At 42.3% G+C, this 71,754-nt stretch overlaps 2 protein-coding genes across 2 annotated transcripts; one reads left to right on the forward strand and one right to left on the reverse strand.

Annotated features, from left to right (window-relative positions):
- The first annotated feature begins 4,525 nt into the window (after nt 1-4,525).
- Nucleotides 4,526-11,115, forward strand: ELL2 (elongation factor for RNA polymerase II 2). Its single transcript, XM_036403381.2, has 5 exons — nt 4,526-4,641; nt 5,727-5,997; nt 6,731-6,984; nt 9,357-9,670; nt 11,023-11,115. The coding sequence occupies exons 2-4, from the start codon at nt 5,763-5,765 to the stop codon at nt 9,420-9,422; spliced, it is 555 nt and encodes a 184-aa protein (XP_036259274.1). The 5' UTR covers nt 4,526-4,641; nt 5,727-5,762; the 3' UTR covers nt 9,423-9,670; nt 11,023-11,115.
- A 22,522-nt stretch (nt 11,116-33,637) lies between these two features.
- On the reverse strand, nt 33,638-60,411 carry RHOBTB3 (Rho related BTB domain containing 3). The gene is made up of 12 exons (XM_036403372.2): nt 59,947-60,411; nt 59,559-59,775; nt 51,894-52,086; nt 49,940-50,091; nt 49,012-49,123; nt 47,828-48,196; nt 45,475-45,587; nt 43,887-43,998; nt 41,554-41,727; nt 40,214-40,380; nt 38,970-39,066; nt 33,638-36,428 (listed from the first exon to the last, which is right to left on the reverse strand). Coding segments are annotated over exons 1-12 (1,824 nt in total). The 5' UTR covers nt 59,949-60,411; the 3' UTR covers nt 33,638-36,312.
- Between the last annotated feature and the right edge of the window lie 11,343 nt (nt 60,412-71,754).

Here is a 71,754-nt window from a genome sequence, read left to right on the forward strand (position 1 = left end):
GCATGGAGGTCAAGGTTTGGACCACCTTATGCACTTACATTCACAGTTGGTAGCTAAGATTTTGGGTTTGGAACACCTCGGCACTGTCATTATCCATTAAATCCAATTGGAAAATTGAAAGAAAATGACCTTGAGGAAGTGGCTTAGAGAATTTCATAAGGTCAATATGGAAAACCATGCTTGATTTAATATTTTGTCTTGGTCATTAATAAGTTTCCCAAAATTCTGTGTTTGGTTTTTTCAAGGAAATTGAAAGGAAGATATTGATGTCATCTTGCCCATGGATTCCAACATTCCCCTCAAAGCACGATGTGCTTAGGAGGTGCCATTTGTATTAATCTGTTCTGAGTGCTGTTTCCCCCAGGAGCCTGGCTCCAGGCAGACACGAGGTGCCCATTCCCCTTCCAGGCACTCAGTGGTGCTGCCTGCAGCAGTGAGCTGAGCCAGGTCCTGCCAGCTGCCCTGAGCAAAACAGGCTCTCACCTGGCCGTGGCTGCAGTCACCTGCCTGCAGGGATATCCCTGCCCCTGCAAGTGCAGCTCTTGCTCTGCCTCAGCCTAGTGCATAGCATTTTAAGGCAGCATCATGGTGGCTTTTGGAGAGACAAAACTCAACTTCTGAATTTCTCATTGGGGAAGTTCTGTTTCACATTTGAGTGATGATTTGTGTGATTCTTGGTGGTGGTCTACATAGATCCTAAGGGAATATTTAAGTTGAATAGCTGGGGTGTGAGGACTGGCATTAGAGAGTCAATTGTGGAATTTGGTGCCACATCTGCTTTGGGCTGGCACAGAGAAATTCGGGTGAGACAGGTCTGGTTGCTGGTAGGGTGCAGGGTGCCTTTGCAACATGCTCCATAAAGGACCAGTTAGGGACTGGGCTTTTACACAGAATCAGAGAATATGGGAGTTTGAAAGGGATCCACAAGGATATGCAAGTGCAGCTCTGTCCCCAAGAATCCACCAGGTACCTGTGGTCCTTGTCCAAATGCTTCCTGAGCTCTGCTGGACTTGGTGCCGTGAGCCCACTAAGTTGTGGGGAGCCTTTCCCAATGCCTGACCACTCTCTGGGTGAAGAACTCTTACCTCATTTTCATCTTCATCTTTGGTCATGGTTCCAGGCACTTTTTGTTAGAAGTCATTCAGGGGTATGATTTTAGGAGGTGTTTTGCTTGAATGCTGTGGGAAGTTTCTGTATCTCCATCGGACTGAACTTCTCAAAACATTAGTAGTGCCTTCACTCTAGAACTGGCACGTTTACACTGTTCTATGGAATTGAAGTGTGTGATATTTGTGCAATTAGGTTTGCAGGCCAAACTGAGAGAGGCATGGTCCAAGGAACAGCAAGTGGAGAAAGGCATTAAAAGTTGGACCTACATTGACAGATTGAAGGAGCGTGTCAAGAAAGGTCAGTCTCTGTGTGTGGCATGGAAGAGACAAAGCTCCTGGATTTCTCAGCAGTACTCATGAAGTCTCCATCAGCCATGGAGCACGAGTTCCTGTTTCAGAACAGTGCCTGGTGTGTCATATCCCCTCCCTCAACCTGCTGGCCACGCTTCCCCTGATGCAGCCCAGGACACGGTTGCCTTTCTGGGCTGCCAGCACACCTTGCCAGCTCATGCCCAGCCTCTGATCCAGCAGCACCTCCAAGTCCTCCCCACCTTCATCCCCAAGCGTGCCTGGGTGCCAGGGCATGTCCCAGCCCCAAAGACGCAGCACTTTGCTCTTGCCCTGGTTGAACCTGATGAGGTTCCCAGGGCCCTACTGGCCAAGGTTTTCTACGTCCCTCTGGATGGCATCCCAGGCCTCTGGTATTGGCAAATTTGCTGAGGGTGCATTTAATCCCACTGTCCATGTCATTCTTGACATAGCCAATGCTTGGGCTTACAAATTGGGAAATCATATCAAAGCACCATGCATAAAAGTAATTCTTCATAAATACCACCCCTCCAATATTATTCCTTTACAGGTATTTTTAATGACTGTTGCTTCCTAATGCTTTACTGTTTGGATCTTTGCTGATCCATAAATGGTGAACAAACAGAGTTTCAAGAGTCTCAGTACATCCTTTTGAATCAACTTCCTTGCCGTTTCCCAACCCCCATTTGACAATTGTTCCTCTGTTTTTCCTTTACTGAAGTGAAAATTCCCGAGCTCAGGAGAGCCCCACACAGCTCTCCAGACCTTGCTCCTGAGAGGAAGAGAACGATGCCCACGAACCCTGCCAAATTCTTCCAGAGACCTTTCAGGACTGTTTCTCAACATCCCATCAGAGACCGGCTGATTCATTTACTGGCTCTGAAGAATTACAAGAAGGCAGAGCTACTTTCTCACTTAGAGAGAGAGGGAATTGTGGAAAAGGACAAGGAATCCCTTGGAAAAATCCTTCAGGAGGTGAGATCCTGGAGTTGCTGCTGGCAATGCTACCTCTTAGCTGTCTTACTTCTTAATTTCTGATTGAAACTTAGGGTTTCAATCAGAAATTAAGGAGATGCTTAGGAAATGCTCCCTGTTTACATTTTTCCATCAGCTTGACCCAGTTTCTCCCCTATGGCAAGTCCATGTGAGGAAAGAAAGAAACCTTCCAAACTTCGGAGGCATTGTTGTTGTTTTTCTAGAATGGCTGGCAATGAAACATTCTTTGTAATGCTGTTGCTTCTCATGCCTTTTTTTAATCCTCACGCTTCTCCTTGCACTGTTTAACTGCTTCATGGAGTAACTTGACAGGGTGAAACTCTCAACTGGGTGAAACACTTAGCTGAGCTCCTTAAAATATCCTGGGACAAGTTTCAGAGGAGAGAATTTTGGTAGCTGCATAGGGCAGCATTTCACTTGAATGGAGTTGGTGGCCTCTCAATGGTACCTGGCTTCTTCTGGGATCCGTGGGGATTGCCTTCCAGGGAAGGGTGTTCCAGGCAAATCCCCCATGATAGAGGTGGTGGCCCAGCTTTGAGCACAGGGGTTCTTTGCTGTTGTGTGGATCGAGTCTTCAGCTTCCTTGGAACCCTATTATTATTCAGTGACTTTTCCTGTTGTCCTTTTAGTTCTGCTGGTTTTCTTTATCACTTGATGTCCTTATTTCTTTATCATTCATACAATTGACATTGATTGCAGGATGCAGTGGCTGTTTCCTTCCTTTTTCAATACTCCCCATCCCTGTAGGCTGTTGCTGAATTATGCAAGCCTTAAGTAGCATCTAAAGTGGCAATATTGCCTTTTTAGCTATGAAAGAAGTGATGCTAGGATTTCAAAGCTCAGCTCCTTAGAGGGTAAGAGGTGAAAAAAATTTTACCTTTCTCTTTCTTTATGTCAATGTTTAAGGAGATTTTGAAGGAGTATTTTCTTGTTTGCAGTGTGAACTGCCTCAAGGTACTGGTTTGCATTCTGAAAGGCCTGTGTGAACAGCACTTCATCCTGAAAACTGTTATTCACCTTTTTCTCAACTTCAAAGGGAGGTGGTGTTGGTTTTGGCTAGAGATGAAAAACCAGTTGGGTGAATTTGCTGAGCTCTTATACTCCCAGCCTTCCTTCTTCCAACAAAGCCTTAGCTCTGCTTTTAGGAAGTGAATTTGTGATTCTGGGTATCTTGGTTACTTTTAAACTGTTGAAGTGTAGCTCTAGGCAGATTATCTCATACAAGTGTTCCATAGAAAGCTGAAGCTTCCTCTTAGCAAGCCCTTGAGAAAGAGAAGCACATCTGTTTGCAGAGACAAATGCCAGCATCCTGTGGTGTGACATGGGATGGTGAAAACGTGCCCTGTTAGAGGCCCAGGCTGTGCTCTGCCATGGCAATGCAGCTGGGTCAAACAAGAGGGCAGCCGGAGTCCTCCTGAGGGTGGAAAAATAGGGATTTGCCCGTGGAGATGATGTTCTTCATGTCCTACTCAAAAGAAAAGGAAACAGAAAGGAAAAACATGGCCTCTCCCTGTATTTCAAACGGGGAAGACTGAGACTTCTGGCATAGTGTACTTTGACTCTCAAAGCTGTGTTAAAGACCAAAACTCCTGGATCCCTGGTGCAGGGAGAGGTTTTCACAGTGTCCATTTCCTCCTTTGCTTACAGCAGTTAGGCATTTACTTACATCCAAATTTCTACAGCCCAAATGGACCACACCTGTTAAATCTTGTTGCCTCTTACATGTCAGCTGCTCTGTTCTTCACATTGAACAAAAGTCCTGGAAATCTGGTGCGTGATTTCCTTTTCAGCTTTGCTGTAGCTTTGCAGTACCAGTCTTACATGTGTAGTCTGCCTTCAGGTGTAATGAACATGTATGTTTGAAATGTCTGTCCTTAGGTAGCCAACCTGGATGCAAATGAGGATTCTTTCAGTCTGAAGGAACATTTCTTTAAAGACATTCAGGAAGATTGGCCTGGCTACAGTGAAAGGGATAGACAGACATTGGAGGTGACCCTTTCTCAGTAAGTTCATTCAGGACAACAAGCATTTCAGAAAACCCTCTGGGGAAATGAAGGTCTGTTTTACCTATGAGGGAAGAGCCATGACAGTTGATATTTTTGCCTTGTAATGTGAAATATTGGACCATGCTTACAGAAAACCAGCTGCGTCTCAGAATGCCACCAGTACCAGCCCGACACCATCTCTGGGACCTTCTGAAAGAGATCCTCCACCCAGAACTGCTCAGGTATTTTGTGAATATTTTAAACCTTCTCCCCCATGTCTGCTGTTTTATCCCACTTGCTCTTGATGTCCAAGCTGTGATGTGAAGCAGTACTGTTGTCTTTATATCATATGAACCTGGAGCATGCACTTCTAATGGGATTCCTCTATGCTTTTCAAGATGGTTGCAATGTCAAAGCCTGCAACAAGCTTGCACACATGCCTTGTTTCTCATGGAGCATAGGGAACTCTGCTAAGGACAAGATGTGGACATGGTTTTGGTTCCTGGCCGTGTCTGTGCAGGCTTCTTGATGATATGGCAGCTCTAGTACTTGAAACGTGCACGGACACGCCAGTGCTACTGTTTGAAGAGAAATCTTAGGGAAGTCAGGAATAAGGACAAATTCCAGGAGTGAGGCTTTTGTAGGAAACTTGTTTTTCTCTCCTAAGCAGCACTTAGGCCCCCATTTTTGTTCCATGGGTGAGGAGGGAACTCTTGAGTCATGAGGCAATGCCTTGGACTTGTCAGGCTTAAAATCAAGACATGGCCTGTTTTCTTAGCAACACAAGAGGGCAAGGCAAACCCTTTGAAAGTATCTTGGAAAATGCTGCATAAAAGATTCCTTTTCTATACCTTAAAGAATTCCCTTTAAACAGAGGAGGGAGGACACAGCTCTGCCTTCCCCTTCTCTCTGTTGTTATCATCTCTGCTCTGGACACGCTGTGACCGGCAGCCACCGGCGGCTTCTTGGGGCAGCTTTAGGGAATGGTGTGGGTGTGTGACAGCAAGAGCTGAGTGTGTTCCTCGCGAGTCTAGGCAGAAACAGGGAGCAAGATAAAACCAACCTGAGCTCCCCGTTTTGGGGAAGCCTTTGACAGAGTGCTGAAGGGAGTGTGTTTCTCCCAAAGCCTGTGAGCCACAGAGCAGGAGAAAGACTTACTGAATACTCAGGGGAGGAAGTAGGAATGAAATAGAGAACATTTTTAGCTGCAGCAGCTCCTCATATTGCAGGTCTTTTTAGGTAAGAAAGGTATTTTTCCAGCCATTGCCAGTTCAGAAATGCTGCGTTTTCAGAATGGGAGCAAAACTAATTGGGATCATCTTTGCAGAAACGGCCTCTGGCTTCTGACTTTCTCCATCCTGTGATGAGCAAGAAGCAGAGGATTGACCAAGAGCCCAGTGATGTCCAGCCAGCAGCTGGTGGCCATGCTCCTTCTTCCTTGGACCTGCCTTCCACATCCTGCTCAACTTTGAACCTGCCTCCAAGTGTCAGCTCCCTTTCAAGCTCCACCCCTGAAGAAAAACAAAAAAGTGGAATTCAGACACATTCTGGATTCCCAGTGTCTGCCAGGGTGCAGGGGAAGACTCCCAAATCCAAAGGTGAGAAAAGAGGATTAAACAGGCTGTCAAACATCCCACGCTTTGGATTTTTATAAAATGCTTGCCATGATCAAAGCCAAAGAGATGAGCAGAGAGCACAGGCAGAAAAGGAGTCACACAATCCAAGTGCCAAGGGGATTAAAGAGAGGGACCACTTTTACGTATGCTTCCATTTAATTTTTACTGGATATTTGTATGATTCTTTAGTCTTATCCAGCCTCTCATCCACCGGCACCTCCAAGTCCTCCCCACCTTCATCCCCAAGCCTGTCTCTGGTGCCAGGGCATGTCACAAACTCAAAGATGCAGCACTTTGCACTTGCCCTGCCTGAATCTGATGAGGTTCCCAGGGTCCCAGTTCCCAAGCTTGTCCTCGTCTCTCTGGATGGCATCCCAGGACTCTGGTGTTGGCAAACTTGCTGAGAGTGCATTTAATCCCACTGTCCATGTCATTGTTGACACAGCTCCATGCTTGAGCTTACAAACTGGGGAAATCGTATAAAAGCAGCATGCATAAAAGGAATTTTTCACAAAAAGCTCCCATCCAGTATCACTCCTTTACCAGCTTGTAATGACTGTTTCTTTTTATTTCTTTACTATTTGGATTCTTATAGACCTGTGAATGCCAAACCATTAGAGGTTCAACAGCCTTGGTACATCGTTTTGTCCCAACATCTTTGTCTTCTCCAGACATCCAGTTTGAACTGTTTGTTTCTGGTTTTCCCTCCCTTTAGGAGAAAAAGCAGAGGTGAGAGGAGCCCAAGAAAACAATTCAGGGCCTGTGCCTGAGAAGAAGAGGATGATGCCTGTGAGGCTTGCAGACATCGACTGGAGCGGCTGCGCTGCTGTTTACGGCCGGCCCTACAGGGACAGGGTGATTCATTTACTTGCCCTGAGGGATTACAAGGAGCCAGAGTTGCTTGCTCGGCTGCAGAGAGATGGAGTCAGGCCAAAGGACAAGGATTCCCTTGGAAAGATCCTTCAGCAGGTGAGATCTTGGAGCCTGTGCCAGCAATTCTTCCATCATGCTGTTCTGCTGTTCATAATTGTACTACTTCCTCACCTGTTCAAATTAGAGGCTTTTCCAATTCTTCTTCGAGTTAAGTTCCACTGCTTTGTCTTTCTGATAGGCGTTCATAAGAGGAATAACCATGGAAAGATGCCTTAACTCCTTCTTTCCTATTTAAAAATTCCCCATAGCCGTAGGCAGTTGCTGAATTATGCAAGCATTATTATATTAAATAGGATTATTTCCTCCATGGCCAGGAAAAAGCGTTGTGGAACCTAATCAAAGAACTCAAATTCAATGTGGATGCAGATTCAGTTGATCCCACAGTGACTTTTGAGAACTCATTCCCTGAACCTGGGCAGTTTGTTGCTGGGTTTGCCCAGGGCAGTGGCAGGGCTTTTTCACCCTGAAGACATTCCCAATATAATGAGAGCCATGTTCTGCCATCCCAGCTGAAGTAGCTCCTTTAGATTGCTGTAGTTTGCATAGAGGTGGAATGAACATTTGTTTTCCTGAATGTCTGCCTGTAGGTAGCCAACCTGAATGCAAGGGATAATTCCTTCAGTCTGAAGGAACATCTGTTCCAAACCCTTCAGACTGATTGGCCTGGCTACAGTAAAATCGATAGAGAGAATTTGAGGTTGATACTTTCTAGGTAAGTTCAGTCTTTTGGGGAAGGAAAAGAGCCTTTTCAGAAAAAGCCCAGGGAAATGAAGCCGGGATTCTTAGAATATGCTGCCCCAGCAGAGGCCCATCACGGTGATGGAATCCAACTCCTGGCCCTGCACAGGACACCAGAGGCATCACACCCTGTGCCCAAGAGTGTTGTCCAAACTCTTCTTGAGCTCTTGGTGCAGTGGCCACTGGCCTGGAGAGCCTGTTGCAGGGCTCAAGCACCCTCTGGGGCACAAATATTTTCCTGATATCCTGCCTAAAGCTCCCTCAACGCAGCTTCATGCTGTTTCCTTGAGACCTGACACTGAAGGACTCTGTTTTCTATACAAGGAAAGAACTATGACAGTTGATATTTAGGCCTTGTAACATGAAATATTGGACCATCCATACAGAAAATCAGCTCCATCTCAGAACCTCACCAGCAGCAGCCAAGCAACATCTCCAGGGCCTTCTGAGTGAGATGCTCCAGTAAGACCTGCTCAGGTATTTTGTGCATTTTTAACATTCTGGACTGTAGAGTAAATTTCATCAGACTTGCTGGTGGTGTAAAAGCTGTGATAGAATGTGCAGGAGCAGGCCTAAGCATCTTTTGCCTCAGACATTCTGAGTGCTGTGACAGGAAGGGTGTGACAAGAAGAGAGGATCCTGCAGGGGTGGAGCAGCATTGTTCTGAGCCAACTTTCTGCTCTGCCTAGAGACTTGAGCTCCGTCCCCAGCCTCAACTCATTCCCTGGAGAAGGGCTCCAAGGGCTGGCTCTTCATGTGTGACAGAACTGCATAAAAAAAATCTCTTGTGCATTGGAGGCTGCACGAGGCTGAGGCAGATGGGGCCCTCTCACTCCCTTCTCCCTTCTCCCTCTGTTTCTTTGTCCCTCTCATTGTTGACCCCAGCTCTGCACTATCCACATGGCTGGACAAAGCACAGGATCTACAGAATGGTGATATTCCCTCCCTCCCTCCTCTGCCTTAATTTCTCTCCTCCCTCCCTGTGCCTGGGCACAGCATGGCTGTCCTGTTCTGCTCCATCCTTGGCCCTGAGCTTTGCTGTGCTTGTGGGGAGCTTGTGGCCGTGTGCTGTGCCTTGTGAGGCAGCACCTTTGAGAAGCTCCTTGGGAGGAGCTGAGAGATGAGTAAAGGGCCCTGAGCAACAGTAAGAGCTTGTTGGGAACCACTTGTGAAACTCTCTTGTACAAATGGAAGGGCTTGTTAGCCAACAGCTTTTGAGTCTGCAGAGTGGGGAGCCTGCTGGATTTAAGACAGCTGTACCTAAAAGCACAAGGGTTTCTTGACATGTGACTGCTGTCTGTGTTCATCCTGATAAGAATTCACAATCAATCATCACACCCTGTACTGCTGGGTTATAATAGTGATGCAGTAATCTTCTTTTTAACACATAAAACTCTAAAACAGCCAGGTTCCTATTTAATAAAGGCAGTGTCTACTTCCCAAAGCCTTTTAGCAGTAGACGTGGAGAAGGACTTGCTAAGTCCTAAGATGAGACAGTAGGAATGCAGCAGAGCAGATATTTACCTGCAGGTCATCCATGTTTGACAGCTAGTTTGAGTTAAAAATGATGTATTTTCAATCTTTGCCAGTTCCCAAATGCTGCTTTTTTAGAATGGGAGCCAAAGCTGATCCTGATCATAGATGAATGAATTATTTTGCTGTTGTTGCAGAAACGGCCTCAGGCTTCTGGCTTGACCAGTCCTGTGAGGAGCAAGAAGCAAAGGATGGAGCAGTAGCCCAGTTACATCCAGGCAGCAGCTGGTGGCCACTCTTCTTCCTGGCTGCTGCATTTGACATCCCATTCTACTTCTGACCTGTCTCCAAGTCTGGGCTCCATTTCCCCTGCACCCTTAAGGTTTCAAGAAAAAGACAAATTTGGAGTTCTAGAATGCCAGCCCTTGTGTGCAGACGACTACCATGTGCAAAAAGATGTGAAGAGAGCTGGGGAGGCTGAAGCTGTAGTGTCCCTTGGATTTCAATGAAGGTATTAATGTGCTGCTTTTCCTAACTCCAGTGTGGATACCAGTGGAGTAAAACTTGATTTTTAAGAGAAGCCTCTGTATGAATTAAGGTGCAAGCAAGACCATATTTCAGAGTTAATACTACAGATGTTATTTACAAGTAAATGTGAACTAGGGAGATAGAAAGAATAAAGGAGGAGGTGGGCCAGGTGGGGGGAAGTGCTGAGATGAACACCGAGGTGGGTTAGGCCCGGACGGGCCCTCCCTTCCTGCAGTGCAGTTGCACAGGCTCAGCTGCAGCAGTGGTGCTGCATCCCCTCATCGAATGTGCAGTGCAGGAGGGGAGGGAGAAGTGTGTGTGTGTGTGTGGTACAAACGACTGGAAATTGCTCCCAGCCTGTGTCAGAGCAGGGATGTTGGCAAGGGCAGTCAGGCCTCCTGCAGCTCTGGGCTCTGGGGCAGCTGCGGCCTTTGGAGCAGGCGCGGCAGGGCCCTGGGTCACACTGGATACAGCCAGGGATGCTCCGTGCAAGGCTGAGGGCAAGGCTGGCCCTGCAGGGGAGCAGTGCAGTCAGGCCTGTGCTGGGGCTCTTGCCAGCAAATGTCACTGGGCAGAAGGCAGCAGTGCAGGCTACTGCTTCTCAGGTGACTCCCAAAATGTTGAAAGGCATCTGTAGTTTTCTTTTCAAAATTATCCTGCACACCAGTCATGTGCATGTAGCCTGGGATGCATCTTTGGCACAAGTTGTTTTCAGTCCTGGTACTGAATTCCAACTTGTTAAAGATTTACTGCTTGTAAATATTAATATCAGGATGGCTTAAATTGTTTATTCCCTTGGGGAGGGAGATTTTGTGATCCAAAAAGAACCAGGTCTTCAGGCCCAGTGGAACAGAAGCATTGGTGTGAGAGTGTTGGGAAGTGGCATCTATTGTTCTCATTGGCACTTCATCTTGGATTTGTATCATAAGCTTGATAAACCACACTTTGTTGATTTGAGGGAGAAAGGATTGAAGAAGGTTTGACTTCTGTCAGTGGCTTTAGGCATTAATGTGTTTTGGCCTCCTTAGGAGCAGATGTGTCTTGGGTTGTTGTTGTTTTTGTTGTGGTTTCAGACTTGTCTAGCGTTTGGTTTTAGGTCTGTATTACAACTGCCTCAGTTTTGCAAACTTCCCAGAAGGGTGGTGGCTCACGGAGAAAAATAGCTCAAATGTCAAACTGAGAGTATTTGTACTGTTTTACATGAATAAAACAAACTGGCCAGGCTTGGTAACCTCTGAGTGTGCCTCCAAGCTCTTTTAAAGCAAAGATCATGAAATTCTAAACTCTGCAGAAATGTTGGCATGCCCTAATTTTCTTTTGATTTCTCCTTCCCAGGGTAGTCCCAGCTACTCTGAGATGAAGAGCAGGTGCCAGTACCTCCACAAGAAGCTGATCCACATTGAGCAATGAATGTCTGAATTTGGCCAGCAGCAAGAGGAGTCTGCATCAGCAAGGGAAAATCTCTGAACTCCGGCTTTTTTATTTTAAAAGAAGAAGATTAGTTGTTTTTGTTAAAAACATAGGATTAGTTCCTCTAGGATTATAGAAGTTAGCATTGAACTGTAGTAATAAAGAAGTTGCTTTATTTTTAACTCCTTCTCTTGTTGTCACTCATGTCATATTCAGAGTGTCGTTCTTCTGGTCAATTCTTCTCTTCAAGACTTAGGTTTGCCCACTGAATGAGTTTTGTCAGTAGAGGGTGTTAGCCCGCTGCCTCTACTGTGAAGTTGTGCACATTTTAAGAAAAGATTGCAGCAAATGGAAATTCTTTATTTTTAGAAGAAGCCTGTTTTCCGACCTTTCTTGTTAATTTAAGATCTTTGCCTGAAGTGGTGGAAGGTGTAGAGGTTTGTACAACTCCCTCCCACAATTGCCTTGTTCCAGAGGGTTACAGAGGAGTGCACATGGGCTGCTCTAAGGTCTCAACTGAAGTAGCTCTCAGGACTGCTTGTAAATCATGACCTCACCTTGTCAGTGAGCCAAGGAATATTCAGATCTTTGCAAGAGTTTTGTAAAACAGTTGGAGAAGTGTGGGAGACAAGGTGCTTCAATGGGTTTTAAAAGAAAAATTACGTTCAGGTGTCTCTATGGAAATGCTGTCCATTTCTTTGCGTATTTTAAACTGCTCTGTCTCAACCAGCCTTTCTAGAGAGACACAGATGTTGGTTCCTGCACAGACCTATGGGGACTGACGCCGGCAAGGAGGCCTGTTCACAGACACGAACAGGACGGGGCTGCTGTGGAAAGTGCCTCCAGCTGTTTTATTTTTCAGTATCAGTCTCATTACAGGATTATGACAATGGGAAGATGCTGGCAGCTCACATTCCAGGCAGCAGGCCAGAATACTTAATGTTACAACTTACTTTATAAGCTTCTTGACCAATCACACAAAGCAAAAGCATATTGACAGTAGTTCTAGCCAATCACCATAAGCACACATGCCTTTGGTTAAAACAATGCTTGCTTATTTGGAATACAATACCCACTTGTAAGCCTTAAAACACAACGCACAGAGCTCCTTTATTAAGCTTTAACCTTCCTAATATCTTGCTAGATAAGCTTTCTGCAACTTGGAGAGCTTTTCAGACAAGCATTAATACACAGGCCATTGTTCTATTTGCCCTTGCTTTTTCTACAGTTTAAATAATTTTTCTGCTGACCTATCTCATGACTGCTGCTTTAGCTCTACTCACAGTTCTGCTGTATCTGAGGCCTGCCTTTTGCAGCTTTCCCCAAAACCTTCTGATTTTGTGGATTCCCACAGGGACTTTGAAGTCAAGTCCTTTTCCTAAGTTTCCTGCCATTTATTTATTTAGCTGAAATGGTAGACCAGTTATCAGCAAAGCCATAACCTCTTTTGGGGAAAAACAGGAAATTGAAGGAGGATAACATTTGGGAAGACTCATTAGGACTGTGAATGCTTCTTTCTTCCTTGGAGAGTATGCTACCAATTCCTGAATTGTTTCCATGCAATGATGTTGAGCCCTCATACCTGAGAGACCTTGAGGTGTTTTGTGATTGAACAGCTGAGCCATCGTTGCCCTTCTGTTCTCCTTCAAGTGAAGTTCAACAAAATGTCACCTCTTAAACGTGGAAATTTGGGTCCATTTTTGCCTGGGTCAGGGGTTGCTCCTACAGCTCTGCAGTGCAGCAGTCCCAGGAATGCTGCCATGGGGGACATGGGGTGAATTGTGCTGGGGAACTGTGGGAACCCAGGAAATTCCTCTGGCTGCTCTGGAGGACTGGGGACCCTGTCAGGGGGCTCAGAGACCTTGGCCCAGAGCCCAAGACCCCTGTGCCTTTGATTTAGCTCTTGGAAAAAACCATTACCAACCTTGTATGAAGAATTACAAGCCACGAAAGTTAAAGTAGAAGGATAGTGAATTTATCACAGGGTAGAAAAATGGATTTTTGGGGTTTTTAGAATGGGGGTTCAGGGGGCAAGATGGAGGAATCTGGGCGTGTCCAGCCTTTCTCCTTCTTCTTGGCCTCCAACTTCTGCTGTGATGTTGGCACTTTTAGATCGGTTTAGAGTAGAAGCTCACTGTCTAACCTAGATGATCAATATTGGAAAGTAATTGTAAATATTGTACACGTAGTTTTTAGTATAAAAAGATAACACCGCCCAGGTGCAGGCAGAGTGCCTTGGACTGTCTTGCTGAGTGGACCTCGGCAGGACAGGAGAAAGAATTTTATAGATAAGATACAATAAACAACCTTGAGAATGAGAAATGAGGAGCTCTGACTCCTTCTTCGACCGCCGGGCAGGGAAAAGAGACTTTCTAACTCTTCTTGGGGTCACTCTGACCAGCGAGAGACCCTGAGAGGGAGCCTCCCGTTGGCCTGGGGGCTGCTGCTGGTTGACAGAGCAAGCAAGAGTGCTGCTGGCCAAAGGGTGAGCCGAGAATGAGGATTTTTCATGGTGACCCCTTCATGATTGATCTTTCCTTTTATGGAATTTCTTCTAACTAATTCTACACATCATAAAAAAGTTATATTTCCATGCTTTTACAAGTCTAATCTTCATGTTCTCGGCTGTTTCTATTTTCCCATCCAGTTCCCTGTGTGTTGGGGCTGGCTTCCCTAGGGGGCAGGTGTATCAATGTCCTGGTCCCATCCCCTTTTATTGCTGCAGGAGTGCTTGGGAACACTTCAAATGGTCCTTTCCACTTTTCTTTAAGTGCCTTGTTGCTGTGCTTTCTGACATAGACACTGTCCCCTGGTTGATGAGGATGTATCAGGGCATCCAAAGTAATCAGGGATGCTCATACCCAAAGTTTCAGCAGAGATGAGAGCACTTTTCACCAAGATGGTAAAAAAGGACTTCAATTATCATTTCCTATCACATGACTGCCTCTATCTTGAAGGGATAGGAACTTGGTAAGGTCTTCCATAGAGCGTTTCACGTGGGATGACTTTTTCTTTAAAAGCCACTGGAATTCTGATCCTCAGAAGTGGCAGGGGAAGCACTTTTGCCCACCTTATTGAAGTTTCCTGGAAAATTTTACTAATTTCTCTCTTTTGACTCTGATTTTTTCTCTCAGTCTTGATGCTGGGATAAGACCTCCATGGGCAGAGTAGGTCTCATTTAACTGGGAGTGTTTTGCATACATTTTGTACACTTTCAGCTATGAAATGAGAATCTTAATCTGCTGGCATTCCAAAAGGAATCCTTAATCAGAGTACTATTGATTTTTGACTGGAGGTATTTCTCTAGCTTTGTTGATGTGACAAGGAAAAGCCTCTGGCCATGCAGAAAATGTGTCCACTAAACCCAATAAGTATTTATATGTACTTTTTATTAACACAGAAAATTGTCCTTGTCATTAATATCTGGCAGTACTTCCCTGTTTTGGGATCCCGAAGGGCAGTCTTTTGTAAAACTGTGCATTGATCTATAAGCAGAGTTTACATTTCAGCTGTCACCGTCCTTGTCAGCCTAACACTAAGGAGCTGCCTTTCCAAATTGTCTCCTGTACCTTCAATACCCCAATGGGTTTCTTTGTCTTCTCTAGTTTATGTCATTATTGCTTGAGGCACTCTAACTTGTTGATTTGTTGATATGCATGACACTTAAAGACTAAATCAGACATTTAAGGATTTTGCTGAATGATTGTTTTCATTGTGGTGTTCTGTGTCTGATTTGGAAAGGCTCACAGCTTTGGAAAGAATTGCCAAGCAGATGCTTTGTTCTGCCACCTCTCTAGCAGTTTGGTCTGCTCATCAGTCTCCTTAGCTTGTCTGAACTGCTGAGCTTTGCAGTGCATTATTGCTACTTCAGCAGGGAACTGGATGCTCCCAAAGCTGTCCCTGTTTGATTGGAGATGCTGATTCCTTGCAGAAAGATTGAGGAGTACAGCAGGGTTCAAGACAGTAGCTGTCCTTAGCACCACATCATTTGTTCCAGGAGTAGCCCCCGTTACTTTAGGAAAACCAGTGAGCTCCTTTTTGCTCTACACCAGACATACCCATGTGTGGCACATAAACTGACATTTTTTTCCCATTTACTTTCACGCCTATTCTATCAATCAGGACTGTGGTGGCTCCTGCTCTCAGGTGCACTGGCCACCCCTTGGAGACAATGTTTTCTTCGGTGTTCTTCTAAGAATAATGCTCTTTTCCACAGGGTTCTTTCCTGCATTCCCAATCTTTGAGATAAATATGGAGTTACTGTGCAAGGCCAAGGCACTCATGTGTGAACAGGGCAAAGGGATCAGTCAAATCTGGTATCTCCACTGCAGAGGGTGTCATCAATGTCTTTTTAAGATATGGAAAGGCTGTTGGACATATTGGAGTCTGCTATAACACCTGATGGGATTCCTTTCATGGTTCATACAAAGGCTTTTCCAACAGTCCCTAACTGGGGATCCATAACCATCACAATCCAGTCATTCCCAAAAAGGGACACAGTTGTTTTACAGATGTCGGCTCTGATGTTTGAGAAAGTGCTTCCTTCCTTTCTGTCCCTAAAATGAACTGTCCTTGTGAGTGTGGCAGCCAGGAAAGCAAACATGGGCAGATATGGACATGGTACTGAAGACAAAGACAAGATTTTGTGATATCGTAAATGAGCTTTGGATGGTAATATTCAAGCCATTTTCAATGCCATGCTTTTATTCCCTCTGCCTGTAATGGGTTCTTTGATGCCAGCTGCGTGAAATCAGGAGTAAGCTTGGGTATGGGGAAAAGGGAAAGTAAAATGATCAAAAGCTGAGTATAAAATATTTTTCCAGATGCATCAGTAATTTCAATGGTCACCTGGAGTCAGCACAACTGTCAGCCTGGAATTGTGTTCATGGTTCTCCCTGGTCTTTCCATGTCAGCTCCTGCTGCAGAGCACCAGGGGGCCTGGGCATGCTGCAGGCTTGTTTCCTTTGAGGAGGCTGGGATGAGGAAAGGTCGGAGGGTTGTGTCAAAGAGATGATATCTGAGTGCCCGTGTACGTGCTGGAATCCTCACAGACTGAGGGGCCCACGACAGGATTGCCCAGAGCTGTCAGGGCTGCACCTTGCTGCCCTGGTGAGAGGTGTTCAGCTGCTCCTTTGCCTCAGAGAAAGCCAAGTGCAGCGCTTTTGTGCAGAAACACTTCATTAGCCCTGGTTTGCACAGCTGCAGCTACTGGGCTTGGTGGGGTGCCCCTTTCTGCACTTGGAAATGAGCAGAGTCAGTGATGGGACAGGACAGGGCATTCCCTACCTGTGCCCATTGTGAAATCCCTCTGCCCCCACTGTGTCACATCCCGCTCCTCAGTGACATCCCAGCCAGCCTGGCACATAGAACTCCCCGTTTCCAAGGACACGTGGACATTGTCACCGGCACAGGGCAGGACTGCTCAGAGCCTTCGGCAGCTGCAGCGAGAGCGGAGGTGTCAGAGCCACAGCGAGTGTTGCTCCAGCTTGGCTGGTTCCAGCACCCGTTGTTCAAGAGGCCGATCCACCCAGTGAGTGGAGGTAATTATTTACAGTTCTGTGCAGAAAGGGGGACTCAGGGACAAATTCACAAAGCCAGCAGCATGAGAACACAGAGTGTTTGAGTATTTATACATTTGAGCAAAGAAAGCAATTAGTGTTCATTGCCTGCAAGTTCCCTAGTTCTCTCCATAATGAGCCTCTCACTTCTCATGCTCATTAGTCTGCATGCTCAGTCTCTTGCTTCTTCTTAGGGAGAGGTTTCTTGAGTGGGTGGCCATGGTCTGGCCCTGCTGGAATGGCCTTTTACCCTGACAGAGCTGATGCTGCATTGCCTTTATCAGTTTGTTCCTTTTCTCGGGGGTTCTGCCAAATGTCCTTGTGCCCGTAAATTCTGCATTCTTTGTGTCCACCATCAGTGGTACACCCTTCTTCCCAAGCATTGCTGACCTTTCCTCTGTCTGAGGCCACTGAAGCCTTTCAAGCTCCGCACCTCAACAAGGCAATTCAGCCAAGAAGTCACCTGCCTTTCCAAGGCCCGGCCATCACTTCCAGCTTGCTGGCTACTTCCTCTTTCATGGGAGTCATCTCCTTTCTTGTTGATGAGCCTTGAAAGCTGCAATAGCCAAACATCCAAAACCACATTTTCCAAACAAGTATTTTGCATTTTGCAGATTTTTCAGCAGGATCAGTGTCTGTGAGGGAGCAGGAGCAGCCGAGGCAGAGCGGGATGGCGGAGCTGCAGGCCTGGGCAGGATCCAGGGAGTTCCGCAGGGCCCCAATCCGCACTGTGTCCCGCAGGGCCCCCACCAGCACTGCGATGCCCATCAGGGTGACCCAGAGGTGCCAGGAGCAACAGGTGAGGGGCAGGTGTGGGGCTCTGCGGGTTGGCAGCGGGTGGGGGCTTGGCCATGGTGTCGGTGTCAGGTGCTGCTGAGCCCGCGGGACCTGTTGGGCAGGGCTGGGGCCCCACTGGTGCTCCAAGGGCCCCTTTGAGGCAGCTGCCCGGGGGAAGCGACTCACAGGGATGACACGGAGGAGGTGCCAGTGGAAATGGGAGGTTCCTCTCACGGATTGAAGTGGCTCTCAGGGATGACACTGAGGAGGTGCCAGTGAAAGTCAGATATTCTCCAAACGGTGACACTCAGGGAATTCATGCTCTGGTCATGAGTCCTGGCCAAAATGCATGGATTTCTCATGGTTCCAAGTTTGTACTGCACTCATGGAGCTAGTCCAGAAAAAGGAAATTCTCTAACAGTATTTTCTACTATTAGGAGGATATATTACTGTATTTCTGGCTGTGATGCATAGTGGAGAACTCCAAACACATGTACACCATTTTCAAAGCTTTTCCACTTATTGATACATTTTTATCAAACAAAGAAATTAATCCTCATTAGTTCTAAATTAGAGTTCCATTAAGTAATGTTCTATATTTTTTTGCTATTGATGTCTCCCTACTCATGCTAATTAATTCACATTTTTCAGTCCATTTATCATAGCCTTTTAGATTTTATCTCAGCCACTTTTGCCTTCTGAATGAGGCAGTTGCATGGCAGTAGCTGTTTTTGTTAAAAAATGTACTTAGGCTGACAACCTTTTTAGTGATTTTTAACCTCTACCGGAATGTGGCACATTGTGTACTAAATGATGAGTTCAGCCAAGCAACCCAAATTTTGTTACATCTGATAAACTGTTTCCATTTCACATCTATGCAAAAAATTGCATCTAGAGCTGAGGAAAAGAGAAAGGGATTTCATGTGTGTTGAGAGTTGAAATTCAGATTGTGCAGATGAAATTCTTCTCAGAGCTGACCCTGTGATGTGCTTCCACAGTGCCAAATACATCCCAGTGCTGGGTCCTGCCCTGAGTTCTTGATCGTTTTGTGAACCACTCTCACCAGGAGTGTTAGCTGAGTCAAGCTGGCCAGGTCCATTGTACTCAGACACTTGATTTCAAGGGAAGCCTGTGCCTAGAAATTCCAGCAACTGGGAAAGGATGACTTGCTACTTGAAGGCTTGGCTGCATTAGAGGCTAAGTGAGGGTCGCTCTCTCAGAGCACTTTTGTAGCCGGCTGGTTTCAGAGGGAGAACTGTGTCAAAGTAGCCATTTTTAAGTGATGTGACAGCAAACCTTTGCAAATCCAGCTCTTGTTGAAAATGTTGGGCGTAGTTAATCAGCAGTAATGGAGAGTAGGCTGAAGATTTTACAGAAAATCTATTTTCCTTTTTAGTCAAACCCCCGTGAGGGATCGCACAATGGAAGTGCAAAGGATGTCAAATTGTATAACACACTTGGAGGTATGGCTGCCTTTCATATTTTGCTCAATGCCTGTAAGATTTTCAACTTGGTAATAAATTTTTGAAGCATATTCTCAGTACAGGGGATCTCTTGTGTTCAGAGATCTCAACCTGGAGCTGGTTTGCCCTCAGGTCAGCCTTGCAGTCACTACATTTAGCCACTGATTTGTTTTCCCCTGAGAAAGCCTGCCACTCCTTCCTTGTTCCCATACTGCTTGATGGGTTGGAATTTGGAGCATGGAGGTCAAGTTTTGGACCACCTTATACACTTAAATTCACAGTCTTGGCAGCTAAGATTTTGGGTTTGAAACACCTAGGCACTGCCATTATCCATTAAATCTAATTGGGAAATTGAAAGCAAATGACCTTGAAGAAGTCGCATAGAGAATTTCATAAGGTCAATATGGAAAACCATGCTTGATTTAATTGTTTGTCTGGGTCATTAATAAGTGAATGTTGCCACAATACTACACTGGGTTCTTTTCAAGGAAATTGAAAGGAAGATATTGATATCATCTTGCCCACAGATTCCAACATTCCCCTCAAAGCACAATTTGCTTAGGAGGTGCCATTTGTATTAATCTGTTCTGAGTGCTGTTTCCCCCAGGAGCCTGGCTCCAGGCAGACACGAGGTGCACATTCCCCTTCCAGGCACTCAGTGGTGCTGCCTGCAGCAGTGAGCTGAGCCAGGTCCAGCCAGCTGCCCTGAGCAAAACAGGCTCTCACCTGGCTGTGGCTGCAGTCACCTGCCTGCAGGGACATCGCTGCCCCTGCAAGTGCAGCTCTTGCTCTGCCTTAGCCTAGTGCACAACATTTTAAGGCAGCATCATGGTGGCTTTTTGGAGAGACAAAACTCAACTTCTGAATTTCTCATTTGGGATGTTTTGTTTCAAATGTGAGTGATGATTTGTGTGATTCTTGGTCGTTGTCTACATAGATCCTAAGGGAATATTTAACATTGAGTACCTGGGGTGTGAGGACTGGCAGTAGTGAATCAATTTTTGAACTTGGTGGCAATTTTGCTTTGGGCTGGCACAGAGAAACTCAGGTGAGACAGGTCTGGTTGCTGGTAGAGTACCAGGTGCCTTTGCAACAGGCTCCATAAAGGACCAGTTATGGACTGGGCTTTGTCACAGAATCAGAGAATATGCTGAGTTCAAAGGGATACACCAGGATATTCAAAATCAGCTCTGTCCCCAAGAATACCCATCATAATTTTAAATCAACTCTTTTGCCTTCTGCCAGCTTCCCATTTGACACTTCTTTTTCTGCTTTCCTTTCCTTTGGGAAAACAAGCAGATGAGAGAAGAGCCAAACCAAATGCTTCATGTCCTGCCCCTGAGGACAAGAGAACAAAGCCCATGAAGCCTGCAGAGAGGGAACAGAATCCTTGCAGTGCTGCTTATCGGTGACCCTACAGGGACAGGGTGATTCATTTACTTGCTCTGAGGACTTACAAGAAGCCAGAGTTACTTGCTCACTTGCAGAGAGATGGAGTCATGCAAAAGGACAAGGGCACCCTTGCAAAGATCCTCCAGCAGGTGAGATTGTGGAGTTTGTGCCAGCATTATTTCCACCATGCTATTCTTTTCTTCCTAATTGTCACTTGTTCCTCTACTTTTTAAATTAGATACAGATGAACAAGTTAGCAAATGCTCCCCTTTAATTTTTTCCATCAACTTCATCCAGAGGTCTCAAGCTGCAGTTCCATGTGACAAAAAAAGAAAACTTCAAATCTTTTGGGGCATTGTTGTTTTGCTAGAATGGCTGGCAATGAGTAACACTTTGTAATGTTGTTGCTCCTCGTGCCTTATTCCATTCTCTTTCTTTTCCATGCAATGTTTAACTGCTTCAGGGAGTAATTTCACAGGGCTTCCTTGATTGTGTGAAATGGTTTGTCATGGCACTTAAAATTTCCTGGGAGAAGTTCCAGAGCAGAGGAGATCAGGAACTGCAGAGGCCAGTATTTCATTTGAACGGTGCTGGTGGCCTCTCAATGGTACTTGGCTTCTCTGGGATCTGTGGGGATTGCCTTCCCAGGATGTTCCAGGCAAATCCTCCTTGATAAAGATGGTAGCCAAACTTTGAGTGGAGTGTTTCTTTACTGTCATGTGAATTAAATCTTCATCTTCCTTGGAACTCTTTTATTTGGTAACTTCTCCAGTGCTCCTCTGAATTCCATGGTGATTTTCTTATTACAGCCAACAATAGGATGCACATGCATTGAAAGATGCACTGGTTCTTTCCTCCCTTTTTTCAATATTCCCTGCTCCTCTAGGCTGTTGCTGAATTATGCCAGCATTATTACATCAAGCAGGAACATTTCCTTTTCAGCTAGGAAAACAGTGTCTTGGAACCTGCTCAATGGAGGAAAATTCAATACAATTGATCCCACAGTGACATTTAAGAACTCATTCCCTGAACCTGGGAAGTTTCTTGCTGAGTTTGCCCAGGGCAATGGCAGGGCTTTTTCACCCTGAAGATATTCACAATATAATGAGAGCCATGTTCTGCCATCCCAGCCGAATTAGCCCATTTAGATTTCAAGTTGATTATAAATTTTCAAAGCTGAGCTCCTTAGAAGGTAAAGGATGTAAACATTTTTTCCTGTTCCATTGCAATATTTGAGGAGATTTCCCTGGAGTCAATGTGCTGTAGGAGGTGTGAAGTGCCTCAGGGTCCAGGTTTGCATTCTTAAAATTCTGTGTGAGCAGTCCTGCAGCCTGAAATGCCTTGCTCAGGCTTTTGTGGACATCAGAGCAAGTGGGGGTTTCTTTGGTATAAATCTCAAATGGGCAGTGTGAGCTTGCTGAGATCTGGTACACACACACTGGCTTCCCTTCCAACACAACCTGAGTTCTGCTTTGAAAAAGTGAATCCCTGATTCTGGGTATCATTGTCACTTTTACATTTCTTATTCAGCTGCAGGCAGACAGGCATCAACACAGACCCAAATTGTCAATGTTTATCAAGTTTTCAAGGAGAAAAAAAAAAGTGAAAGTTGTGGCTGCTGTTGGTGGTGTGTTAGATGAGTTATTCAGTGTGTTGCAGGGGTCAAATTGATGGAGACTTTCCCAATGGGCTTTTCTGTGGAATTCTGATCAGGTGTCAGATGATGAAGTCTAAACCTGCACTTTAGATATCAATGGTCTCAAGGTTTTACTACCTCAATTTACCTTTTTGAGTAGACTTTGTGTGTGCCTGGAGGAAGATAGGAACCTCATTTCTTTGCAAAGGGATACAGCAAGGCATGTGCACAGCCTTCCCATGGCAGAACTTTGCTGGAAGGAACCCTGGGTCTGCCACATAAAGAGGGACTCTGGGCCTGACCTCCTCTCCTTACACATTGTAGCTCTCAATGTTGTTTTCAAAGGAACTCTTGCTGGATATGAATGGACATACTTGGTTGTTTCCAATTGGTGAAACATTAATATGGCTGAAAACTCATGTGATAGAGGAATAATCAAGCTCTGAGCAAAAAGACATAAATTAGTTGAAGCTGGGTTCTCACAAGCAGCTGTGCAGGACCAATCGTATTTCTGTAGTTTGCATGCAGCAAGCATAATAAAGATTTGTTTTCCTACATGTCTGCCTGTAGGTAGCCAAGTGGAATGCAAAGGATAATTCCTTCAGTCTGAAGGAACATCTATTTCAAACCCTTCAGACGGATTGGCCTGGCTACACTGAAATAGACAGACAGAATTTGAAGTTAATACTTTCTGGGTAAGTTCAGTCTTTCAGAGAAAGGAAAAAGAATCCCTGGGAAAAGAAGCTTAGATTGTTAGAACATGCTGAGGTAGCAGGGACCTGCCAGGATCCTGGCCCTGCACAGGACACCACAAGAAGCACACCCTGTGCCCAAGAGTGTTGTCCAAACACTTCCTGAAGCCTCTTGCAGTGACCACAGGGCTGGAGAGCCTGTTGCACTGCTCAAGCACCTGCTGGGGCACAAATGTTTTCTGATATCCTGCCTAAAGCTCCCCCAACTCAGCTTCATGCTGTTTCCTTGAGTCCTGACACTGAAGGTCTCTGTTTTCCTGCAAGGCCTTGTAACATGAAATATTTGACCATCCATACAGAAAATCAGCTCCATCTCTGAACACTACCAACATCAGTCAAGTGACATCTCTGGGACCTTCTGAGAGAGACGCTCCAGCAAGACCTGCCCAGGTATTTGATGCATTTTTAACATTCTGGACTTTCTGGTAAGTTTTAGCAGACTTGCTGGTGGTGTAAAATTGTCATGTGAATGTGCAGGATCTTCCCTTTTGGGGAAGCCTTTGATGGAGCTCCTGAAGGGAATGTCTTTCTCCCAAAGCTTTTTAGCTACAGACTGGAAGTAGGACTTGCTGAGTGCTAAGATGGGAAAGTAGGAATGAGACAGAGCCTGTATTCACCTGCAGTACTTCCTGGTTTGAATGTATGTTTTAGTGAAGAAAGATGTGTGTTCAAACTCTACCCAATCGGAAATACTACTTTTTTCAGAATGGGAGCAAAAGCTGATCCTGATCATAGGTTAATGAATGAATTATTTTGTTATTGATGCAGAAACGGCCTCTGCCTTCTGAGGTTTCCAGTCCTGTGATGAGCAAGAAGAGGAGAATTGGCCACCAGCCCAATCATGTCCAGGCAGCAGCTGGTGGCCACTTTTCTTCCTTCCTTCTGCCTTCCACATCTCTTTTCCCTTTGGACATGTCTCCAAGTGCCGGCTCCCTTTCTCCCTGCACCCATGTGGTGCAAGCGACAGAGAAATTTCAGAGTTCCAGGGCCCCAGCACCTGCCAGGGAGCAGAAGGAGATCCCCAATTCAAATGGGGAGAAAAATGAATTGGGGAGGCTGAAGCAGTGGCACCGCTTGGATTTCGATGAAGGTAATGATGTGCTGGTTTTCCTGACTCCTGTGTGGGTAACTGTGGTGTAAAGATTTCCTTATTAAGAGAAGCTTCTGCCCAAATTAAGGTGCAAGCATGACTCTTTTCCACAGTCAATTGTAAAAATGTTATTGAAGAGGAAATGCAAACTAAGGAGATAGGAAGAAATAAGGGAAGAGAGGCAGGGTGAGGGGAAGAGAGAGACTTTAGGTGGGGAGATATCATCACCACATGGACTCTCTGCTGTCCGGCCAGTCCTTCTTAACCCTTGGTCTTCTCAGTGGTGGGGATCCCCAAGACTGTCTGGAAGTACCACCTTTATACTCTCCAAGATTGGAGAATCCATGGGGTGGTCACAGCTGTCCCCTCATCCTAGGCTAGAAGCCATGCAAGCAGTGATTATCCTTACCCACAATCTCTACAGTGGAGGTTTTTGTCTGGTGTCCTAATTCCAAACCTTCACCTCTGTTAGGCCAAGGCTTTGTGCTTTTCTTCTTGCCAATTGTACTTCTCTCAAATTCCAGTTGTGGTGGCTTGTCTTATGGGAACATCCTTCTTTGAGAATGCTCTGAAATATTTAATTGTGCTCTTGCACCTGGTGAAAAGGGAGCTTTGAAAGTGGGCACTGGATACACGAAGGCACTGCTCTACCATTCCATTATCCCTGCTGTATGGCCATGATAAATCAAGACTTTTTTTTTTTTCTGCCATTACTTTAGATTGTAACTCTTGGTTTAAAAGACAACAGCAAAGCCCGGAAACTGTGCTGCTGGAACCTTTTCTAAAAGTACATTGATTTTTAGAAATTCTCCCTCTAAGTAGTTCAAAACCAATCAAGAACAAAGAGATGTGAAATAGATTGCTGTTGGGAGAATCTGGTTCAAAGAAAGAGCCAGACACTAGAAGCCAAAGGTAATGGATGTTTTCCTTTCCCTCTGATTTCAAGTAAAATGACAAGTGTTGACTGAGACAGCACTTTTTCCATCAGCAGATTTTCAAGACTGCATGCTGAAGGCAGAAATCTGTCACACATTTATTGCAGACCAGTTTACTGAAACCTGTGGATCAAATCTCAGTGATTCCATGGTTGTTCATTGAACTCAGCCTTTTCATGGAAACTGCAAAAGCTACAAAACCTGGGCTGAGGTTTCCTGGAGTTCTACTTTGAACTGGGCTGAGAGTTTCCTCTCCATCCTAGCTGCAGAATTTCATTCTTCCAAAGCTGTGGGAATGGTACAGGCTGGAAACAACATTGAAAAGGAAACAGAAATGCATAAAGAACACTTGATTGCTTATGACAGGGACACACCCAGCAAGGCAGAGTTCAGTTGCTTGGTTAAATCTGTGGGTTCTCCCTTTTGGAGGTTGACCTTGCAAATGACAAGCTGGGCTCAGCCTGGAGGCAGGTTTGGAGTGTGCAGATGCCTCTTGCAAGTGGTGGTGTGCTTGTAGAGACAGGTGCTTTGAGATGGTCTTTCCACATTTCTTCTAGACATACACATGGTACCTGCAAATTTTGGGATGCCTTTGGAAGGATTCCTGCTTGAATCCATAAACACATCAGCAGCTTTCTTCAGGAGCCAGTTCCCAAATTCTGCCCATCTGGTGAAGGAAAAATCTGTTCTTTGTTTGAAGTTTGAGGCTTAGGCTGAAGCTGTCATGTGGATTGAGCCATGAGAGCAAATGCACTTTTGGAAATGAAATGCTCACAGCAAAGCTGTTCTTCCAAGTTGTGTTGATCATACTGTGACTATTGGTATTTCTGTCCAGTTTTATTACCACTATTACACTTCTTTTTGTACTTCTGCTATACAACTAAAATCAACAAAAGCAAGTGTAATATCACAGCTCTTTCCTCAAGAATTGATGCTCAGGGAGCTTAAAGATTGTCAAGAATGGCTGAGTTTTTACAAGATTACTTTGTGTAACCAACAGCAATGGAAGCTCATAAGGAATGTAAAGGATTGTGTGGGCTTTTTATGCTTGGCACAAAACCTGAAATGGAAAGCAGAGAGAGACTATCATGATCTTGATTGTTCCTTCCTGTTTCAGCTGACTATTCCTTATGGCAGCTCTTTTTATTATCATCATAATTCTTCAACATTTCTTTGGAAAGACGGCTTTGAGGTTATGTGTGCAATGCTTCCCAAATCCCTTTGCTAAGAGGCAAAGGGCAATTCCCAAGTGCAGAGCTGTTTCCAACCCCATCCTGCCACGTTAATGAGGAGCACTGGGTTTTGGCTGCAGGGTATTGGAGCCTTAGTGCCAGTAAGCCCTAGAGAATGGAATTGGCTTTCCTGCTGACAAGAGTGCAGGCACTCATCGGAACTTTGGGCCCCTGGAATTTGCAGGGAAGTGGGGATAAAAAGATGGCATGAGAAGAACTTCTGCTTTCTTCTTTCTTTCTTGTTAGAAACTTGATATTGATCTTTCTCAAGCTGTTGTATTTTGTGAAGCTGCATCTATTGCATCTGTTGTTGCATGACTTGAACGGCTGTGCAGATGCCACCTCATGCCTTCAAATAAGAAAAGCTGAGCTGGGGCTCACACTGTGGGAATGCACAACCAGTAGAATATAGTGGCCATTCCCTCTTTCTGAACACCGGGACTGTATAGTGTGGAGGTCGTGTCTGTCCTATTATTAAATTTTGTTGCTTCTTGTGAGTAATTTGATGTGAGAAGAATGCTCTGAGGGACTTTTTCAAGACTGTCAAAGTGGAATCTTTTGACCTTTTAATCATCTCCTGATGAAGAGTGTTAAAATTCTGCTTCTCTGCAGGAACAAGAAAAGATACTTCCATTGCCTCCACATGCTCTGCAAGAAGTGACCAACCAGACTACTTGAGGTGAGTAAAATAGTGATTAAATCTTGCCTCTCTGAGTGGGGTGCAGTGTCAAGCTCTTTCATGTGCTGAAAGGATGAGTTTGAGCAGGTTTAGTTGGGCCTGGAAGGCTCAGAGCAGAGATGAACACTGAGGTGGGTTAGGCCCGGACGGGCCCTCCCTTCCTGCAGTGCAGTTGCACAGGCTCAGCTGTAGCAGTGGTGCTGCATCCCCTCATCGAATTTGCAGCGCAGGAGGGGAGGGAGAAGTGTGTGTGTGTGTGGTACAAAAGACTGGAAATTGCTCCCAGCCTGTGTCAGAGCAGGGATGTTGGCAAGGGCAGTCAGGCCTCCTGCAGCTCTGGGGCTCTGGGGCAGCTGCGGCCTTTGGAGCAGGCGTGGCAGGGCCCTGGGTCACATTGCTCTGCTGCCTCCCAAAATATTGCAAGGCATCTGCAATTTTCTTTTCAAACTTATCATGCAGACTAATTAGGTGCATCTGGCCTGAGATGCATCCTGGGCACAAGTTGTTTTCAGTCCTGGTACTGAATTTCAACTAGTTAAAAATTTACTCAGGATGGTCTGAAATGTTTATTCCCATGTTAAAGGTGTTAGTGTCATCCAAAAGGAACCAGATCTTCAGGCCTGGAGGAGCAGAAGCATTGGTGTGAGTGTGTTGGGAAGTGGCATCTCTTATTTTCATTGACACTTCATTTGGATTTGTATCATGAGCTTGATAAACCTCATGCCTGTTGATTTGAGGGAGAAGGGAATGAAGAAGGTTTTACTTCCATCAGTGGCTTTAGGCATTAATGAATTTTGCCCTCCCTAGGAGGAGATATGGTTTGGGTAGTAGTTGTAGTTTTAGGCTGACATAGAGATTGTTTTTGTGGCTGTGTTACCAATGCGTCAGTTTCATGGTCAGTGATGTAACTGCTGTCTGCTTGAAGAATCCAATATTATCATTAACTCTGCCATTAGACAGACAAGAATGTAGCCCTAAAGTCCAACTCTGTGCACTCAACTGCATAAATGCCTTCTCTGACAAATATGTTTTAGAGATGTATTGTCGCAAGTAAATTAACTAAATTAAGCTTTTCCTACAGAGGAAGAGATTATAATTTAGTAATGTATCTCCTCTTCCTGAAGCTGCTGTGTTTGTTTGTCCTTTGACATTTGAAATGAAGGCAAATGTTTTCTAAGTGTGCTCCACTTGCTAATGAACAAAACCTCCACAATGTAAGCTGTTAGTAATTAAGTGTCATAGAAATCTGAAAGATTCCTGAGTTACCTGACTGCATTCTCTTGAAGAACATGAGCTTGAAAGCAGAAACTGTCAGTCCCAGAGCAACTGACTCAAAGCTTGGGTGTCTGTGTTTGACATTACCCTGTGCTTGGTGTAAATTACACCTGTGTTTTATGGACTAGAAGTGTACTGGAATGTTCTCCTTGAGTTTACTCATAGAAAAATGTTCTCATTTTTCCCATTAGAAAATATGTAGCCATTGTCTCCTTGGAGCAACGGCAGCGCTACAAGGATGACTTCAATGCAGAGTATGAGGAATACCGGAATTTACATTCTCTGATTGACAAGACCACAAAGAAGTACAGGCAGTTTCAGGAGCAATGGAAGTCTCTGACTCCCGGCTCTGAAGCCTATCAGGTAAAGAAGGATAAAACCATGAAGACTGTGCTTCATCATCGCTGCAGTGTTTTGGATTCTCTGGAACTGCTCAGTGAGACAAAGGAACTGTGGGATTGGCATATATGCTGAGACACTGCTTGGGCTGGGTCTGATTGTTGCCAGACCCTGCCCAAAACACCTTTTTTGAGCTTTCTATGAAGAAACAGTAAGGAGAGAGGTGTCTCAAACAGAGTCTTAGAGCATGTGCTCCTCCTGTTGCCCATTGTGAGGCTTAATTGCAGATCTTGGGTGATGCTGGGAGATGGAGATTAGTTTTTGCAAATGTCTCACTCTTGAGACCAAATTTGGCAATGCCTTTTTCAAAGGCATTTGGGTAGAGACCAAAGAGACCACTTTTCTGGGAGTGGAAGATGACAGAGAAGAAAATCTCTAGAATCAGACTGATTGTATTTTTAGTGTTTTACCAAAGTTTGCATTTTATGGTGGTGGTGAAACATTCCTCATATTTTTCTCTTGTAGATGCTGCATCATCGAATCCTAGCACATTATCAGCAATTACAACAGGTACTTGTAACACCAGAGCTGCAGGGCCATGGTAACTGCTGAGTCTGCCTCAAGGCTTTTTTAAAGCAAAGGACATCAGACTCCAGACTCTGCAGAAGTGTTTGCATGCCCTAATTTTCTTTTGCTTTCTCCTTCACAGGGTAGCCCCAGCTACTCTGAAATGAAGAGCAGGTGCCTGTACCTCCACAACAAGCTGGCCCATATTCAGAGCCGCATTTCTGAATATGACCAGCAGTGAGTGGAGTCCTGGCACCAGACATCTGCTTCAGCCTGGTGAAATCTGTAAACCCTGGATTTTTTATTTCAACTAGAAGATTAGGTTTTTAGGATATTAAAGTTAGTATCGGACAGTAGGTTACATTAGCACTGAGCAGTAGATTATTTCTTAAAAACGTAGGATTAGTTCAAAGAAGTTTAGTAAGTTTAAGAAGTGGAAAGATGATAGTATTGAACATTAACAATAAAGAAATCTCACTATTTGTAATTCTTTCTCTCGTTGCTTGTATCATATTTGGAGTGGGTTTCTTCCGGTCAATTCTGTTCTTGAAGTTTTACGTTTCTCCACTGAAATAAATTTATCAGTAGAGGGAATAAGCCCACTAACTGTACTATGAAGTTGTGCTCATTTTAAGAAAAGATTGTGGCAGATGGAAATTGTTTAAGATAAGTATAGGGCTGTTTTTTGACCTTTCTTTTTAAAGCAAACTCTTCACCTAAGTCATCAAAGGCATTGAAGTTTGGATAGCCCCCTCCGCAAATCACCTTGTTCTGGAGGGTTACGGAGGAGTGCACATGGGCTGCTCTAAGCTGTCAGCTGAAGCAGCTCTCAGGACTGCTTGTAAATCATGGCCTCACCTTGTCAGTGATCCAAGGAATATCCAGATCTTTGCAAGAGTTTTGTAAAACACGTGGAGAAGTGTTGGAGGCAAGGTACTTCAATGGATTTTAAAGAGAAATTGGGTTCAGGTGTCCCCAAAGGAATCTCTATGAGTTTTGTAGTTTTTTCCAAACTAGTCTGTCACAACCCATCTTTCTAGAAATACACAGATGTTAATTCATGCACAGACCTATGGGGACTTTGAAGTCTAGACTCCTTCATAAGTTTCTCATCAGGAATATATTCAGCTGACAGGGTAGAGGTGTGGCCAGCAATGCCAGAACCTTCTTTTAGGAGAGATATGAAATTGACTGAGGGCGGATAACATTTGGGAACACTCAAGTAGGGCCTTCCTTGGAGAGTATTCTGCAAATTCCTGAATTATCTCTGTGCCAACAATGTTGAGTCGCCATTCCTGAGAATTCTTGGGACATTTTGAGACTGAACACCTGAGCCATTTTTGCCCTTCTGTTCTTCTTCAAGTGAAGTACATTAAAATGTCACTTCTTAAACCCTGAGACTTGGGTGCTTTTTTGCCTGGGGCAGGGGTTGCTCCTACAGCTCTGCAGTGCAGCAGCCCCAGGAACGCTGCTGTGGGGGACATGGGGTGAATTGTGCTGGGGAGCCTCCCCTTGGCCTGGTGGCTGCTGCTGGGTGACAGAGCATGCAGGAGTGCTGCCGGTGAGGGTGGGCTGAGACAGATGTTTTACAAGCACATCCTTATTCTGGGTCACATTTCACTCTTTCTGTAAACTGACTTTAGGGTGTGTAGTGTCCACGTACTTAGTAGGCCTGTGTATTTTTGGCTGTCATTTTTGTCCAGATTCCTTTAAAAACCAAATGAAAAATAAAAAACACTCTACTCCAAACAGGAAAAAAATCAAAAAACACAACACATTTAAGTGGAAAAAGACTTGAATTTTACAATAAAAAAGTCATCAATCCAATAAGTTGTAGTTGCTGGAAAGTTGCTGTTTTTTATGCCTGTCAAAAGTTATTATATGAACTCATGAGGCTCTGTGTAGCTTGGATCTAACTCTGCAAGTTCATATCTTGAACAAAGCAGGAGCATCCCTGAGGACTAGAAGGATGCTTGAGACCCCTGGGAGTGGGGCAGGGCACCGTGTCCTTGGCAAAGGAATATGATGGGGGCTGCCACCTGCTGGCTTCACCAGAAGCCTGTCACCACTCCTCTCTCCCATGCCTGCCCACGGTTGGGATAATCTGCGCTGCAAAACAGATCTGAGCATCCCAGCTTGCAGTGCTGCTTGTGCGGCTGCACCCATGCTTGGGGTGGTCCCCACCTGCTGCTGCAGGCGAGAAGATTTTGGTATAGGAAAAAGCAGAACTCATCAGGTTAATGAATAAAAAGATATCCCAGTCTTTAGAAAGTCTTTGTATATGAACTGGAGTATCCTTGGTCTTCAAAAGGATGGGCATGTCATGGCCCAGGCTTGTCCAGCTGATTTCTCTTGTTAACTGAGCATGGCTGAACATATAAAGGAATGTAGGTAGTTGTTGATTTGCATTTACAGCCTATAGCCAGCCCCCCAGTCTTTATCCTTTTGAGCAAAGAATATTGAGAATTTCATGTCTTCAGCTTGGAGTTCCTAGGTGAATCTCCAGATCACATGGAAAATCTTTCAGGTTAAAAACCCTAAAACAGTCTTCACTCTGACAGACACAAAAATCAGAATCAGGGCTGGCTTTCCTCATGACATCTGCCTCCCTGACACACAAAGAACTTGACCAGCGGCTTGCACACGATGAAGATGTATAGAGCGATATTCCTGTTGGCCTCAGCCTTTGTTTTCAGCTGTCCTTGAACAAGAGGCTGGGAGTGGAGCAGGACTGAGAAAAGGGATGGATCTCAATACTGGAGGATTGGATGTTTTCCCCACCACTTGACCTGAACCACCTCCTCCTTTCCAAATGTGACAGCCACATATACAGGCTAATAATGGCTTCAAGACTTAATAAGATGTTTTCAAAATAGCTATTTTCAAAATAATAACATTCACTGCAAAATACACACAGTAAAAACATTCTGTGAAGACATCACTTTACCAAAAAGTCAGAAGTACTGACCTGGAGAAGAATAACTGCAAACCTTTTAAAAATAAAGCTTTGACCAGAATTCAACCTTCCACCCCAAACTACCCGCTGTACTTGGGTGAAGTGTTGCTGCCTTAGGTGTTTGCCTTCTCTGTCTTTAACCTCAGGCTTCTGGAGCAGACCTGGACTGGCTGCTATGTCTGTCTTTGTACTGACACCAGTTTTTGTAGTGTTTTCTAAGAGCTGCTGTGGACTTACAATAACAGCAAATACTGTTTCACTTGCTCTCCACCAGCAGAGCTTCCCCTAGTACACTGAAGTGAAGTGGGCATGAATGATCTCAGGTAACTCATGATGGCTGAATACCCTGTCACAACCCTGGAAAGAAGATGCCATCTACAGCAAAGTTAGTGCCAATCCTCTGCATGATTTCTAATTATCCACCCATCCATCCCTTTCCACAGTAAATTTCTTGCAGTTCTGCACTTGCCACAAGATAGCAAAAATCTCACCAGACAAGCTTTTAGGAAAAAGATGAGCAGGTTCCCACAGATTTACAGTGAAGATGGAATGAGTCTTAATAGTGTCCTTGTTGCCTCCTGTTTTCAGAACCACTGCAAAAGTCTGACAGGTAACAAAAAAATGCAGGGAGCCTACATATACTTACCTATAAAATAGTACCCCCACAGAGCCTGGGTGGGGAACTAGCTGGATCAATGCTGGACCCAAGACTGGTGATCCTCTCCTATCTGATCTCCCCTTCCTTTTTCTTCCCTCTTTCTTCAATGCTTCATAAACCAAACCATTCCTCTCTTCCTCCCAAATTCTCCCCTGCTGCCTGAACACACTCTGGCTTGTGAGACAGTGCCTGCAGCTTCCATCAGTGCTCAGTGCTGCTCTTGTGGCTCAGTGGGTGCTCACTTGAGGATCTGGGTGTCACAGGTGAGGCTAGGGTTTTAACCAGCCTGGTCTAATGGAAAGTGTCCATACTCATGACAGGGATGTTGGGGCAAGATGATCTTTAAGTCCCTTGCAACTCAAGCCAATGGCTCTTCCCAAGCCATTATGGTTCTATGATTCCAATAAGCTACAAAACATATCACCAGTGTAACACTCAAGTATGTTAATACATATCCATAAGTAATCACATAAGGCTGATTAGAGAATTTTTTTTTAAATTTTGTATCAAAATTTTTACATATTCAATCTAAAAATGTGTTATTTAGTCAGGGTACATTAAAAGAAAAACATACAAGTGTTTCAGGATGTGCCTAATAAAATAGTTAATATTTTTTCTAACAGGTTGGTGGGTTTTGTTTGGTTTTTTTTGTTTTGTTTTTTTGGTTTTTTGTTGTTTTTTTTTTTTCAAATCAACCCCACCATGGCTTAAGGACAATAGCAAAGGTTTTCTGACTATCGTGTGGAAAACCTTACTAGTGCAGAAAAATTTTTTTTTAGTCTCTATAAAGCTTAGTGCTAGTTTGGGACAAGAACACACATATATAGGATAGCAAAAATTAAGTCTAAAACTTAAGCCTAAATATATAATTTCAAATGCTATAGGTACTGCCTAGGGACATCCAAATTCACCACTGGCCTCTTTCTTTCATCCAAATGCTGCTAGTGTCAGGGGAGTTTGGGAGGTGTTGGAACCAGTGGAAGCATTCCAGAAACATTTTTTTTTAAATACCACTTCCTAAAATAACTTTTTTTTCCTAATTGGTTCCCGGTTTTTACTTTATACCATAGTATAAGGTGGGTGGGTTTATATCAAAGCAGTTTTTACTTTATGCCATACACAGTTATAAATAAATACCAAATTCAGTACTGCCCTAATTCCTGACTATCTGCGATGGATACAGTCCTAAAGCCTCCACTAAAACCAGCTAAGAATAGCAACTCACAAAGCATCATTATCCACTTTCAGTCATGTTTCCAAATGCTAAAAAAGATTTTAAAATAGCTCTAAGGTACATACTTTTCTACAGAAAATCATCTTACAGATGAAAGTAAGAATGTCTACTAAGATTTCTTCTAAGACTTAAAATATATCAGATGGTGTATGTCTGCAAGTACAACACATCTGCACCTGATACAGGCAGCATTATGGGGATACAAAACAAAATGGAAACTTGGTTTATTGTCTGAACAGTAGTAAGCATTAATCTCTGAATCTCTGAATAAATACTAAATATTTTATACTGCCTGACTTGTCTGTGTAAAACCTGTGGCTATCACTGTCTAAAATGCATAATAGCAAAATATTTCTCTGGTTTGGATATAAAGTGTTTATATTTCCATTAAGCCTATTTTTAAATACCTATAAAACATTTACAGAAAATTAAAACCAGTACTTTCTTATGTGTTATCTATACACAAATCATTGGCAACAGACTAATTCCTAGTGAAAAAACTGGGAAAGCTTTCAAAATATTAAAAATGCAGTACTACATGAAGCTTAGACTAACATTCACAGAGCTTTTGTGTCACTTTTGCACAGGTTGTCAGTATGAAGCATTTAATCCCTACTTTTGATAACTGAGCTGACTTCTGGTAGAAGCACCAAGGATGCTATCAGATGTCTAGACAAGCTGTAGTTTAACTGCATGCACAAATTTTTCCATGACTTTAAGCTTCAAAAAACTTACAGTTTTATTAATATCTATCCAGTAATTTCATTTTTGCTTAAATTTTTGATGACTATATAACTATAAAAACATCTTTTTTCATGTGTAAGTTCCATACATATTACTTTCCTACTAATTTTTCACTTTAATAATTTCAGTTTTCTTTCATGATCTTGAAAAAACATTATCATTTTCTATATTTTAGGCTCCCTATATGGAAAATGTAGATAAGTATATTCATCTTTTAAATAACTTTAGGATCTGCAGATGAAGAGTGGTTTTTTGTTTTTTTTAAAAAATCATTCTTGCCTAAAAGGAACCTTGGAATTTTGAGTCTGCAGCAGCTAGCTGAGTCATAAACTCTTTTTTATTTTGTGTGCATACAAAAATAGGGAAGGAAACACCCTCTCAAGTTCTGCAAAGTATCACAAAAAAAAATCTCTATGACTCTAGAATGGAATTTGAAAAGAACAATTTATCTAGAAAATGGTATTGAAAAATATAACAATTCTTATACCTTTAAAAAAAAGATTCAGCTCCAGCAATTTTGCAATGTTTTTGCACCTTCTCATAGATGCATTTTCCAGATACATTTGATGTGGTAGCAATGCCACAGTCTCAGGCTACATACCACATTAGAAACGCAGATGAAAAGCCAGAATTGAAAGTACAAGAATGATAATGAGGTGTTTAGTTCCTTGATTAGATTTTGCTTCTAGAAAAGCACCTATGCTCAGGAAAAGGCTCAGTTAATTTTGGCATTAGCTCATGTATATACAAGTCAGCAGCATGACAAGTTGTTTTGGTCAAGAAAATGATAAATAGCATCTGCAAGGATCATGCCAGTCATAATATTCTGGGTTTTTCTCTTGTGTCTCAGAAAGGATCCACAGCTAGGTTTGTCTCACACGGTGTAGCTTACGAGCACATGATGATAACTAAACTTGAACTGAGTCCCTGCTGGGGAGGTTTGACCTCGAAGTCCCACCACAAAAGCCAACATCCCAAATCTGTGAGGGCCATCTCCCTCATAGCCAGCACATCTAACATGTATTGTGGTGACCATGACTACTAGACACACTTTTCCCAAAAAAGCCACTTCTACTAGTGAGATTTTTTGCTCAAACCCTAAGAAAGGCTGTTGACCCCTATGCCTTTCTTCCCTGTCCATCAGTACCATACAGATTTGCTCTGTGCATATGTAATTTTCCCTCTCTTTATTCCTCATGGGGAAAAATACAATATGACCACACTATCAAAGGTGTTCTGCAGATTGTGAAAACAGGCTTTCTTCTCCTACCTACTGGCAGGAAAAATTACGTCAATCTTTAGATATTTGGAGGCACTAGAGAGTACCGTGATGCATAGGCATTCCTCTGGAATGAAAATATCTACTCATAGAGTTGTAACAGAACTACAGGCTTTCTCTGGAGTAATAAATTAATAGTAACTACAATGCTTCTTAAGCCTACCCGTTATATTGTGAACTAACAAATGCTGCAGAAAATTTTTGCATCCTGAAGTATATGAAGAACCTATGACCTGGCTTCTCAGCTTCCCTGCACTGCTACTGTACTCTTATGCTTCTATTACACACAGATTTACAAAACCAGTCTATTTTCAACAGATTCAGTTTAGCAGCCATAAATAACCATGAAAAACAATAAAATAAACAAAAAGGAAATTAGAAAGGGGAGCGGATGCCAGTCATCACACTGTCCTGTAATACATTTAATCCCCATGAATATGAAGTCCTTGTGCTTAAAATAAATCTTCAACATACATTTCTCAATGTTTCAAGGTAAAAATTAGAGTGATTTGTTAGCAAAACAAACAATGTCTGTAATTTCCAGAGGAGGTAAGAATCAGGTTTCACTCTTGACATAGTTTTTATATTCTGTATAATCCCCAATCTGAAATTTTGCAGTTGAAATGTACTTTGTATGTACTCAGTCTCTTTACATTACTGTGCAGTGGCATTTCTGAGAGTGGATATAATTCCTGTAATCAGCAAGCTGCTTCAGGTACAAGTTTGAAGGCCATCGGTGCATCTCTACAAAATTGCGCTCTTCCACTAGAAAAAGAAATAAAGAAATTAAATGCAGTATATAGACATAGAGCAAATGTGCACAGGCTGCAAAAAGTATTTTAAAATAGATAAAAACTCCATTAAAGATATAAATAAAATTGCAAAAATAAAGGTGAGTGCTGCCTGTTTTGCTTTAAGCTCTACTATGGCATAGACGTAAGAGTTTCCACACAATGTTTCCTTATTATTAAGTTAGTAATAAAAAAGGTTTTTTGAAAAAATGAATACAATACTCATTAAGGAGAGCAGAAAGATATTCCTAAAGATGAGCATACTTTATTCCTAGAGAACAGTCATATGTGGTATGCAAGGATTTTTTTTATACTGCAGAACTATAAAGCAGGGTTTATCAATTCCTGTGCCAGTAGTTTGTCTCAAGATCAGTGCAGAAAGCAAGGTGAGGAATGCAGCTAAGAATTCAGCAAGACATTAATCTCTTATTGCATATGGTTTTTAATCACTGACATAGTCATATAAGAGTCTTTTAACCATATTATGTAGATTACTCTTCTCTGCATTTGCAGAAAGATACATTTTCATCCCCTAACCCCAGATATTCCAGAGTCAGATTGCATCCATTGCTCCTTGAGGGCAACAGACAAAGGCAGAGAGTTCACAGCTGGGAGAGCCTGAGGGCAGGCAAACTCCACTCACCTGGGCCCAAGGCAGGGCTTCAATCCTCAGGGGAATATCCTGCTAATCAAATCTGATTTCCTCTATGGCAAGGTAACCTAACTGATCAAGGGAAGCCAGTTGATGTAATGTTTTTGCATGTCAGTAAAGCTTTTTGTACTGTTTCTCACTAAAACCAGATCTTTCTTGACAAAATGTCCAGCCCACAGCTGGATAAACACATCATGTGAAGGGTGAGCAGCTGGCTCACAGGTCAGGCACAAAGGGTTACTGGGGTGACATCAGACTGGGGACGTGTCACTAGTGGGGTTCCAAAGGCCTCCATCCTTGGCCCTGTGCTCTCCAACATCTTCATAACTGCCCCAGATGGAAGACTGGAAAGGACACAGGCAAGTTTGCAGATGCTACAAATCTGGAAGGAGCTGCTGACTTCCTCAAAGGCAGGGAGGCCCTTTCAGAGAGGCCTCAATGAATTAGAAGACTGGGTGATCACCAAACATAGGAAGTTCAGAAGGGAAAGTGCTGGACTCTGCACCTGGGATGGGGTAACCCTGGATGTATGGGCAGACTGAGGAATGAGGTGTTGGAGAGCAGTGCCCTGGAAAGGGATCTGGGGGTCCTGGTCGATGACAAGTTGAGTCAGCAGTGTCCTGGCAGCCAGGAGGGACATTCCTGTCCTGGGGGTACCAGGCCCAGCATGGCCAGCCAGGCAAGAGAGGGGATTGTCCTGCTCTGCTGTCCACTGGGATGGCACCACCTCAAGTCTGGGGCAGACTGGGGCACTACAGTGTAAGGATGACATTAAAACTATTAGAGAGTGTCCAAAGGAGGGCAGCAAAGGGCCTTGAGTGGAAGCTGTGTGAGGAGCATCTGAGGGCACTTGGTCTGTTCAGCCTGGAGGAGACTGAGGGGAGACCTCAGTGGGGTCTGTAACTTCCTTGTGAGGGGAAGAAGATGGGCAGACAGGAAAAGGAGGGGCAGACACTCGAAGGGTATGGCCTGAAGTTGTGTTCAGACCTCCTTGGGGAGATTTAGGCTGGATTAGGAAAAGGTTCTTCCCACAGTGTGTATTTCGGCTTTGGAACAGGCTCCCCAGGGGAGTGGTCACAGCACCAGCCTGACAGTATTCATGAAGCTTTTGGACAATACTCCATGGTGTGACTCTTGGGGATGGTGGTGTGCAGATCCAGGAGTTGCACTCAGTGATCCTTTTGTGTTCTTCCAACTCAGCTAATTCTGCATTTCTATGAAGGTCTCAGGAATTGGAAAGCCCTTGGAGAGCCGCTGCCTGCTGCTGTGTTGCTGTCCTGAACCTTAAGATGATGAGGTGTCGCCGGTCAAAGAGATGCACCCCTCATCAGGGTAAATGAAAATCACACAGGCAATGAGCAAAACTTTCTAGTTACACCACCAGAAGCATATACAAATGCTTGGAAAAATAAACATCAGGTCCCTGGAAGAAAGTGGATTTATTTACTTGAATGGGCCATCATTTTTTCATTTTATAAGATCTGCTGGAGCCTACTATAAGCATCCTACTTTCTTAAAGGAAAACCCCAGTACTTGAAGAAGTATCAAAAATGACCCATTTACCTTGATTTAAATTAGCATGATAATATGAAGGGGTTGACATACAATGACCAAACTGGTCCAGTAAATTCAGTTATAGGTGGGAACCTGGCCGTCCCAACAGGACCGATAAAAATGGTGATGCAGTGCTGGCTGTGTCATGTTGTGTGCTGATCCTATGCCAGAGTGGTGAAACAGCCTGCTGGAATATCCTAAAGAAACCCTAATTATTTTCTCATGCAAAAATGGTATTATCCAGAACATCACTTTTTACCTCAGCAAAACATAAAAACATTTGTCTTTTCAAATTGAACAGAAAAATACCTGAAAGTTCTTGGAATTCAGGCTTTTGACTGAAGATGAGGTAGTTAGTGGCAATAAAATGAAGAAGCCAAGTTGAAAGGCAATCAGAATTGTGAAACTGTGGGAAGAAAGAAAAGACAAGAAACCACTTAAATGCTATCATGTCTAAAACATAACCACATCTCACATGTCAAAATATTTCTGGTTTCCACTGTGAAGCAATTTACTAAATAAAGTTTTGACTATAGAAGATAATGAAGGAAAAGTAATTTAATGGAAATACATAAACAGGTGAACACACAAGAACAAATTAACAAAGTCTCTCTCCCAGAGGTAGAAAAAAACCCTGAGGTATCATGAATCTTGGAAATTTTGACATCTGCACAGAGGCAGAGCTTCACAGGAATCGAGGGAAGGAATGTGGCATGTTGGTTTTGTGGTCTCCTCTTGCTGCAGAAAATCCTATTTGATTAAGGCAATATCCTACAATCTAGTTTTTATTTTCCTCTTCTGTTTTCCAACCCTGTCTTTATTGTCTCTCTTTTTTAGCATCTAATCTTTACTTTTCCTGCCTTTATGCATTTCTCTCAATATTCTATGCAGTTGGAACTCCTTTGTCACCTGCATACCACATAATTTTCTTTTTTGACTAAAAGAGGAATGAGCACATCTTTATTTGCCTAAAACCCATCTTTCCTGGAACAAGCTGTAGTTAAGTTGAATTACTGCAGTGTGTCCATGATAAAAGAAATTTTACAGATGAGGCTGTGACTAGAGGGTCTGGAGCCCAAATCTTATGGGGAGCAGCTGAAGGAGGTGGGGTTTTTATCCTGGAAAAAAAAAGAGGCTCTGGGAGACCTTATCACACTCTACAACTCCCTGAAAGGAAGTTGTGGACAGGTGGGGGGTCAGTCTCTGCTCCCCGATAAAAAGTGACAGGACAAGAGGAAATAGCCTCAGGTTGTGCCAGGGAGGTTTAGGTTGAATAGTAGGAAAAATTTCTTCATGGTAAAGGTTGTCAAGCTCTGGAGCAGGCTTGGGTACAGTTGTAGAGGCAATTCTGTGATTCTGTAACTGCACAATCAGCAATTAAAGGCTGAAGGATTTCTTCTGGCCACCCTTGTGTCACCAGTTATCCCTAATAAACAAATTTTATACCAACATGTTTCCTTGGGAACAGAAATTCTTCTTGATATTCTTAAAATTTTTAAAACAACATATAAAAGTCAACAAATATATTCTCATTTCATATATACAGTAAGTACCTTAGCTTTTTTGAGCAAGCTAACAATACTGAGGCTTGTGGAAGCCAGTTCCCTGCTAGGCATGCTCTGAAGCTGCGTGATGATGTAAAGTTCACAAATATGCTGGAGTCTCATTACTTGGTACATCTCTGCACAGATCAGCAGAGACATCGCCTGGAGAATACTGGCTAAAAAACAAGAAGACACAAGTTACATGTATTTTGCCTTTCTGACAGGATGATCAAAGCTACTTTTCACCAAGTTGAATTTTAAATACCTAACAAAAACCACAAAATCAGACTCCTGTGATCACCCTGTTATATTTTTTTCATTATTATAAATTTTTGTTTGCTGGATCATCTTATTTTTCCAGATAAGCTATTCAATTAAGAAGAAAAAATGTGTTTAGAACTTTTTGGCAGATGGGTGTAAAGAATTGCTGACAATATTGTGGATCTTGAAGATGATGAGTCAAGTGCTGCTGATTTATTTAGAGTAACTGAGAAGTAATAAGTGGATTTAGCTAAGTTCTCTTTCAGAAAAGCACTTTTATGATAGAAGAATATATAGCCAAAAGTCCAAAGACAAAAAAGAGAAACTTTTTTTTTTTAAATATAGCACAGTAGTTGCATTTTTAAACTGATAAACAGGAAGTGGTAGGTGGAGTGAAAACAGAAACATTGAATATCTAAGAATAAGGTATAATAATTATTTCAAAAGAAAACCAAAGAAAAAATACATATCAAAATATCATTTATTCATTATATCAAGGAAAAATTAGCTAAATTTAAATCAAGTTTTAGATTTAGTATTCAGATTTTCTTCTCACAAGAAAGATAAAGAGCGAGATGTAAAGAATATTTTAGCTCAATTTTTTTTTGCCAAACACTCCTGTTGGCATATTTTTCTGGGTTTACATACATATAAAATAACCATGTGTATAAATAAGATATTCCTGCAATTTAGTCTTGTTTAAAATACACTCAGCTACATGCATGTTCAAGAAGTGACAACTTTTAAATTTAACACAGAATCCAGACTAGAAAACAGTATTACTGTAATGTAAAAAAAAATTAAAATATTATAATGGATCAGAAATTAAATTGAAACTTCTTTGAGTCTTGTTATGTGAGCACAAAGCAAATAAATAATTTTATTAGAAATATTTCTTCTATTTTACTCGTATAGGACGGATTTCCTTTTTTATTGTATAATAAAAAAATGTTATCTTTCTCAAGACATTGCACATTCAAATATTGGCATTTTTCAATCAAAGAGATGCTGCTACATTACTCTCTATCCATGCCCTGCTGTGGAAAAATGAGTTACAGATATAGAACTGTATTTTACAGTTTCCTTACCTGGGCAGCAGGAGTCAGTGTAAAGGTACTCTAGGAAAGACAGGAAAGTGTCTTTGGAAACCCCATACACTGGAACCTGAATGCTATTTGCTTCTAGATAATTACCATTAAACATAGCTGCCATAACCTCACAGCGAGCCACCAGAACTGCCCTGTGGGCTGGAACAGTTGCACCTGCAGGATGCAAGACAAAAATAAATATGCAATGATTTTATATAAGACAGAAAGATCTTCATTTTAAAGTTCATGTCTTCTTAGGAGGTCTTCACCCCACTGAACCTGATTAAAGTGTTGAAAGTTGACAATGACTAACAACACACTCACGTCATACTAGTTAGGATGAATAATGAATAGTAAAATAAAACAAAATCAACAAACAAAAAATTATTTATCCAAAATGCAATAGACTAAACCAACTGAGAATAGACAAAATAGAATAAATCTGTTCACACCAACTGAACCTCCAGCCCATTTCGTAAATATTCAGTATTATGAATTGTTATGCAAATGGCTAATGGTTGGACTTGATGATCTTAGGGGTCATTTCCAACCTGAATTATTCTATGAAGAGTCATTTATGTTCACCAGTAACCCTGCTGGTAAGTGATATTTGTACAGAATGACCATACAAAGCAGAGAAAAGCAAATTTTTCCAGATGAAATTCCATTAAGTCCAATAAGTAAGTATAAATTTAACTAGATTAAATACTGTGCCTAAGTGAATTTCCTGAATGGTTGTCTTATGAAAAAACCACTGATGATTTTTTCCCAGAAATTTATTCATTTTCTATTATTTGCAAGTGAACCCTTTGCTTTTCCACAGCCTTTGGAAGACATGGAGAGGCCAAAAGCCCAGGATGGTAGAGGTTTTTCAGGCTGCAGAGTCCAGCTGGACTGATCAGTCCCACTCAGTATGCAAGAAAGTGCCAAGCAAGTGCCAGTCAGGACAGCAACCAAACCCAAAATGAACATTTAGAGTTGGATGTAAATGTTTTAATCTAAATTATAATAAACAGATCAACTCACATGCAATATACTGTATATACTTACAAAGAAGTTACTGTTTAAATTAAAGACATTAAATGTCTTTAATCACAACATTGGTACCTGAGTAATTTTTTGAAATCTTCTGGCATTTTTTGTCTTCTGTTTCTACCTCCTGTACTTCCACTTTCAAAATGTCTAAGCTGCATGCTATATGTCCTGTACGTGCTTGTGAATGGACACTTATGCACTAATTAAGATGTTCAGTCACGTTCTGTGTCTTTACACAGACACAATGGGCTCCAATTTTTCCTGGCTTCCATACTTCTGTAAGCTAGAAAACTCAAAGTAATGCTAAGTATCCAAGGAATTGCTCAAAACCTTACAAATTTGGTTGTCTGGTTAAGATTAGGGCCTTCAATTTATCTTAGTAGTTATTTAATTTTGATACAATTGCTCTGATGGATGAATTTGAGGAAAAAAATTAGAAGATGGATCAATTATTAGGAAAAACAGTTCACATTTTATTAGTGGATAAGCATGCTTTTTAAAAATACTCGTCAACCCAGATATTTGGGTTTTATTTCTGTAAAATACATAGCGTTGTGTGGGAATCTATAAAATTAGAGGGTTTTGGGAAAGCTGCAAAAGGCTGCAAAAGGCATCAGCTTCCCACAAAGACTCTCTCAGGAGTGGGACACTGAGGTGAATTGTTCATGTCATTGAGGTCAAAATCAGTATTTTCCTCTCCTTTACAATGATATTTTTGAGGAGGTTTTCTGTGTGTTAAACAGAACATCTAGAAAGAGTCTCCTTGACCTGTGCTTATATTTGAGGAGCTAATGCTTCATATTTGTCCCTGAAATATACAGCTGAAAATAATTATGTAATTCTAGAAGGCCATTTCTGCATGAAGGGCGAGTATGGACAGACTAAGAAATAGCGTTAGCTTCTAAAAACCATCTCATTCTTATTCTTACAAAAGCATGCAACACATTTCTCACACTGCATCTTTCGTTGTAACAATGAACACATTTAATTTCCAGACAAAACATTGAATCCTGACACTGCAGCACATTTGGAGTAAACCAAAATAGAATAAAATAGAATAAAAAATAATGTCAATCAGGGAGGCACAGTGTGCCATGACAGGGAGAGGGAATTCCTATAGGCTCAGCCCAGATGAACCATGGTGCAGGGCATTCACAGGGACAAGATTTCCCTGCTTTCCACAGTGACAGCAAAGCACTCATAATTCCTTAGTTTTGATACCATAGTCACCTCCATGTCCCACATTCTTGAAGAGGGGAAAAAGGGTAAAGGATGGATGCCTTTTTGTGGTACTGTACCTTGTATTTTGAAGATTACATCAGCCAGCACAGGTGTGTTAAAGAATAGCCTGAGAGAAGTATTATAGAGCTGTTTTATCTGGTGAGACTTGCAGTCCTTTACAGTGTTTAGCTGAAAAATAAATTTGTAATAAAGCGCTGTCATGTGTGGCTGCCCACAGAACTAAATATTATGGGACATCATTTATATGGGAAAATAAACAACAGCTTCTGGCATGTGCATTCCTCTGTAATCACCTTTTATCTTCTAATTCCTTATTCCCTGCAGTGCAGCAGCTCTGAGGGGTCTCTTGTCCCTCACAGTCACACCTCAGCTCTCTTCTTGGAATTCTTGAGCTCCCCCATCCAGCCCCTACAAGCAGGTTGGGCTTCACCAGTTTTCTGGAGTCCCAACCTTTGCAGACATTCCTTGTGCAGACCCAATGCTGCAGCAGAACGAGGTCTGAGGGCTCTGGGGGGAGCAGGGATGGGACACACATCCACCCTGCAGTGATGCCGTGTATAAAGGCAAGGCAGCTCAAAGTTTGGTGTTTATATTGCCCTGGAATTACCTCCACAGAGGCAGGGGGAGCTCACAGGCTGGAGGACAGACTCCTCTTACAATAACCTGGTAGTGTCAAGACCCTCCAAAACCCAGTACTCCCACCCAGTTAGTTTTCAGTTTTGGTTTTCTTACCTTAAAAGCATAATCTAAAGCTGACAAAAGGAACTATATTAAAATTGTGTTGCTAGATTCTGACAAGTGAAATTCAGATGAGGTTGAATTTATGGTTAAAATGTTAAATTTATAACATTTTTAGTTTTATGAAGAAAAAAATCACAATTCCTTCTTTTTGACTTAAAAAAAAAAGCTTAAATGAGAAATAAGAGTACCCTAAAAGCATAAAAAAAGAATAAAAGAAACTACAACAGCTCAGGCTCACTATCTTAAAAGTCATCAGGCTCTCCAAGGCCAAACCTATAAATGTTTTAGCTGTGGGCACTAAGGGCTGGTAAACCTAAAACAGAGCAGTCATAAGCTAAAAACAGTTCAGTGACTTTTTGATGTCTATGCTCCCAGAAAAAATGTCTGTAAAAACTAATTCTGTATTAAAACTAATTCTACATTGTGACCTTTTATTAACTTAATAATAAGTTACATTTTTTGTGTGGTCTTCTACTGAATTAAATATATTGAGTTACAGACAGCTTTACACATCACAGCATTTATATGAGGAACCACCCCTCTAGATCTATTGCAGAAGCCCAACTTTTGGCTTATGTTCAGGAGCAAATCTTTCCTGGGAAACCTCTATTACATGGGAATTAGCAACAGATAATCATATTGGCAGACAATGTTTAAAGCTATGAATACAAGTAATCCCTTTAGAATACCTGCTTGTGTGGTTTTTACCAATTACATTAATTCTGCATGTTACATCAAGATCTCTGTGTATGTGCCTGCAAACTACCCACTGAAAGCATGAAAAAGTACAGGCTGTTTAATCCAAAGTAACTTTAAAACAAAGACTGACAAGAAAACCTTGTCTACAAAACAATTTCTCAAAAATTTAAGTAACAAATGGTGACCCAAGGGAGTTAGATGTACCTTTCCTGGAGTTTTCAGGATGCATTTAACTTTCTCAAGCACATGTTCTGTTTTATCTGGATCCTTCAGCTTCTTTCTTATGTCCTCTTCTAATCGTTCCCACTGGAAAGCACCTATCACAAAACCAGGGGGAGACAGATAATAATTCAGCAAGGCACAGGCCTCAGCAGGCAGAGGAAAGATGACATCAATGCCAAACACATCCTGCAGAAATGGTAGGAGGTTTGCACATAAATCAGCCAGATCTTTGCTTTTAGGAAGGGCAGAATGCAATTTTTGCTCATTAAATTTCCATGGTACTTTTGATTGTGCAACCAAGTACCAACAGACTAGAACATCTCACTTGCTTTCACACTCAATCTATTCATTCCTCCCAGTTCAGTCACTACAAATTGCAGGTAGAAATTCAGAAAAAAAAAAATCCTTAATGTTTCAACATTTGTGGAAATTTTTTAGCTTCTGCTTCTGCTGCTGGCTGCATTGTTCTGTAGGGGTCAGGCTAGAAAAATTTAATGCACAGTTACATTCTTAATCCTCACAGCTAAAATCAGCACAAAATTTGCAGCATAATTTCTTTTATTCTTGTTTTCACAGTCAAAGCCATGACATTCACTGAGGTGTCTCAATAGCTTTCTTGGAAAAATGAAGAGAGTGAAAACAAAGATAGTTTATCCTCATGCACTTTGCTGGAGTAAGTCTCAGAGGCAAAGTGAGGTTTTGTGGTAACTTTCAGTTCTAAGCCAGGACAAGAAGGAGACAGAAACAGATCAAGCTCAGTAACAAGCCCAACTCAGCACAGCCCTGAAGATGCTCTGCTGTCAGGAGGCTCAATCAGCATCTACAGCACACAGCATCCTCAGCTCAATTATATCCCATCTATACCAGACTGGTTAAGGGTTTATAACCTCATGGGCATTATGTCACAGCCCTGAAAATCTGAAAACTCATTATTTGTTCTCTTCTCAGCCTCTACCTCAAGGACTTTCACCTCTCAGAGGCACCAAAACATAAAGCAGAGCTCTGCCTGCAAGTGCAAAGTTTCACAGCTCCTTGGCTGACATAAAGGAAAGTAAAAAAGGAAAATTAGCACACACAAGGCACTAGATCCAAGCTGTAGATGGTAACAGATGAAGATGTTTACAAAGATATTTAGACTGGAGGAAAGGAGGCTCAGGGGTGAACTGGTTGCTCTCTTCAACTGCCAGGAAGGAGGTTGTAGCCTGGCTGGGGACAGCCTCTTCTCCCAGGTAATAAGTAACAAAACAAGGGGAAACAGCCTCAAGTTGCACCAGGGGAGGTTTAGATTCCGTATCAGGAAAATTTCTTCACCTCAAGGGTTGTCAAGCACTGGAACAAGGTGCCCAAGGCAGTGGTAGGGTCACCATCCCTGGAGACACTTCAAAGATGTGGCACCTAGGGACGTGGTTTAAGTGATGGGTTTGGCAGTGATGGGTTAGTGGTTAGACTTGATAATCTTAAAGGTCTTTTCCAACCCAAATTATTAAATTATTCTATGAATTAAAAATATTGTATTTATCCATCACCTGCTGAAAATCCAGTTTTCATCCCCTGTCCTTGGCTCAAATAAATAAGAACAAAAAAATTAATCTATTCATGGATTTTTTTTCAGTGGAAAACTTCTTCATCTATTCTTTATGTTTGTTACTATTTTGGAAAGAAGTGTCTTAGATTTAAAAACTCCAACTGAAAGCTGAAAGATTCTCTGACAGGTTGTAAAATATTTTACAAAGAACAAACAGGCATTCCAGAAAAAACCCCAAATCTTTCTGCTGAGTAATTCTAAGCAACATCTGAAACGTTAAAAAAATATCAATGCCATTTTGAAAGCTGGCATTAGGTAGGTGAGGTCACAGACTGTACCAACTGGTAGCAGAACTCATGCAACACATCAAAGGTCTCCACACTCCAGCCACTTATCACTGTTTTCTCTTCAGCTGCACCACACTCAGAATAAAAATTACTTGAGTTTTCTTAAGCAACTCTGCACTCTTGCCCTTGTGTTTAGAACATGCAACCATTTACAATATTTAAAAGCCTAGGATCTAAAACTGACTCAAACTCCAAATTTGTTTTGGCAAAATTTTGAATGTTATTGATATTAGCCTATGGACTAATTTAATTTAGGCCCATTAAATCTGGAATGACAACTAACCTAATTTTTGTTATAGGCGATGGTGTTTTCATTGTGCATAGTAATCACAAGGGATAAAATTGGTGTGGAAACAAGGTGAGACATCATCTAGCAACAGCAAAGCCAAGTTCCTTAGGGCGATGCACATATTCCTCCATGAGACAATAGGAAATAAGTTCCCGATCTGTTCCCTGCAGGTACCTGAATAAATGAAGTGGAGGATATCTGGGAGACAAGAGCAGAAGACAGAATCCTTCACCACCACCCTGACTGGTGGGACACAGGGTGGGACAGCCCGGGGGGAGGAGGGGAAGGGATCCCCCGCCTGCACCGTGAAGAGGCTCTGTGCCAGCTGCACCACGGAGGCGTCGTGCGCGTCGGACGGGCTCTTCACCCCGAACAGCAGCATGAAGAGGTGGCTGACAGAGCAGAGGATGATCTTGTGAGCCTCCACCACTGTGCTGAGGTCCTCAGTGTAGAAGGCCACATCTGCACACTGGCAGCAGCAGAGCAGATTGTGCAGGTCTGCATTGTAGTGCGAGGCTTCGCCCTTTAGGATCGGCATCTTTTCTGCAAAAGAAGTCAGGCTGTAAAACCTAAGTTTTACAGCCTTTGCAAGTGCTAAACACAGGACAACTGACCTTATCAAGTCAGTTTAATTTTTAAAAGAGATCTTCAATATGAATATTTCTTATATGCTGTTTGAATATCTTGAGTAAAATACTTGAAAAATGGAAATACTTAATACAGTAAGTAAATTAAGAAATGCTTAGTTTAATAGTAAGTGTCTGTCCTTTCATGAACCCTCTATAGAAAGTTACACTATAAAGAAACTTGGACTGTGTATTCCAAATCTAAGAGGTCTGAGCAAATTTTTAGAACTTGGAAGAAGAGAAAACTACAGGTTTATAGGTAACTACTTGTCAGTACTTTTTTCACTGAGCAAATGCATCAGATGCTCAGAAATCACATACAGGTGAGTACTTCTCTCCCTTGCTTTATCTGCAGCAAACAAAAACACTATCTGAATATACTGTAGAGTAATAATTCATGCTCTAACAACTATCTTTTTTAATCTGTCTGCTAAGACTTCATGTAAAGCTTTTATCAATTCATGTTTTTGTAAGTCCACCAGAAAACCATTCCTATTAGTTATATCTAAAATAAACTAGAAATCCATTGCGATGTTATATATTGCCATACAATTCTCCCCAAGTAAATTAAACTATCACTAAAAGGAGATGCAACATAACCAGAACAGCTGATAATAGAAAGCACAGCTCATAGTAACAATTGTTACTTAAAAATGTAGTAAAAAATACTGATTGTGCAAATAAAGTGATACACATAAGGAATTATACTAGAGACCAGATATCAATGAGCACCTGGCTGTTCAAGCTGAGGTGGTTGGACTCGACGGCACTTCTGTGTCTTTTTCCTTTTCTTCATTTTTTCAGATGACTTCTGATTCAAACTTTGGATCATAAAATATTCAAGCTAAGACAAGAAATGTATTTTTTTTTAAAAAAAATTGTTATTTAATAACAACCTATACATCAAATTAAGGGGTATAACAGGTTCTGTATGCAGGACTAAAGCTGCTGACACTATTACCAGTCATCCAGGAGAGTCCCAAAACTCATTTCTGAGAAGCTACCATATTTAGATAGAACTAGCACAATTTACTAGACTATTTATTCAAATGATTGTGGTTAATTCTTGTGTATTTAATCTTTCTAGAACTGACAGACACAACGACATTCAATTTACCGACCTCTTTAGATGCTAATTCTATCTTGGGGAGTGGCCTCGTTCAGCTGGATGTTAGCCAGCAAGATAAAAGGACAAGAATACAAGTGGAAAACTTACTGCAGTGCGTCAAATAGCTTTCCTAAATCTTCCTACTTAAAACCAGAGCAACCTTGGTACTGCTAATTCAGATAGCATCATAGACTCACAGAATCCTAGAATAGTTTTGCTTGGAAAGCCCCTTGAAGACCACTGAGTTCTTCCAATCCCCCTGCCATAGGCAGGGACACTTTCCACAGATCAGGTTGCTCCAAGCCCCTTCCAACCCAGCCAAGAACACTGCCAAGGACAGGGCACTCACAGCCCCCCAGACCATTCTGTTCCACTGTCTGACCACCCTCACTGGGAAGAATCTCTTTCTAACTGGAATTTTGCCTTGGTGGGAACTTGATACTTGGTGGAAGGGCCCATGGTGTGCCTCCCCCGGCTCTCTGAAGCCCTCACATCTGCCATGCATCTCATGCATGTTCCACCCTGCTTCCAAAGCTGCAGATTCTCACTCACCACTCCTCCAAAGTATTTCTGGATGTAGAAGTCATTAAGAGTGTGCAGTTCAAGGTAAGTGGCTCCGAGTTCCTTCGCAAGCTGGACTCCTTCAGAGGCTGTGACACAGCTCCTCCTGTCTGAAGTGCACAGGGGACAGGTGCAAGGCACTTCTGGGGTAAAAAGTGATGGAAAATAACCATTTTGGCCAAATAATGCACAATTCTTAGATTCTTAAATAACTATAAAGATATTTTACTTATAGGAGAACAAAGAGGGAAATGAAAACATAGGAATTTTATACAATAAATCTGTAATGATAGAAAAAAACCCAACTTCATATTAATCAATTCAAAACACTAGTCACTCTACAAACCACTGTATACATTACATTAGTATTACTTTATTGATTTTGTTAAGTTGGAAGAGTTCAGCCAGACTTATGGATGCCAGATTTGGCTTTGGCTCAATAGCTTTGCATGCTCAGGTCTTGTACTAGCCTGCAGGTGTTATCATTCATGAATGTCACCCTCAAACCTGTTGAATTGTTGTGGCCTGTCCATGCAGGAAGTACACACAGTAGTGAAAGAAGAAAATTTCCACTCCAGACCAGCCTTTGATGGGTTTGTACATACTGCAGGATCTGATTCATCTACATGTACTTCACATACATTTTTTGAAAACACAAAATAGGTACTTTTAAGATTATGCCATTTAAATGTTAAAAATCTTCCAGCCACATTGGGTGAGCTTGGCGTAATGACAGTAAGAATGTGCCAGCCATGCATGTGCTTTCAAATGTGCTGTGCATGCTCCCTGCTAATGTCCTCTGCCTAGACCTATGGATAACATAATAAAAGAGCTTTTGCTGGGTTTTTTTAATAATTTGTTTTGGCATCAACATTTACCACTACAGAGGATTAAGATCTTAGTAATCTGTATGAGCAAACTGCTGTGTTCACAAATAACTTCTAGAAACAAAAGGGTTCTGTGTGTGCACAGCAGTTTGCTCTGACAGGTCCCAGGATAAACCCAGAGGTCCAGCCTGGTGTCTCTCATGGCCACATTACTTAGGGAGGAAGAGAGAAAAAAAACTAAGTGGAAAGAAAAAATAACCACTAGAGGAGTCACTCAGTTTGGTGATGTCCTCTTCCTAAACAAAAAGTGTAAGGAAATTCTTGGGGAATACAAACAATTCACTAAGACCTTGCACTTAGAATGGGAGATTTATTACTCCTGTATATACCAGAGCATGAAAATTCTTGGTCATGATCACTGAATTACTAAATGGAAGAAAATAAATATTTAACTGTTATGCAGCTCTTTAACTGTCCTATATCCGTCACTAAGCTAAGAGGTTTATAAGTAGACCCTAGCAACACAGAGCATCCACAGAGGATATACTTCATATGGATTGATATTTCTCTGTACAGTACAAAATAAATGTCTACATATACATCCATCATGTCTCTTACTCATTAAAAGAGGGACGCTCAGAACCACTTGTTTTAGTAAAGTATCATGAAGTAAAAGACAAGCCAGGCTTGTGGTTTTCAGTCATTGCTTTAGGAAGAAAATCCCAGAGAATTTCAAGGTTTTTCCCAACCACTCTCCAGTATTTTTAGAATGCTGGATATAATTTTAATCTCATAGACTAGAGATACTTTATACCCCAATGTATGTTGCTTAATCCAAATTACTAGATTTAATCCTCATGTGTGACGGCTCCACAAGAAGAGTCATTGCAGAGGTCAAAGAAGGATAGGTTGCCTATCATTACTGAGGTTAATTAAGCACAGTGTTCTTGCCAGCACATCAGTCTAGGGAGCCAAAATACATGCACATATTACTGTCATCCTGACAGACTAATTTTTCTGTTAGCAGCTTGGAAAAACAACCAGCTTCTACTGAAATTACATTATACCCAACTTCCAAATGAGATTTTATCTGTTGTTACAGGAGGCTGGATACATACCGTTTTTTCTTGCACCAATAGCAGAAATTATTACTGGAACTGAGCAGTGATTTAGTGCTTTTTTTACCATTGGCACATAGCTGTCCTTTAGTTCTTGAAATGAAGTCTTGTCATTGACAGAGTATTTAATCACAATAATATCAGCTCCTCCAATGAGCCTGCAGGAAGTGTACCAGTCACTGTCAAATATATCCTAAAAAGAATAAAAACACCAATCAAGAATTTACTGACTTAAAGAAAAAGATGAAATATTCTATATTCTTAATGCAAAACTCTACATAATTGTTTCTGTCTGATTAGATCTTATTTGAAGACACGCAACAATGAGCAGACTTCCTGCTTTGTAATTTCCTTGTTTGGAGAGCAAGTTGTTTGTTATAATAAATCATAAATATTTTCCATTAATTCAGGAATTCTGTCAGAAGAATTAAAAATAGGGTTTATCAGGGAATACTCTTTTCAGGAAGAATCTTTGCTGCTTTAATTACTTAACTTTAAAATTGTTTCCTTTAGGAAATAAAAGCACCTTCAGTGGTAGATGTTTTCAGCAACACATACAAAAACATTATTAATCACAACACTTTAGAGAAAGGGTTACACAGAATTATCCTATGTACCTATGAACTTTTAAATACAAACTCAATCATTCAGTGTGGCTTTTGTAACTAGAGCTTCTACATAGCTTCACCAGGTGTTAATGTCTTCAGGATGAGGACTTAAATCACATACCTAAACTTTCTTTTTCAATTTCACATTCAAATTTTCATTGTTCTGTGCTGAGGACTTAACCTGTAAAATTGTTTGATATTCTTACATTTACAGCTGTGCTGTATCCACATGCAACATATGGTTATTACTTGCGTACCTGTCATGGAACTGTGATTCCACAATTTCTGCTTCACCTGGAGGTAGCTCATAAATACCAGGGGAACCTTGGCTTTGAATGTATGCTAAATTGAAAACTCTTGAGAGAAGTCTGGAAGTGGTCCAGAGAACTGAATAAAACCTCCAATGACCCAAAATACTCTACTTCTTAAAACAGAGAGGCTTTTTGCCCTTTTTATACTTGAAGGGGGCTTGTAAGAAAGATGGGGACAAACTTTTTGGCAGGGCCTGTTGTGATAGGACAGGGGACAATGGTTTTAAACTAAAAGAGGGTAGATTTAGGTTGGACATAAGGCAGACATTTTTTATACAGAGGATGGTGAGGCCCTGGCACAGTTTGCCGCAAGATGCTGTGGGTGCCCCATGCCTGGCAGTGCTCAGGGCCAAGCTGGATGAGGCTCTAAGCAATCTGGTCTAGTGGAAGGTGTTCCTGTGCATGGCAGGAAAGAACTAACAAATCTCAAGCACATGTTTATGCAACCTCTCCCCAGCACGGCAGGGGTAGCTGGAACGAGATGATCTCTAAGGTTCCTTCCAACCCAAATCATTCAGGGATTCTGCGATTCTATGGCAGCCCTGCGTAGCATGTGAGGCAAAACTAGAAGAACTTGGGATATTGAGGGAAAAAAAAAAAAGGAAATTAGCAGTAATGAAATAAAGACAGTGTGAAAATAGAAATAATTGAACAGAGAAAAAGTGACAAAAGGGCAGAACTCAAAGTTTGGGTAGTGGGAAGCAATTTAAGTTTTGTAAAGCAAGTACAGAAATAAGAGCATTACAAATGGGAGTGAACTACATAAAAGGTTAGTAATATCAACAACAAGTGGCGTGGCTTGCATTGTCAACATAACTATTTTTGATCACTTCAAAAGGGTCATTGTTTGAAATCTGGTGAGGTAGCTGCAATGCTCTTAACTACAAGAAGTAGTAGCATGAACTTGATGGAAGTCAAAGTCAGGGAGTATTTGCCTAAAGTGTCAGTTCACATCATTCCAAATTCAGGTCTTGACCTTACAAAGAAATAAGTCAGGAAATAAATTACAGTAGACATTCCCATTGATGTCTATAATAGAAGCTTTTGTTCTGCAATAAGTAAACCAGAATTAAAAATTTATCAGGAATAGCTCTCACATGATTAACCATGTTGACAACAGAGGAGGTCAAGTGCACTGCCCTTGATATTTTTTTTTTTGAGACAACTCAGTTAGAGACTGTTATAATCCCAGTGTAAGGACAGTGTCAATTAGCACTTAATACAATCATTTAGGCCTGGTTAATGATATAACATTTACACAGAAATGCACATTTAGCACCTCTAGAAGTAGGACTACCAGCCTCAGTGCTTAGAGACAGCCATCTAGATGGACATTTGGAGAACTTGATCACACAAGCAGGCAAAAATTGAGAATTTTCAAGGGAAAGCTTTAGTACACTTTAATTGGTGAAGATCTCAACGAAGAATTTTTAACAGAGTTGCACACATTTAACACAACAAAGGTTTAAAGGAAAAATACAACACAACCCCCAAAAATAACATGGGATATTTATCTGTTCTGTTCTGTTGGCAGACAGAAAGCACATCTGTTCCTTTGCAATTTCCTTCCAGCTGACCATTTTCAAGATCAGCCCAGATTTGCATCTGCCCATCTCTACAAGACTGAAGACAATGTGTGGTATCATAAGCAAAGAGTAGAGCACAGGTGCACAAATACACTGTAACTGCACAGCTTTAAGCATGAGTAATAAAAAATGCTTATGAAATCTTTCTATGGAATTTAATATGTATATTTTTATATTGTTTGTATATTGGTTTTGTGGTATGTTGGTATATTGTTTTTCACTCACTCCAGAGTAGAACTGATATAAATCTCATCTGCCAAGAAAATCCTCCAAAAATATCTCTGACAATGGGTTATTTGCACAAGATATCCCTAAGACAGAGCATCTAGAGCCTCCTTCATTATTGCTTTTAGAGAACCTTTCATGCAAAAATGACAGGGGGAATGTCATCATATGATGAACAGCTATTCAGATTCAGGAATAACCTTAATTTCAGGTTCCATCTGTGAAATTTTTGTAACAGCTACTCCTTATCATGCTTCCTGCTCCATTTCACAAATCAGACATTGGCAAAAGGAAAGAGTATCTGTACAGCTAAGATTATTTTATTATGACCTTATTAATTATAATTTTAATTATACTTCTGTTGCTGTTCCACTCAGGACATACTAGGAAAAAACTTCATTTTTTTCCTTCCATGCCTTCATTCTAAGTGTCTCATAACATATTCTTGCCATTAGTAAATTATACTTCTCAACACTCAGTATTGAAAATAAAGCTTTCAGAGGCATTGAAGATATGATTTTCCTACAAAATCACATGATCCCAGAAGACAACAATACCTGCTTTGTTAAAAATGATTTATGAATGCCTTTCTGAACGGCAGTGAAGTTCCTCACACAAGCGCCCTTGCAATGCCCACGCTCTTTCTGAAAGCTGCTCATAAGTGTCCCCATGTCCAACCACCCCAGCGCTGGATCTGAGGCAGCAGCAAAGCCAACCACTCTTTGTGGGGAAAAGGGCGCCTGGACACCCTGTAGGAATGCTCCCCTGGGATTACCCCAGGATCCAAGAGAACTGCGTTGGGAACACCTGGAGAGTTATCCCTCTCTATGATCCATCTACAGACCCAATCTCCATTACCAAAACCTTCACACTGATGTCCTCCACACCACATACCAGAGCCTTCTCTGTTTTTATTTTAAGATTCCTCTGCAGTTTCTTATCAGGTCTGCAGCAGGACAAATTTTATGGGTATACTCTCCATACCTTACTTGTCCCCTGAACTTACTCAGATGAGTAATCTGCAGCACAGATGGAAGTATCTCCTCCAGAAATCCCCCTAAACATCTCCCTCACAAAACAAAGGAAGCTCATATTAGCCTCTGTCATCCTCTCATAAATGAATTTAATAGTACTTTTTACAAGGATTTGATAATTTGTTGTAAATTGCCACTTCAGGCATTCAAGCTCATTCAAGCTTAAAAATGAGAAGGGATGACATACTGAAAAATGAAAATTACTTACTAGCTGTCATTTTTTACTGAAGCAGTCATATGCCTAGATTTCTAAAAATAGTACATAAAATCTGAACATGGTGCAGATTCCTGTACCTTTAGACATGGTAAGGGCTGGCCAGCATAAGGAGCACAAGGCACATTAAGGAGCACAAGAATTAGGATAAAGAGAAAAAAGATAGAGAACTACACAATGGATGATATCGCTGGCATAAGAAAACTCACAGTGTTTGAGGGACTACTCCTGTTGGTACAGTAAATAGCAAGGAAAAAATATAAAAAGGTTCAGGGAAAGAGATTGTTGTAAGGGAGAATTAGAAAAAAATTCACAGAGTACCTTCTCAAAATTGTAGTTAATATATTTGTGTACTAGTGAGCCCCATGGAGATCTGCAGCTCTGTTCAAGGCTCTGAGCAGACACAGCAGAGCATCCAGCCCTCTTCAAGTATCTAACCCAGCACAAGACAATCTCCAAAACCCAGCTGCTCTATATTCCCCTTTTGTAAACATTTCTGTACTTGATGATGTCAGTAATTCTCTAGAAGCTCAGCAGTTTTTATAAAATAGGGGAAAGCTAGAAAAATTCTGGGGGGTATTGTTTCTCATGGGGAAAATAAACCCAAATAAACCAAACAAAAGCCACAAAAACAAAACAAACAAACAAAACAAACAAACAAAACCAGGAGGGTCTTAGTAGAAAAAGTTAAAAATGGCAGCAAGACCCCCAGGCCAGGACAGAAACATTCTCATATCCTTAGGGTTTTGCTCCAGGTAAGAGAGGGGAGGACAAGAGTTAATTCAGGTAGGGAACATTACAAAGGACTTTTTATTTTGCCATTTATTTTCCAGCACTACAATTAAGTGAATCAAAACATGAATTACAGCTTCTATACTATGCTTAATTCTGGACTTGAAGAAGATTCACTTAATTAGATATTAAAAATTCTGCCTGCATTTTTTCTGGAGAAGCATAAACAAATTCAGAGTAAAGTGGAATTGCAAAATACAGCTAAGTCAATAAAATGGCATCTCAGTCCTGAAGACTGTCAAATCTAACACAGATTGTTAATTAAAGCAGTGTTTTCCAAAGCAAGTCTTAAAACTCATCTTGCGAATTTCTCCTTTTGAGTTATTAGCTCCATACAGAGGTTCAACCCTGCAAAATTAGAAAAACTGGGTCATTCTTACTCAATATGCCTTATTATTGAGCAGCTTAAGGATACATTAGCAACTGATCAGCTGTTAAAACCACAATACTCAGGAGGGATGTTAGCACACATGTGTTTTCCCTAGTTCTTTATGTCTTCTCTTACCCTAGGTTTGCATTTTTTGAGAAAACATTTTGAGGCCACATGGTTGACAACGATGTCAGTGCTCTGTGCTCCTGCCCCCTGCACACAGCTCTGCCAGAGCAAGCCACAGTGGTACACCCCAAGAGCAGCACACATAGAGCAACCTGGCCTTGGAAACTCTGACATTTTGCCCCAGATTTTGAAAAGCGTGATGTTCCACTGCTGTCTCTACAGCCCTGTGATATTATAAGGTCCCCAGAGTCAGCATTTCCCTCCTGCACCCTGCAATTGCCACGAGAAGGAGAGGTCCTCACAAGACGCTCGTTTGCATGTTGGCAAACATGAATTTATCTTTGTAATTTCCTAAAGACACCTGACCTGCTGACCCTCCTGGAGACTCAAAAAAGGCTGAGCAGTATCCTGGGCTGACAGACAGGTGCAGCAGCAGACTCAAACTCAAGAAAATTAAACTGCACCACAATCTGCCACGCAAAAGGATCCCCCCACTCACTGCGGAACTCTACTCAGTAAAACCACATCAACACTGCTTTTCCAGACTCGTGGCTGTGGAAGACAAAGAACAGATGGGCACCTTTGAGTTTTGAGACTCACAGCTATCAGTGTACTCAGTTGCCAAGCTCATGTCTAGGACTCTCTGGACTTAATCATTTGGGTTTAATCTAGTACAAATCCCAGGTAAAATGCAAATCTCTCTTGGGCTCAGACAGTAGAGGCTGAAATACTGCAAGGCCCACCATACCACCTCCTCTATGTTTTGGTAAGATGAAACAGGGATCCTTTTCCATGCAGAATATGGCCGGAGGCAACATCTGTCAACATCTTGAGTTGTTCTGTGCTGTTTCCCCAGGCTAGCAGAGGAGCAGCTCTGAAGGATCTACTGTGATATAGTAAACCTCAAGCACTCAGGCTGTGGGAAATGGTCCTGCTCTGCCTTACCCTAGCAAGGATACTGCTTTATGCATGACACATAAAGAGTCATGCAGAGTCCAGTCCTGCTATCTGACATGTCTTCCATGAAGAGAAAAATGCTAATTTGTCCTCCACATTCTCAGTAATATATTTCCTGCCTCCTTTAACTGATAGAGGAAAAAAAAACTGAGGCTGCAGAAATGCAGTGACTCGGACAATAACAAGCTAACTTTTGAAGGGCAGAAATTAAAAGGTGTCCAGAACTGAACAACCTTGTTCTGCAGAAGGCCAAATGCAATTAAAGCAATGTAAAAACACATCAACTCTGTCTCCCACCTATGTCCTTGCTTCCCCTTCTCCAGCTACCCTCACTTACATTCCCACCTCCCTTACCCACCTCCCTCCATCCCTCTGAAACAGCCTTTGAAGCCCTACAGACTTCATTTATATTCAGGAGATTTTACTCTTTGCTGTGCTCTGGTTACTCCAGCAAACTGCACATGCAGGTCACATGCAGCTTCACAGATTAGAAACAGGATCCCTCAGTCCATCTGAACTGGTGTCTGTAAGCAGCTGGCAAAAAGAAATAAAGAGCAGAAGGACAGCTAAACTGGATAGTTTCATTTTAAGATTGTTGGCTTCTGATAATTTCATGGAGCTGTTATGGCTCCTGCAGATTCTACAAAAGGTTTCCCTTACAGGAGTACAAAAATCATCCAAAGGATAGAATTATGGAGCTGAAACTGATTATTGTTTTAATTTCTAAAAGCTGGTAAACTGAGGTTTTATTTTTTTAAGGCTGCTAAGTAGTAAATATGTTTTAATTCAAATTATCAGTATCATTTCTTACATAATCATTGCTCTGCTCCAAACTTAAGTTTTCTCACTTACTAACAAAAGTGCTGACAACTAGCAACAGTGCCAAAGTCTTTGTTATTTACCATCAGATAAAGTCAATAATGTTAAGACATGATTATTCTTTGTAGGAGGAGTAAAATTATTCCCTTTATTATTATATGAATAATATATAATTCATATAATATATAAACAATCAGATCTTTTAATCTGTCATTTTTCACAGCTCAAAAACTTACAGCCTTTATTTACAGAAAAATAAAGTTTCATTTTATTGTTGGCAAATATTTGGAGAGAGAACTTATGGTGCAGTGTCACAAGGCATTCTTGTTTACTTCTAGATTGTCTTTCACAAAATTTCCATTAAGCAACACAGTTGAAAAAAACACCTTCTTCCAGGGAAGGCCGAACAGAGGTTGGTTTATGAGAACCTTTTTATAGCACCTTTGAGATTTCCCAGCATTTGCCTGGTTACATTTTTAAAGTTTTTTTTACTAAATGCAGTAATAAAACTACAAATAAAATCCCACAACAATGAAAACCATTTAAAATTAGGATATGGTTTCATTTAGTAAAAGAGCTCACACTGTTAATTGTAGTTAAAAAGACTGAGATGGATCTCTTACCCAGACACGACAGTCGTGTACCACCAGTCTGACATTTCCAAATACACAGGCTTGATACTCAGTAAAAACTGGGTTTCCAACATGACTGGCAGACAAGCTGCTGTCGATCTGGGAAATGAGAGCACTTCTCCCGAGATAGCTCCAGATCAGGCTGGGCTGCTGATTGTCCTCAGAAAAACCATCTCTTTCATTCCCAAAAGCTACAATATTAACCGACCTAAAATAAAAATAATAAAGATGAAGTTGTGTTAACAAAGATGAAGGGCAGGGATAAGGGGAAAGAAAATAAAATCCCCTTAAAAATCAAAACTAACATATTAATCCCTCTGAATCCTCTTCCCTCCCTAGATTTTAACACCCTCCTGTAATCAACAGCAAAACCACATACATGATCTCAAATCCAACAGCAGGGTGGGAGCAAAGCAGAAAAGAAATCTGGAAAGGCTGCCTGCATTGCAAATCCCCAGCGGTTTTGGTTTGTTATTCCTCGGTGTCCAGGCTCAGTCTCGCTGCAGTGACCTCGGGGACTCCTGCCGCATTGCCCCGGCTGTGGCCAGGCTGGGCAGCTCCGGCGATGGAGCTGCAGCAGCAGCAGCGGGATCGGCAGCAGCCGCAACAACAGCAGCAGCGGCAGCAGCAGGATCTGCAGCAGGATCGGGATACGTAGCAGGATCGCGTTCTGCGGCAGGATGGGGATCTGCAGCAGCAGCGGGATGAGCAGCAGCCCGGGCTGCGGTGGCAGCGCTGCCCCGGCGCCGTCGGGGAAGGCGAAGCCGCGTCCGGCCGGGCGGTCCCGGGCACCGCACCCTGACGTCAGCCAGCCCCGAGAGGCCATGGGCAGAGCGAGATGACGCGCCGAGGGCAGGTGCACCAGGTGAGCAGGGCAGGGAGAGGCGCTGGGGCAGAGCCGGGTCCTACCCCGCACGAACAGGACCAACATCCCCGCACCGCTTGTCTGCACCAGGGGAGGGACCTGGGACTGTCACAGCCAAAGGAGAGAGCAGTGTAAACTTCCTCTTTTAAAGTATTTAAACTTTTTAAAAAAAATATTACTATTTAAATAATATCTATCTTTTCAATAGTAGGCTGATTAGTAATACAATTTCTTAAATGCTGCGTGGGCTTTTTAGCGCTCATGTGATGTTTAAAGTACAATTTTCCAAAAGGATGCTCTTGCATTATAGTAAAACAAACACAAATCACAGAACGGTTTAGGTTGCAAGGCACCTCTGAAGATTACCTAGCCCAACCCCCAATGCAGGGTCACCTGCAGAGGTTACACAGGAAATATACCAGATCCATTATAAAAATACCATCAGCTGTCACATACCACTGTGTACACTAAAATAAAAAAAATAAACAAAACAGAGTAAACGTTTTAGGCATACTAGATGGTACACAATACTCTGTGTTATGGTTATGTGAACACATGCTGCTGTTAATCCCACGGGCAAGAACTCACTCAAAACAGGACTTGATACAATTATCAACAGAATAATGATAGAGCTTTGCTTGCAACAATCCATACTTTAAGAAAAGTACTATTCCACTATTAGCAAATTTAGGAGATTCCATTTGATGGCACTAACAAAGTTTTATACAGATATAGTACTGAATAGCAAGACCATTTTAATAAATCGTAAGTATTATTATCTGCTAATGAATGCTAATTTATTATTTTTATTTTTATTATAAATGGTACAGGGCCTACTGAAAAAGAAAAATCCCAAAGAACAAAACAACAGATAATTTCCCAGCCTGTTTGTTTTCACCCATTTTATCCCATCCTAGCTTCTGCTTTTTAATCTAGCTTTGCTCTAGAAAACTAAAAGACAAATGACAAGTGGAGGTTGTTGTTTTGTTTCATCTTGGAAAAAAAGTTGGAATGCATGTTTCATAGATAAGTTTTAAAAAGTATCACAGGAAACCACAATTTTTTCCCCAGATGATCCTCTGACTGTGATGTATCACTGTCCACATCCAAAGCCTCAGTGGTCTCCAAACTCTGGGTACATGATGTTGTGAGTCGGCAGAGCAGCCAACATTTTGCAACCATGACTATTTGTGTACATTTTAAAGGTCACTGAAGATCCCTTGGAATTCTTAAATTTGCGCTTGTAGCAATCTACCCATTGAAAATGAGGAAACCTTTGGGAGAAAATTTCTTCTCATCACTAATGAGCCTGATCTAGTATAGCTAAAAGCATAAATAGCTATATACATAAAAAAATATGCACATGCATATATAGACAAAAATACACATACACAGGTTTATATAAGCATATGTTTAAAATACATGCACATATATTATAAATACAACACACCCATACATGCAGATGTGGACACTCAAATAGATAGTTGTAATACTAAGAAAAACCGGACTGCTAAATAAGGCAGTACTAATGAGGAGTGACCCAATTAACCCAAACTCCAGTTAGCATAGCTTACTCATTGCTGCAGACCTAGTGCTGCCCAGGGGGGACAAGGGTAGCAGTACCAACTGAGATGGAGGGTCACAGAAAACATTTTTGTTTTCCTCCCACTTCTTCCTTCAACCACCTGGGAAGCTTGGGACTGAGAGAAGTGTCAGCTTTGGCAAAGTGTACATGGTGGATGTGAGATTCATCTCAACTGATGAAAAGCACTTAAAACTTACATACTAAAATACACTGAAATACACTGTCTTAATAACAGCTTTCCAGCAATCAGATGACTATAAACAGTGTTTAAAAAGCAAGCATTAAAATTGGAGAATGCTGTCTGTTCTCCTGTCAAAGTAGGTCCATAACCCCATTTTTGCTTGCATTGCTCAGGGATTGTACAATGCATTTCAAATAAACAAACAAACTAAACAGGAAAGGAAATAAGTTCACTTTGGCAGGATAATAAATACCACAAACAGGGAAGCTGCTTGGCACCCCTACCCTAGATGCATTCTACAAGTTACACGGGCACTGCAAGGAAAAGCTGCAAAGGATTGTTTAACCTAGAGGATTACAGAGGATTGCCTGACTGTTCTCTGTTTGGCAATCGGAAAGTTGAATACCCTCCTATGATCAGCAAACCTTTCATCCACCAAGCATTTGCCACTGCTACTGACAAACAAAGACTAAACTGCAGAGAAGGGAGTCTTTGACAAGGTCCAGGAAACAATCACATATTCAGTCTTGTGTAGTTTGTGCTGGAACTTTTTTTTTCTTCCAAACCATTTCCGTTGTAGCTTTCCGGTGAGTACCTCAGATAAAGCACTGAAAACAAATACACAGTCGTTAATGACAAAGGGGAATGATATTTGCCAGTGAAAGGAGGTAAGTGCAGGCAAGTCAAGGAGGAGGATTTTTTCCCTAGTGGAAGCTGTAGCCTTATGTGCATTGATCCATGCAGAATTATCCAGCTTGTATTTTCAGGACAGTGAGGAGATTTAATGTACTTGAAGTCAAAGTCATTGCCAAACCTTCTTATTAGCTGAATCTGCACACTGCACAATGCTGCTGCTGGTGATGCTGGTGTAGTCAGCTTCAGGTGCAAGAGAAAACATGTTAACATGTTGCTCTAGGACAGGTAAATTTCCAGGGGTTTGTTTTTTTTTTTTTTTTTCAAAGATAGACTATAATTCCAAATAACACGAATACACTTTGCTGTATAGGCCTGTTGCCTGATAATACTGAAAAAAAAAAAAAAAATCCTGTGATAGTCTTGGTTTTACTGGTGCTTGTCCAGAGTAGACACGGCTGCTGCATGATCTGCCAGCCAAGATCCCCTGCTCAGACAAAGCACCAGAAAACAAAAAGGAGGTTTTCTGTTGCTGTAGCCATCTGCCACATCCCCACCAACAAAAGCCATCTGTGTGTGTGTGTGGGAAATGAATGGAGGGACAGTGTTCAGGATCAGTAGTATTTCTGGGCATAACCATGCCACAAAAATCATGTAGTGTTGTTCAAACTTGGAAGCAATTTTTTTTTTTTTTAATTTCCACACATAAAGCATAGAATGGTTTGAGTTGAAAAGGACTTTAAGGACCACCACCAAGTGACCATAACGACAGCCAGTGAGTGCCTCTCCAGCCCAACAGCTTTCTAGAGGTCACAGATAGATGCATCAAGAAAAAAACAGCTCAAATTCTAAGGCTTTTGTGGAATGGCTATCCTTGGGCACATTCAAGTTTCACTGAAGAAGTCCTTGCATAACCTTAGCCCTTTAGACATGCTTGGAGAGGAGGCTGGGTTAGATGGCCTTCAGAGGTCCCTTCCAACCTGAATTATCCCCTGACTGCATAAATCTCCTCCTTCCTGGAGAGTGACCACTAAGCCCTGTCCCTCACTTCCTCTTCTTATACCAGCTTTCAACTCCAAAACCAGCCTTTCATCCAATCTTGTGGCAACTTATTTTCTTTACAAAGTTTAATAAGCTTTGCAAAAAGTTTCTCAAAGGCTTTTTGAAAGTGCAAGAGGATTATTATGCCCACACAACCCCTTTTATTGGCATACTTACCACCCTTCCTCCAGAAAGCAGTGATGCTGAACTTCACTGGAGCCTCTCCAACAGCTTCCAAAGAGACTGTGTTCATCCCTGGATCTCATTTTCTCACAGACTGTGTCATCTCACCAGGAGTGGTAGCTGCTCCCACTGCTTTGGCATTATCCAGGCCTTGCTAAAAGAGTTTTTGAGTATATTGGTGGCCTCCTATGATACACAGACCCGAGACACAATTTTTTTTTCTTGCCACAGTTTCTTATGACTGTTCTCAAAAATTTTATCTAATCCTGCCTATTTATTAACATCTATTTTACTACTTTTTTTTCTAGTCTTAGTGAATCAGATCAAGGAGTACCAGTGCTGATGCCATGACAATTTTTTTGCCTTTTCTTTTAAATACCTTTTATGTATTCTCAGTGCCCTTAGCATGCATGCATGCAATTCCTTAAGTCTGATAACTTAGCATAGTCCTGGTATTCTGTTAGGCCACAAGACCAAACATGCCAAAGGCCTTGCAGTTGGAGGCCAGAAATACTACACTATCTTGAGAAACCAAGGTTCCCTCTAGAATGTACCCTGTAAACTAAGATTAGGCCCATTTAAGGGGGGATACTTCTAGATAAGGAGATATCATGCTATTCATTCAAATCTCTCATTAGAGCATCTTTGTTAGATGTGCTAATTGTATATGAAATCTACTGTGTGTGTGTGTGCATTTCTAAGTATTCCACCTTGGAGAAGTGTCACACCATAAAAATCCTTACTCAATACCAAAGTAAAATACCTTTATCCTTTAACAACATCTGGCTCTTAATTTTAGGATGAAGGAAAAGGCATCAGTGCAATATTGAAACAAAAATATGAAGGGAGTGGGAAATTATCTGAGAGGAGAAGGAGAAAGAAAAATGTATGTCACTTTTAAATTTAAAACTAGATCCACTTTGTGGCAGAACAGAGCTCTGCAAACAACTGGCAAGCTGTGGAAAGCTGCAAACCCTGTGAGGGTGAGATGTGGAAAACAAGAGCCAGGTCTGCTGCTGCAGATGTGCAACACAAGAATTGCTCAACAAGCTGGTTGATTTTGGCAGTGAAAGAAAGGTCTGGTGCATGAGGAGGGGACCCATCTGGTGCCTAAATACCCCAATCTGCCTCAGAGGTGAAGGGCTGAAAGAACAAAATGCTGCACAAGAAGAAACCCCACTCACACTGGTGAAAATCCCCAACTGTAGGTGCAGAGCTGCACCCTGTAGTTCTTATGTCATAGTTAAATAAATAAGTGTTACAAATTGCGTTAGAATGAAGGTCAAAGGATCATAAAAAAAAGTAGCTCATACGTTGTTTCTGCTGTTTTAGAAAAGGAAGCCATTGCCACAAGGTGGACACAGACCATTGTGTCATGCAGAGGAGCAACACCCCCACCCCAGCCTGCCCTACTTCCCCTCCCCAAGGCTTGACTTGGACTTGAGCTGAGGCTGAGCTGCAGGGAGAGATGGGCATGGAGCAAGAACCACAGAGAAGGGGGGGGTGGCACATGATCCTCACTAGAGAGCAGGGAAAGATCCCTTCTGGCACCGCCTGGCCACACATACTGACCAAACCCCTTCAACAAATCTCAGCTGCCTGGGTGTCCTCTCCCACAAGGCACTCAGAAAAGTACCACCCTGGCCAGAGATGCTGCTGATATTTGGGGCCAGAGAAGGGATGGCATACACTCAGCATGTTTTGAAAGTTCTGAGCTATTTTAATCCACCTTATGATCCCCCGGATAAGCACTTAGGACTGAGTGACCTAGCATGTGAATTTTACTGAGAGAAGTGCCTCAAACTGCTTCTGCAGAAGCTCAGCCCTTTGTCTGCCCACGTGTTTTTTCAGTAACGTATAAGTTTCTAGTTTTTCTTACTAAAATCATGTTTCCACTTTTTCTTATGAAAAACATTCAATATGATTGCAGATAATACTCATTAGCATGTTAAATGAAAATTATCTAATAATGTCAGCAAAACATATGAGTTAAAATCCATTTTAAGAAGAGAAAATTAAAAAACAAATATTATACCTAGATATACAAATATCTGCAATAGCTTCTGTGCATATACAAACAGTTATTTGCTTATCAAAGTTGTAAGGTCTCAATGAATCATAAATATATTTTAATTTTTATATAACTGCACTTTTCCAGAATCAGAAGGCACAGCACATTGTTAATTAACTTTCCTTATACAGGTGTTAAACATCTGCCATTGGATGACCATTTCATATTTTAAAAAAATATTTAAGAAAATCCTTCAATTTACTAAAATTCACAGAGCCATTTCAGAGTTAGTCTTTCAATCAGCTATTTCCTTTTTAACTTACTTTCCTGATTTCTATTTTCTTTTTTTCCTTTCTGTTATGATTTCACTGCTATTTCTAGTTTTCAGCCTCCTTTTCTGTCGGCATACCTGTAAATACAGAAGCAATTATCAGGGCAGCAAGAGAGGATGAACAGTGTGTGATAACTGAATGTTCTTCATGGATCTGAATGTTCTCCTTACTGCTTTGAGAAATTAACTTAATTTTAGCTTTGTAGCCTCTTGAATTATCCTGCACCCTCATATTACTTACTCTCTCAGAGCGGTTTGGCTGCTTAGAGCCTTTGCTGCATCATAATTCTCTATGTGGTGTGAGAAATGGCTTCTCATAAAAGGACATAAATAAATCTGTCTTTGGAAATGGGTTATTCATGTCCAGCTTTTCATCCACCAGCATACACCAGCATCCACTGTTCTCAACAGGGCTGCTTCCAAGTATTTCCTCCCCAGGTCTGTGCTAATGCTTGGGATTGCTAATGCTTGGTGCAGCACCAACACCTGGCCTTGTTGAACCTCATGAGGTTGTCATGGGCCCACTACTCAAGTCTGTCCAGGTGCCCCTGGATGGATCCCATCCTTCTGTTGTGCCAACTGCACCAACCAGCTCAGTGTCATTTGCAAAAGTGCTGAGGGTCCACTAAATCCCTCTGCCTGTGTCATCAACAAAAACAGCAAAGAGCACAAGCCCAAAGACACAAGAGGAACACCACTTGTCATCAGCCTCCACCTGGACACTGGGCCATGGACCACAACTCTGTCTGCACCCACCCAGCCAATTCCTTATCCATGCAGCAGTCCACCTTCAGCTGCATGTCTCCCTGATCTGGACATGAGGATGCCATGTGGGACCGTGGCATCAAAGGCCTTACACAAGTTTAGGTGGATGACACTAATCAGCCTTTCCTTGTCAGTCCTTGCAGTCACCACAGAAGGCCACAGTTTGCTCAGTAGTCCCTTTATCCCCTATTTAAAAATAGGAATGATGCTTTCATTTTCAGAGTCACTGGGGGCTTTGCCTGGCTGCTGTGACTTTACAAACATCACAAGGGTGTCCTGGCAACAATGTCATCCCTCAGGGCACAGGAGTGCCTCTCACCAGGTCCCATAGGCTTGTGCCCATTCAGTTCCATCAGGTGCTCTTGAACCTGCTCTTGACTGACAATGGGGGTGATTTCACTTCACCAACCCCCACCTGCAGCCTCAGGGAATCAAGAGGCACAGGAAGCCTGATGGCCACTGAAGTCTGAGGCAAAGAACTCACTGAGTACCTCAGCCTTCTCCAACTGCTGTCGCCAGTTCTCTTTTCTCCTTTATCAGTGGTACACTGTCCTTGGTCTTTCTTCCCAACTGATTTCCTTATAGAATCCCTTCTGGTTACTCTTCACACCTATTTCCAAGCCTTGTTTCATTTTTGCTTTGGCCTTCCTGATGCCATCCTTACATATCCAAACAGTATCCCTGTACTCTCCCCAGGTCACCAGTTCCTGCTCCCACTGGCAGTGTCTTCCTCTTACTCCTCAGTTTCAGGAGAAGATCCCTGCTTTTCTGTGGAACTTTACTGTCCACCTTACTTGGTTCTTTACACATCTGTGATGGTGTTCACAGGGGTCTTAGGATGAGGGAAGATGACTCCATGTTTCAGAAGGCTTGATTTATTGTTTTATGATATATATAATATTAAAACTATACTAAAAGAATAGAAGAAAGGATTTGATCAGAAGGCTTGCAAGCAATAGAAAAAGAATTATAACAAAATCTTGTGACTGATCAGACAGTCCAGACAGCTGGACTGTTTAGAAACAACCACACGAGACCAATCACAGATCCACCTGTTGCAGCGGATAATCATTGTTTACATGTTGTTCCTGAGGCCTCTCAGCTTCTCAGGAGAAAAAAATCCTAAGGAAAGGATTTTTCATAAAATGTGTCTGTGACACACATCAGCTTGGAAAGGTCTTCTGCTCCAAGAAAAGTCTCCTTAAAAGGTTCCCAGCTCTGATCAGGTCCTTTGTTCCTAAGGACATCCCAGCAGATCTCACCCACTAATTCTTTGTACATCTGGAAATTCTTTCTGCTGAAGTTTAGAGTCCTGACTTGTCTCCTCACCAGGCCAGTGTTCTTCAAGATCAGGAGCTCACCCAGGGCAGGGTCACTACAGTCCAGAAGAGAATTAATGTTGGCTTTGATGATGGGATGGCTTTGGCACCTTCCCCCTGTGGGTGATGTGCACAGATCCCTGTGCACGTGCAGAGGTGCACAGAGCCCTTGTGCCACACAGCAGGACTCAGGGTGGAGGGTGAGGGGGCCATGGAGTTCTTTCCACACCCTGCACAGTGCTGCTCTTCACTGGCCCTTGCCAGCAATTTGGGCCAAATTATAATCATAAAATGTCCTGACTGGGAAGGGACACATCAGGATCTTGAAGTCAGCTCCTGGCCCTGCACCAACACAGCTTCACGAATCCCACCATGTCCAAATACTTCTTGAACCCTGTCAGGCTTGGTGCAATGACCAAGGGGAGCATGTTCCAGTGCTCAACCAATCCCTGGATGGAAAATTGTTCCCTGATATCCAACCTAAGACCCCCTGACACAGCTCCATGTCATTCTGACTTAGAGCAGCACTTAAAATTGGGAAAGGCAGAGCCAGGGCAGCAGAGCCTGGGATGCACCGGGGCTTCTTGACCTGCTGGATCCTCCTGCATTTTTTTCTGTCCCCTTCTTCTTCTCTCCTCCTCCTTTCCTTTCCTGGCCAACATTCCATCTCATTTTCCCTGGCCTCCAACCTTTTTTTTGTCTTTGGTTTTCATTTTCCTGGAAGGACCCTGCAAACCTGTCCACCCCACAGGCAGGGAAAGCCAGTATTGACTGGAGTCAGTTCTTGTTTTTAACCAAAGAGAGCTCAATTTACCTCCTTTCCTCTGAAAGGCTTATCCGCCATTCCACACCTACCAGGGACTCTGCCACATTCTCAGGGGCATTAGGAAGCAAAGCTGGAGGTGCCTAAACCAGTCAGTCAGGGGTTAATGCTTGGCAGAAGGCAGCCTGGAGGTGTGACTAATTGCCTAATTATCACCTCAGTTCTGCAGAGAAGATGCTCGTTTTCATCATTCACATCTTGCACAGTCCATCCACCCCAAAACAGACTGGATGAAGCTGTGATAAAGTACAAGCCGAGCAAAAATCCTCTGAAGTTGACAGCTACACTTTCTCTGTTTTTCAAGAGAAAGTTTTGGAATTTGATTAAATACATGTCACAGACACATTTCATGAAAAATCCTTTCCTTAGGATTTTTTTCTCCTGAGAAGTTGAGAGGCCTCAGGAACAAAATGTAAACAATGATTATCTGCTGCTGTGGAATGCAACAGGTGGATCTTTGATTGGTCTCGTGTGGTTATTTCTAATTAATGGCCAATCACAGTCAGCTGGCTCAGACTGTCTGGTCATCACAAGATTTTATTATCATTCCATTCTTTTTCTATTGCTTGCAAGCCTTCTGATGAAATCCTTTCTTCCATTCTTTTAGTATAGTGTTAATATATCTTTTCTTTTTAATATAATATATATCAAAAAACAATAAATCAGCCTTCTGAAACACGGAGTCAGATCCTCATCTCTTCCCTCTTCCTGGGACTCCTGTGAACACCACCACAAATACATTCCTAATACATTTGATAAAAAAACTCCAATTTGGGGTTACAATGTATTATTGCAGTGGCACAAGGCATCCAATAATCCCAGGAGATGGGTTGCTTTTGGGAGGCACATCAGAAAAGTACTTCACTGCCCAAGACACCTTATTCCAGTGTTTGTGGAGCTGACATACACCTGCCTTTTGGATTCTCTCTCTTCTTTGTCTGGCAGAGAGGGGGATGCATCCATCCAGGTTTTGCCTGGTAATCCCACCTGTTCCGCTTTACTGCTTCACTCTTCCAAATGCTTGTCCACAAAGCGAAAGTTTGTGTAGCAGTGTCTTCTCGGAAGTCAAGAAGACCTGAAGCAAAACCCACCCAGAGCCCTTCCCCTGTTGTCTTCTTGACTTTGAGGTCTCTGGAATCCCAAACCTCAGACTGTGAGAGCACTCTGTTCCTCCTCATACCTGTCACTGGCCATGGGGGTCTCCTCAGCTGATGGACAGGGCAGGCCAGCCATCACCTCCCCCCGCACAGTTTTCAACTACAAATTCCATCAGTACCTTTACCTGCACACATCAAAACCTTTTTCTCAGCCCAAAAGCTGGAAAAGTTGTGAAGCAGCCCCCTCCACAGAAGGCTGCGGATGTGGAGCAGCTCTTCCAGCAGCTTCCCCACCAGCGCTTGTTGGAGAGAAGAGGCTGCCAGGGACTTCTGAGCACCCAGACTCTGGTGGGACAGGAAGACCTGCAGCTGGCTGGTCCAGAGACATCTTCTCCATCAACTCCACATGGCTTTCAATAGGAGGCCTCATCCTGCTGTCTGGGATTTGGCCCCACACAGATAGCTGGGTTGCTGGAGGTCACCCTGCTGGTGGCTGCGTTGTGGCCAGTGTGCTGGACAAGGGCCAGGCAGCAACTTCAGAAGGAGGAGATTGGCCACAAGCAACTCCTCAGCCACCCAGAGGGAGCAGGAACACAGGGCCAACAAGGCAGAAATTGTCCATGGGCAGCTGCCTATTTGAAAGTGGCATGAGACAGGGGAGAGGTGGCAGCTCTGCTGCACCACTGATTTACGGGTGCTACAATACTCCTCATCTTAAGGCTTCTAATTTTTCTGTTGGAATCTGGATTATCAAGCTCTGAAAAGGATGAACATGTGAAGGAAGACGGGATCTCAAAGATATCTCATTTACAATTCACCATTTGCTGCCACCTGGCAGACAGAGCTTTCTCTACTCAGAAACCTTGCCTAATTTACATATATATGCATAGCAGTGTACCATAGCTCCCCTCAATCCTAAATAAAATAAGCCTGTGACTACAGTGTATTCCCAGGTACCATAGGGTGTCCTGCCAAGATCCCTTCTCAGCAGTAAGCATCACACAAGCCTCACTCTCATCAGGATGGGACACACCTGCAATCAGCTCAGATGTGCAAGCTGCCAAGCACTGCTGGGCTAGAAAAGCTCTTACAAGGACTGAAGGAAGTTTGTTTTGGAAACTCAATTCCTCCCCTTTGAAATAAAGGCCTGAATTCTGCTGGTTGTCAGGCAGCTTGCCCTCCATTGTTCCATTTCCCTGGATGCAAGGAAGGAAACTTGGAGATGGGTGATATGTGAAAGATCTTGAGAGCGATTTTTGTTAGCAGTATCCACTGTAATTAATGTTTAATATCACTCCTGAGGTACAGAGGTGACATTGCAGAGCATGTCATCCAGCTGTTTAAAACTAAACA

Source organism: Molothrus ater, chromosome Z (genome assembly GCF_012460135.2).
Source record: "Molothrus ater isolate BHLD 08-10-18 breed brown headed cowbird chromosome Z, BPBGC_Mater_1.1, whole genome shotgun sequence".
NCBI lineage: Eukaryota > Metazoa > Chordata > Aves > Passeriformes > Icteridae > Molothrus > Molothrus ater.

Coding starts and splice junctions, on each gene's coding strand:
- ELL2 (XM_036403381.2), top strand. CDS start 5,763: ATGAGCAAGAAGCAGAGGATTGACCAAGAGCCCAGTGATGTCCAGCCA. Junction 5,998..6,730: donor GAAGACTCCCAAATCCAAAG/GTGAGAAAAGAG, acceptor CCCTCCCTTTAG/GAGAAAAAGCAGAGGTGAGA. Junction 6,985..9,356: donor TTGGAAAGATCCTTCAGCAG/GTGAGATCTTGG, acceptor CTGTTGTTGCAG/AAACGGCCTCAGGCTTCTGG.
- RHOBTB3 (XM_036403372.2), bottom strand. Junction 48,197..49,011: donor ACCTCAGCTTGAACAGCCAG/GTGCTCATTGAT, acceptor CTTCTTTTGCAG/AAAAGATGCCGATCCTAAAG. Junction 45,588..47,827: donor CCTCCACTTCATTTATTCAG/GTACCTGCAGGG, acceptor GTTTTGTGATAG/GTGCTTTCCAGTGGGAACGA.